General features: G+C 39.5%; 2 protein-coding genes across 2 annotated transcripts; both read left to right on the forward strand.

Annotated features, from left to right (window-relative positions):
- The first annotated feature begins 360 nt into the window (after positions 1-360).
- rrs1 (ribosome biogenesis regulator 1 homolog) lies at positions 361-2,061 on the forward strand. Its single transcript, XM_039754594.1, is given in 2 exon segments — positions 361-608; positions 610-2,061. Coding segments are annotated over 2 exon segments (999 nt in total). The 5' UTR covers positions 361-374; the 3' UTR covers positions 1,375-2,061.
- A 4,128-nt stretch (positions 2,062-6,189) lies between these two features.
- adhfe1 (alcohol dehydrogenase iron containing 1) lies at positions 6,190-56,713 on the forward strand. Its single transcript, XM_039754596.1, has 15 exons — positions 6,190-6,313; positions 13,726-13,763; positions 15,628-15,674; positions 22,535-22,588; positions 22,687-22,841; positions 23,068-23,264; positions 23,978-24,055; positions 26,508-26,613; positions 27,559-27,711; positions 29,734-29,832; positions 33,272-33,350; positions 33,685-33,781; positions 37,864-38,021; positions 40,217-40,346; positions 47,880-56,713. Exons 1-14 carry the CDS (start codon positions 6,261-6,263, stop codon positions 40,298-40,300), a joined length of 1,398 nt encoding a protein of 465 aa, XP_039610530.1. The 5' UTR covers positions 6,190-6,260; the 3' UTR covers positions 40,301-40,346; positions 47,880-56,713.
- The last annotated feature ends 15,376 nt before the right edge of the window (positions 56,714-72,089 follow it).

Genomic DNA, 72,089 nt, shown 5'->3' on the forward strand with positions numbered 1-72,089 from the left:
GTTTCTCTTTAAATGAGTCTTCTTTCACTACAATACTTAGGCATTCCATGAAATAACGGAATTAAAACGATAAACGATTTGGAGTGACTGGATCGTGTTCTTATTTTAAAGAATACTTCGATTGTTTTAACTTCTAAACGTTACTGGACCCTTCATATTCTATAATATACTTAAGTACAGGATGCAATAAATTAGTTCACTCGGCGATAACACAATTTATAAAAGTAACTTTTGAGTAAAAGTATTAGAATGACGCGGCAGCCATCTAGAGGACGTCTTGAAGACAGCAACAGATTGCAGTGCGGGAGCCACCCGGAAGTACTTATTGCGCTTGACCTTTTGCCACGTGCTCCTCTGTTTCAGGCAACGTCAAGATGGCCGCGTGCAGTATTGAAGACGTGCTCGCCAAAGTTGAGAAAGATGAGGCTGAAATACTCAAAAATATCACCGTTTACAAGGAGCTGGAGTTGGAATTCGATATCGGAAACTTAGCCGCGTTTGACAAAAACCCTGCGGACGTGGGCTTATTTCGAAAGCATAAGAAAGATGAGTTTCTGAGATCACTCGCCCGGGACAACACACAGTTGCTCATCAATGAAATGTGGGAAACTGCCCACGGAGAGGGTGCAGGAAGCGGTGGTAGCCAAGCTACCTGAGCCCCAAACCCGTCTCCCCAGGGAGAAGCCATTACCCAAACCCCGTCCACCAACCAAGTGGGAGGAATTCGCGAAGCTGAAGGGCATCCGCAAGAAAAAGAAAACCAACCTGGTGTGGGACGACGTCCACAAAGAGTGGAGGAGGCGCTGGGGGTACAAGCGGGCCAAAGACGACACCAAGGACTGGCTCATCGAGGTCCCGGAGAGCGCCGATCCCAACGAGGACCAGTTTGCCCGTCGCATGAAAGCAAAGAAAGAGCGCGTGGCCAAAAACGAGCTGAACCGACTGAAAAACATCGCAAGGGGGCAAAAGGTTAGTGTGCAAGTGCCCACCAAGGACCAGTCAAAAGCTGAACTGGGGAAAGCAATGCAACTGGCCAGAATCTCCACCGCTTCAGTGGGTAAATTTCAGGACAAACTGCCAAAAGAAAAGCCGATACGAACTGTGGGCAAAAAGAGGAGCTTCCAGCCGCTGATCGGTGACTTTAACACGGAGAAGCAGAGACAGCTAGATCTCCTGAAAGTGATGGAAAGTAAGAAGCCGCGAATGAACGTAACGAGGGCGGTGAACAGGCAGATGCGGGAGGAGGACGCGGAGGCAGCCAGACACAAGAAGGATGCCCGACGAGGAGGGAAAGGGGGCAAGAAAAAAGGGAGAGGAGGAGGAGGAGGGAAGGGGAGAGGTGGTCCGAAGGGCAAAAAACATCATGGAAAATAGCCCCCAACAGAGAATCGTTGAGACTCATTACATGCTGTGTATACTTTTTAGAGAGGAGTTGTGCACAACCCAGAGAGGTCGCTGTCTCATCCACTGGCTGCCTTTGACCTTTTTATATCGCCAGTCGAGCACCAGTTGTAAGACTAAAAACACTGACAACACAAAGCGGAGTGTACTCAACCTAAAATCTGAAATTGAATTGACAAGCATTTCCGGCGAGCAGACCAATGACACATGGGACTGGACGGGTCTGAATTGCAAGGGTATCCCGAGGTGACTAATGCAAATGAACGCAATGGTACCTTTCTGTATTTGATATGGTTGAATTTCTCAGGCTTTATCCATCTTTTGTTTTCATAACTTTGTCACTATTAATATGTCAACCATGCAATTTCTATTCCCCATATTTTCTTGTCTTTTGGTCAGTGACGTTTGACTGTTTTGTTTTAGTAATTGCCAAAGTATTGTTTGTAAAATTAACATCCTTGTTTTCAAGTGCCTTGTACACATTTAGTTTTGGGTTCCATTGATTAATGATAATTGAAATTTAAAAAGGCAGTGAAACGGGTATGGTACCTTCTGCGATGTGCTGCAAATAGAATATTTTTGAGTAAACAAATGCAATGTTTTCCCAGTCTTCTAAATTAAATATAAGCTGAAGCAACTGATGATTTCAATATTGTGAAAGTTTGTGTTTTGAATGGTAAATTGCAGAGTCCTGGCATACACTCAATTCTGCTTGTGTGTGGGCAGGATTGTTATGAAAACTAAGGTTTCTTTGCACAGTTCAGACTTGAAAAATGTGACTTTCGGTTGTGTGATTCTTTCAGTAAATGCTTTATTGATTATTCAATGCAATTATTGGCCATGGTCAACAGGACTTACTTTAATAACTTTGGGCAGTGGTTCTCAAACTCAGTCCTGGAGAGGACCCCCATGACTGCAGGGTTTTTTTTTTTTGTTTTTTTTTTCCTTCAACCAAGTAATTTTTAATTGGAGTTCTAGACTAATTAATTAAGTGAGCTGTTATTTCTCAATTTCTGTACTTTGGGGTCAATGTAGAAATTACAAAACGAAGGCTGGTAAATTTTTATGAATGTACTAAGCAGTTATATGAGGCTCATGTAGTTACTTTTTCTTTGAATACTTTTTAACAATATCTTCATCCTGGTTTTCCAGGTGTTCCAGATTTTTAATCCATCATTTACTGATGAACATGTTGGTTTGATGCTGGAGAAGTTGTAGCCTTTTAACATTCAGTGTTGTTTTTAATTTGTCATTATTAGGATACAGTTCAGGGAGCAAACTGCACTGAAAAAAAGGCAAAATAAACATTTAAAGTTATAACAAAAATAAGAATATATATTTTCAAACGTCTTGTAAGTGTAAAAGTCATACTGCTGTGTGTTCCTGTATGTAGAATAAAGGAAGAGAGAAAAAGACCAGCTAATTAATTGAAATCTATTTTTATTGTGAATCTGGTCGGAACAAAATCCAGCACCCAGTGGTGTCCCCAGGAGCAAGGGCCTAGGGTTCTATATCAAAATAGATAACTAAGTAAACTCTGTTTTTTCCTGTGTAGATATTTCAGATAAGACAGTAGATTTGAGGTAAAGTACATTCTAAACAGAACACCAGAGAATGACATTGTGTTGTATGTTTATTAAAATATGCATACAAGTGAGAATTTCAGTGTACTCTGTACGTACAACAGTAATTACCCAATAAGTAAATCGGTCAAATTAGTCTATGTTGTGAAGTCACTGTGTGACAAATTATACTGTACAATATATGCATACCTTTTTATTTTGTTTTCACTCTGGATTATTGTTGTAAAGAGATTTGCAGCTCAGTTTCAAGGGTTACACAAGAAAACATGGGATTTGTCTTCTCCGTTATATCCAATAACTGACAAGTAAAATAAACAAATAGAGACTAGAGAGGTTAAAATCGGGACAGAGTCTAAAATATTTATACAATTTAAAAATTGACTATTAACTAGTTCTAGAATTTTAAAAGTGCATTTTTACCTAAAATAGTTATAGGATACTTATGGAAAAACCTTGAACTGGATTATTTTAATACCTCATAAAAAATTAGTGGATGGTGTTTTAGTAAAACTAGAAAGTTGTGTACTGTTACAGATAAGCTTTTGCATTTTGAGACACTTCACAATCAACACTTATATTCAAGTTTGTATTTCAGATTTAACTGAATACTAGATGGATGTGTGCGTTTCTGAAAGAGAGAGAAAAAAATGTCACAGTGCTACAAAATTTTCAAATGTGTATGGTGGTGTTCATATTTTTCACGAACGGGTGTATAAAATTATGCATAATGTACTTACATAAATCGATTACTCCCTTTATTATTTAAAAATTTTAATGCCTAGATATGACTTTATTCTCATGCATGCTGATCAGGTAGTATTTTGTATTTTATTTTTTTTTTTTTGAAGAATGCATAGAAGTAATTTGAACAGTTCCAAAGTGATGTTTAACAAATGCCATGCATTCCCAATTGACTTTGATACTTTATGCTGCAAAGTTTGTATTTTCAAATCCATCATCATTTTCTGGTCCCACTTAATGTGCATGTAAGTATTTGGAGACCTGAAGCATAAAGGATCAACAACAGGATGAAGATGGAGGGCTGGCCTTGGACACTGGTACAGGGCTAGTTTAGGCTCTACTAGTTAAACCAACACACTTATTTTTGGGAATGGCAGGAAAAGAAGAATACCTGGAGAAAAAAAAATACTGGAGAACATCAAAGCCTCACAAAGATGGAAACTGCTCACAGTCAGGATTTGACTCCAGGCTGCAGCTGTGGGGTCCCACACTATCTTCAGGTGTTGTTAATTTATAATCCTTTAGAAGTACATATATATATAGATCCACCAACAATGGAAATGACAATTTGTTTAATGGATTCTTTGATTAAACAATATAAAACTAGTTTTATCACTTTGTGTTCTTAGCAAAATGTTACATTTTTAAATAGTTTGACTTTATTGTTACTAGTGTGCATTAAATAAACCTTGTTCAGCATCAGAAGGTAAAACAAAAAATAAACATTTTGGTTCATTTCTTCTAAAACTCAATTTAACAATAATACAGTTTCTGAAAGCAAAATAAGACAGGAAATTAAAAGCACAGTTAATTAAGCTGTGATTTAAAAAGATAATGTAAATGTGATGCACTGACAGAAACCTGTTGGAACAAAAACCAACAGCCACAGTGGGTCTACAGGACTGAATTTGAGAACCACTGATGCACAGGTTTTAATTCATGATTTTCCTACCTCATGTCTGGATTACAGCACGGGTCTCCCTCTCAAATTTCTTAAGTAAATTGCATTATTTCCTAAACACAACAGTTTGCCAACTCACTCCTAACAGGAAATCCACACTCCTCTTCTATTGCAGTTACACTGGCTTCTTGTACTCAGTTGTGTTCAAGTTAAACACTTCACACTTGAATTCACTCTCCAGGGTTTGTTCCTGCCTTGTGCCTTATGTTAGCTTCTTGATTTGGCACTTGCATTCAATGCACTCAATCACCTTGTCCCTTCTTATCTCTTTGCTCTTACTCGGCTTTATAAACCTGCTTGTTCCCAGTTTTCTGGCACCAGGCTTGTCTCTGTGTGCCAAGGTAATTTAATGTTGAACACTCTTTTTCCCAGTCTCTCAGCAACTGTACAAGCCTTTCCTCTTACAAGTCCAACCTTAAAACCTCCCTTACCATTGATTTAACCAGACCTGACGGTTTTATTATTTTTATTTTACTATAAATTTCTTGATTTTATTTTTATTCTGTATTGTTACCTGAAATATGTTGGCTTTCTTTGTACCCATTTGTTAATACATGTTTGTAAACTGACCCTGAATTTCAGATAAGGCGCTACGTAAATAAAACGAGCTCCTCAAAGGTGCAGGTTCTTTCCAAGTTGTAATAGGTTTCATAAATATATATATATATATATATATATATATATATATATATATATATATATATTTATTATTATTATTATGGTTTGATGCTGGTTGGAACAAAATCCAGCACCCAAGTGGGGTCCCAAGGGGCAAGGGGCCTATATCGTGTGTGTGGAATGCGATTACCCCGCACCCACCCCCGGTCACTTCACGTCTGGAGTTCGCACGTTATCCCGTTGTCTTTGGAACAGGGCGTGCAGTATTACGTTACTGTACAGTATCTGGCTGGCTTTTACATCTTATAAGAATATACTAACTCAAGCGCAAGGAACATATGCACATACAACTTGTTGTCTAAGTGTACGCCCGTACTAGTTCTGCTTCAGTGTAAAGCACTTTGACGCAAATAAAGGTTCTTTCCTGTATTTATTGGAATGCCTCCACCGTCCCTAAATAGTTCGGACGCAACTGAAATTTTTATTCCACATTAACGATGTGTCGAACTGCTTGCGTAACGCGATTTTATTTCCAAAATAGAACCGCTTTCGTTAAGTTGATGTACAGCATTTACAGAACAGTGCACTGTTGGTCATGGAGTAACTGCGTAAAAGAAGCTAGAATCTTTGAAGAAGCCACAAGCCCCCTGAAGCATTCCGATTAATGCGCCCTTCCAATGTGAAACGAGTGGAAGAAATATTTTCCTTCAACGACACAATCCCAAACCCTTAAACATGTGCAAAAATGATTGGTGTGCAGAGGAATGATTGATAAGCAACACCTACCGGTGATTTGATAATATACTGATTGACTGGTAAACTCCTAAATGTGATTGGTGGATACAGACTAGACGTGTACACTTTGCTCACATTCGACAACATTGAACTTGGACATTACAACACGGTTCGGGAACGTCACGGGAGGGCTGGCGTTATTGGACTTTGTAACAGTAACTATGGCAGGTCGGGACAGAGTGGTTGAGCTCCTTCGGCAGCTGCAGAGAGCTTCGTAAGTGTACATAAAAATAAAATAAGCGTCACTTTTGGATATTTTCTCAGTATTATTATTTAGAATGCACAATTTGTAGAGAGAATAATGGCTAACGGTGGCGTAATGTACTAATTTAATGCATCGTGCACGGTTTGACCAGCCATAGTGATCGAAACAGTGAGGGGCTTTAAAGTTAGTTATGACAAAATATAAACAGTATTTTGGACTTGTGAAACGTTTTTTCCTCAAGATGGCGCCGTTCCTCCTCCATTCAAACGTCTGTTGGTGAACTATACGGAGTACCGGCGCCCAGTCCAGGTTAGTTTTAATTCCCGCTTTGCCCCCTGGAATAAGTCGGTTCAGGAAATGGATTGGGGGATTTCAGTCAACATCTCTAGAATCAGCATAACATTTTCACCCAAGACTCTTAGTTAGGTTGAGGGATAATTCAAATTATTTTGTTCATAAAAGAGTAAAGAAAATAAGTTTAGTGCACTGGCACACCGAGGTTAAACTTTTAAGTCCCAATGGTAAGGAATTCATGAGGTAAAGATGGTTTTAAAAGAATAATATATAATAATATTACATATTCTAAAATAGTTCAATAAGGGAGTTATGTAATAAATAAAATACAATAAACCCTGTGTTAAAAGTTAAATTTTAAAACTAAGATTGACTTACCTAACCTTAAAATGTGTAAAAATAAAACTTAAACTTAATTTTTAAAATCTTAAAAATATTAATATTTATTCTTTTGGTTGAATGGGATTAGGATGTATACCTTTAAGTTAACATTAAAATACCTTTTAAAATGTTTTTCGGATAAGATAAATATAGATAGATAGATACTTTATTAATCCCAAGGGGAAATTCACATACTCCAGCAGCAGTATACTGATACAAAGAAACAATATTAAATTAAATAATGATAACAATGAAGATATAACAGACAGACAATTTTGTATAATATTAACGTTTACCACCCACAGGGGGGTGAGATTGAAGAGTTGCATAGTTTGGGGGAGGAACGATCTCCTCAGTCTGTCAGTGGAGCAGGACAGTGACAGCAATCTGTCACTAAAGCTGCTCTTCTGTCTGGAGATGATCCTGTTTAATGGATGCAGTGGATGTTCCATGATTGACAGGAGCCTGCTCAGCGCCCGTCGCTCTGCCACGGATGTCAAACTGTCCAGCTCCATATCTACAATAGAGCCTGCCATCCTCACAAGTTTGTCCAGGCGTGAAGCATCCCTCTTCTCTCTTCTTTATGCTGCCTTCCCAGCACACCACCGCATAGAAGAGGGCACTCGCCACAACTGCCTGATAGAACATCTGCAGCATCTTACTAAAGATGTTGAAGGACGCCAGCCTTCTAAGGAAGTATAGTCGGCTCTGTCCTCTTTTGCACAAAGCATCAGTATTGGTAGTCCGGCCCAATTTATCATCCAGCTGCACTCCCAGGTATTTATAGGTCTGCACCCTCTGCAAACAGTCTCCTCTGATGATCATGGGGTCCATGAGGGGCCTAGGCCTCCTAAAATCCACCTCCAGGTCTTTGGTTTTGCTGGTGTTTAGTTGTAGGTGGTTTGAGTCGCATCATTTAACAAAGTCTTTGATTAGCTTCCTATACTCCTCCTCCTACCCACTCCTGATGCAGCTCACAATAGCAGTGTCATCAGAAAACTTTTGCACGTGGCAGGACTCCGAGTTGTATGGAAGTCCGATGTATATTCGCTGAACAGGACCAGAGAAAGTACAGTCCCCTGCGGCGCTCCTCTGTTGCTGACCACAATGTCAGACCTGCAGTTCCCGAGACGCACATATTAAGGTCTGTCAGTAAGATAGTCCACGATCCATGCTACCAGGTATGAATCTACTCCCATCTCTATCAGCTTGTCCCTAAAGAGCAGAGGTCGGATGGTGTTGAAGGCGCTAGAAAAGTCCAGAAACATAATTCTTACAGCACCACTGCCTCTGTCGAGGTGGGAGAGGGATCGGTGTAGTATATAGATGATGGCATCCTCCACTCCTACCTTCTCCTGGTATGTGAACAGCAGAGGTTCGAGTGCGTGGCGGACCTGTGGCCTCAGTTGTTGAAGCAGCAGTCGCTCCATGGTCTTCATCACATTTGACATCAGAGCAACAGGCCAGAAGTCGTTCAGCTCACTAGGACGTGATACCTTTGGGACTGGGGTGATGCAAGATGTTTTCCAAACCCTCGGGATTCTCTGCTGTTCCAGGTTCAGATTGATGATGCGCTGTAGAGGACTCCTCAGCTCTAATGCACAGGCCTTCAGCAGTCGTGGCGATACTCCATCTGGACCCGCTGCTTTGCTGGCACAAAGTCTCCTCAGTTCTCTGCTTACCTGGGCTGCTGTAATTGTAGGTTGGGGGAATCTCTGTCCTCTGCTGGTATCAGCAGAAGTATGGGTGAAGGGTGCAGTACTCCAAGGTGAGAGTGGGTTAGGGTGGTCAAACCTGTTGAAGAAGTTGTTCATTTGGTTTGCTCTCTCCACGTCTCTCTCGATGGTGGCACCCTGCTTCAAGCTGCAGCCAGTGATGATCTTCATCCCATCCCACACTTCCTTCATGCTGTTATTCTACAACTTCTGCTCCAGCTTTCTCCTGTACTGCTCCTTCGCCGGACTGAGCTGGACTTATAGTTCCTTCTGCACGTGCTGATCACTTCCTTTAAAAGCCCTTTTCTTCTGGTTCAAAAGGCCCTTGATGTCATTTGTAATCCATGGCTTGTTGTTAGCATAGCAGCGAACGGTTCTTACTGAAACTACAATGTCCATACAGAAGTTGATGTAGTCAGTAGTGCAGTCAACAACCTCCTCAATGTTCTCACTATGTGACTCCTGCAGGATATCCCAGTCTGTAGTTCCAAAGCAGTCTCTCATAGCCTGCTCTGCCTCAGGGGACCACTTCCTAAATGAGCGTGTGGTTGTAGGTAGCTCCTTCACTTTTGGTTTGTAGTGAGGCTGAAACAGAACCAGGTTATGATCTGCTTTCCCAAGCGCAGGCATGCTGGTGCTGTATGCATCTTTAACGTTTGCATAAAATAGGTCGATAGTCCTATTTCCCCGGGTGTTATATAATAGGATTTTGTATTTCATTGTTAGGGTTAGTGTTACTCTTAAGGTCTATGAGAAAAACTAAAGGTGCTTTTCCACTGCATAGTACGGCACGACACGGTACAGTTCAGCTCACTTTTGGGGGTTTTCCACTGGGAACAGAACCTGGTACCTGGTCCTTTTTTTAGTACCACCTCAGCCGAGGTTCCAAGCGCCGAACCGTTACCAAAACGTGACGTGTAAACTCTGCTGGTCACTGATTGGCCGGAGAAAATCGTCATTACTGCGTCACTGAACTTGCGACACGAGACACAACAGACCCGCTAGATTTTTAGCACAGCCAGTGAAGGTTCAGACGCACCATTTTGTTTTAACCAAAAATGGCTGTTTCGTGGTCTATTGAGGAAGTACAGACGTTCCTCTCGTTGGTAGCGAGGAGCGGATCCAGCGAGAGCTGGATGGGCGACGCGAATGAAAAAGTTTTCAGGAGGTCGCTAAGCTCTTGGGCGCACATGGCTACCATCGGACTTACAAACAGTGTAGGGACAAGTTAAAAAAATGAAGAGCGAGCAGTAGAGGCGGCGCAACTATAACGACACGTGAATAATCCCGCCCACTCTAAAGCGGTAATAAACTGCAGTCGAAACGCAAACCGAGCCGAACTGAGCCGAACCAAGGTGAGCTGTACTGAACCGTGCTGTGCCGTACTATGCAGTGGAAAAGCACCATAACATTACAGTTAAGAGATTTAATATTAGGGTTTCATAAACAAAAAATTAAGATTAGGGCCAATTTTAACAGACTTTAAGGGTAGGATAGATGTAGGGGACACTATACACGAAAAGGTTAAAAGATTAAAAATATTAAAAATCAAGAATCTGAATATATTGTTAGACTTCTGATTGTAACCCCATCTGTACAAGTTACTGGCAGAAGTGGAAATCTGCCACCTCCGTGGTCCATTCTAATGGTGCTCTCACAATCACCATCAAAGCTTTCCAAATAAAGAATATGGATCGATGGTGTAAGATTGCAAAACAGGATTGATACTCCCATGAATTGGTTATTTTGAGGTTCAAAGTTGTTTCGTGTATGTAGGAGTTTATATTCTCCATCTTCCTATCCTGTTTTCCCAGTTCATTGGCCCGGGGCAGCTGGCGTCTGTCCCAGCAGTCACAGGGTCCAAAGCAGGAACAACACTTGGGTCCATCACAGGACAAAGGCACAAACAAACAAACCACACACACACACTATGGCCAGTTTAGCAATGCCAATCCACCTAACCTGCATGTCTTTGGACTGGGGCAGAAAGCTGGATCACCTGGAGGAAACCCTCACAAACACAGGGAGAACATGCAGGCTCTATACAGGGAACACCTGAACCCCCCAGTCTTCTTACTGCAAGGCGGCAGTTCTACCACGGCACCAACGTGCTACCCAAGTGTGTAGCAGCAATGTTTTAAAAAAATGTTGTGATTTCCATTTGTGAACATTCTGATAAAACATAAGGCGCACGTCAGACTACCAGGGTGCTATGCCATCTTTTTATGTGGATGTTCCACATTCCACCAGAATATTTGGGTGTTCTGTTTGCATTTCACCTCCCATATCAATGTGCAGTACTGATAGTCCATTAATAGCTGAGCTAATCAATCACACAAGTCTTCTAATGATAGGTTTTGTGATTACATTGTGAGAAAATTAATTTTGTTCATTCACATCTACAGTTTTGGAGCAAATTCATATTGGTGATACAGGGTAGAGTCTCCTTTTCCTCTCAAAATAGCCTCAATTCTACATGACATGGATTTCACAACATGTTGAAACATACCTTCAACATGATTCTGGTCTATCTTGATATGATTGCATCATGCAGTTTCTGCAGATTTGTCAGCTTCACATCCATGCCATGACTCTCTCATTCTACCACATCCCAAAGGTGTCCTATTGGATTCAGATGTGGTGACTGGGAAGGTATGTGAAGATTACTGAACTTCTTGTCATGTTCATGAAAGTAGTTTGAGGTGATGTGTGCTTTGTGACATGGGGCATTGTCATGCTGGAAGTAGCCTTTAGCAGATGGGTAAATTGTAGCTGTGAAGGGTTGAACGTGAAAAGCAACAATACTCAAATGGTTAAATTGGTGTTAGTGGGTCCAAAGTGTGCCAAGAAAACATTCCCCACGCCATCATACTACCAAAACCAGCTTGAACTGTTGACACAAGGCCGACTGAATGCATGTATTCATGCTATTGGCTCCAAATTCTGACTTTTCCATCTGTGTGCATCAGCAGAAACAGAGATTCCTCAGACCAGGCTACATTTTATTAGTCTTCAGCTGTCCAATTTTGATGAGCCGGTGCCCACTGCAGCCTCAGGTTTCTGTTCTTGACTGACAGGAGTGGAACCTGACATGGTCTTCTGCTTTTGTAGCCCATCTTCCTCAAGGTTTGACATGTTGTACATTCTGAGATGCTGTTCTGCTCACCACAGTTGTACCAGGTGATTATCTGAGTTACCGTCGCCTTTGTGTCAGCTCACACCAGTCTGGGCATTCATCTCTGATCTCTCTCACTGGATATTTTTTGTTTTTTTTGCAGCATTCTGAGCAAACTCTAGATAGTATTTTGCATGAAAATCCCAGGAGATCGGCAGTTACAGAAATACTCAGACCAGCCCGTCTAATGCCAACAATCACATCACAATCAAAATCACTGAGATCACCTTACTTCCTTATTCTGGTGTTTGCTGTGAACATTAACTGAAGCTCCAGACCCGTATCTGCATGAGTCTATGTGTTGTGCTGCTGCTGCTGCTACATAATTGGCTGATTGGCTGATTAGATTATTGCATGGATAAGCAGCTGTACAGGTCTTCCTAATGATTTACTCAGTGAGTGGAAGTTGTGTAGTTTGTACTTGTCATCACCACTAACTGTACATTTTGTAGTTTAGCCTTATACTGTAACAAACATCAAGAGTTTGGGGCCATCCTGTGTAATTTGTGAATAGATATTTCTGTATAAATTACATTAGTTATACATAATACAAATCATATGCACGGTGTATCTTGTTCATATCTCTTTATGGTCTGGTTCTTAGATGTGCACAGTATCAGGGAGCGACAAGTATATATGAAAGGACAATCTTTTTAATATTCATAACATGTAGCATTATATGTACTGTATATACAGTATCAGTCCTCTCCATAATGAGGAGGGAAGCCCAATACCCCACAGATTTCCCAAGGATATCCTGAAAATTGCACTGTACGAATATAATTACCATATGGTTATCAAGATCTGTGATGCACAAATTGAAGTCAGAGTTTGATCGAAGAATTTAAGCAAAGGATTGCCTCTACAGAATTTGACGTCAACTTTTTACTTTGACAGAAGCATACTTTTGAAGAGAAAAATTGCATACATTTTAAATCATTTGGATGGAAATTACTCATCCAGTAGAACCAGGGTTGGTCCATCCTTTATGCACAATTCCTACTGAGACAGGCCAAGACACCCCCCTGGCTACTTGAATTAAACTGTTTTAGGAAATTGGTGGTTTACAGTTGTGCCTCACAGCTCCAGAATCCTGAGTTCAATCCAAGGGCCTGGGCACTGCCTATGTAAAAGTTGCATGTTCTTCTAATGCCTGTGTTATTGTTCTTCCAGGTACCTGTGTCTTCATCTCAGAGATGTGCATGTTAGGTTAAATGGACTCTAAAGTGGTCCTCTATGGGTTTGCACTTGACTGTGCCCGGCAATGGGCTAATGCCACATCTGGGGCTGTGTGCCACCAGAACAAGGTTCATCATAATGTGCTGCCAAGATAAATACTAGCTTCCCATAACCCTAAAGTGAATATGTAAGTTAGAACATGCAAAGTGGGTATGTTTTTTTAAACATTACATTTCTAAGTAAATGCCAAAGGCTTGCATAGCAATCGCCAAAACACCCTTTCAGTAATAATCTAGAACTTTATGTGCCATAGCAGCACATGCTTATGTTACAGCAGGGCTGTTAGTCTCAGTCCAGTTTTCATATCAGAACCAGAGACCTACTTGTGCCTGGTATTCCCTAGAATGAGCAAACCAGGTGATCTTGCCAATTGACATGAGAAACAGTAAATTAAAAAAAAAAAAAACATTATTCTGTTTTTTTAACTTTTTGTTACTCTGTGTAAATAATGAACAGTAATGACCCATGCAGAAAAAGCCTCTCATTTCCTGCAATTTATTAACAGAACAATGGCTAAATTATGTGTTTTTGTGCATTCAGTATAACTAAATACATTAGTAGGTTAGGGAAAGTTATATCATTCAATTAGTAACAATACGTTTTCTTTCTTGTTTTAGATGCAGATGCCCTGCACATTCACAGAGTTACTCTCAAGGTATTTTTTATTAACTTTTATTTATTGTACACTCCCTTGGGGGTCTGGTAGTTTATTTTTTAAGAGAAATTGTGATTTTTTTACTCTGACATTAAATATTACCTTTTCCCACATGGTTGTAAGCCATAAATCAGGACTGACATATAGCTTGAATCCCAGCTTAGCGATTCTCCATGTGAAGTTTGCTTGTTCTGCCTGGGTTTATGTGGATTAAGGCCATGTCATGTTAGGCAACATTTCCAGATTTGCAGTAGTAGCCTCCTTGTACATAATCATAGCGAGTTGGAGTCAGATGTTGGTGTGCTGCCGTGAAAGCCACTTGCATAGTCTGACATACCCAGCAACTCACTCAAACTAGTTGGCATCTGACCCCAACAAAATTAATCAGGTCTGATTGTGTCTTTAGTTGTATGGGATGGCTCTGTGTGTGTGAGAGCTGACAACCAATGAATGTTCACCTGGAAGTACAATGCATACAATGCAGCAATAGGATGTAAGAAACATGAATGTTTTGAGCCTCAGAAACAGTAAAGATACTTGACTGTCTGAGCTTTCATGATTTATGTACAACAACAGAATGGAAAAAGGGCTAATATTGTGGATGAACACCAGTACCTGTTAAACCTTCATACAACACCAGCTCCATCAGTCATCACATTATTAGCTATCACAGAAAAGGAGGAGCACAACTGTGCTGGATGGTCAATACACAGTCACTATATTTGAAGTGCCCACCAATTTTACAGTCATGTAAATTGACAATGCTTCAGCAAGAAGATCTGCAAATTCAGACGGAAAGTCTGACATACCCAATAACTACAAGTCGCATAATGTGTTTAGGTAAATTGGCAACTCCAAAATGGCTCTGGTGTTGGTGAGCACATGAGTGTGCCCAACTGCAGGCTTGCAGAGGGTTTGTTAATATACATTGAACCAAAGGATTTGGGCCCACATGACTCTGGAATGCAATAGGCAGGTTTCAAAAAGGCTAGATGGATGATGACATTTAGTATAATGTAATAGTATGTAGTTTTCTTTATTAATATTTATACAATGATGTAATCATATTTTGCCTTCTGTATTACATATTCCAGATTCCTTATGATATTATTTTTCTTAAAGTATACAATATTTGAAAACATTCTTCTAAAAAACATCCAATTTGATACTTGATGAATTTTTGGGCCTTAGGTGGTGCTGCACAGTCTAATTACATTTTAGATCAAAGAGTGTATCAATACTTTTTCTACAATTAAAATTCCTTTTAAAACGTATCAACATTTATGTGTTAATAACCCCAGAAACTGAATATTTAAAATGATTAACTCAACAGATCACTTGTTAATAGGAACACTTAGAATAGAATGAGAATTTTGCCATTTATTATGCACTGAATGGATTTAGGCATCTGTTTTCAAGATTCATTGGAGCCTGTGTTACCGTATTTCATGTCATGATGTGTTGACCCACTGCAGGCTGTGATGCTGGAAAGTCCCTTTATGGATATCATAACCCCCATGTCTGTGTGGTATCCCAAAGTGTTTTTGTGGAAGGATGACCAGTGGCCGTAAATTTACCCAGTCTGCATCATTGTGGTCTATCACAATGAGCTGGCACCCAATCTAGTGTAAGGTCCTTATCTCAATGGCCTCTAGCCCCCTGTGAAACTGAAAATGAAACTGAAAGTAGGTCTGATAATGAATGAATATGTTGACTTTTGGATATTTAACATTTTCCAAATCCTAATTTAACGAGGTAACCCTGAAGTCTCAGTGACTTTAATGTCTGTTTTGTACCAATAATGGAGAAAGGACTGTAAGCAACAGTTGCTTTATAGAATAAATGCATTTTTCCATTTTTCCAGCTCCTCATCCTAGTGCCTGTGGTAAAACAACTGATTATGCATTTGAGGTATGTTTTTTAATTTTTTCATATTACTAAACTGATCCTCAGTCACCTTTTGCTTTTATCATTGCAAGTTTCACTACCTGTATATGACATCTATCACATATTATTATCATCATTGTCATTTTTACTCCACTTATCCTGACAAGAGTCACATTAACAATATGGCTGGCCAAGCCATCTTAACCACAAAACCTCCTTTCAACACCTCCTGGTAAATTCCCAGGCCGACTTAGAGATATAACCTCTCCACTGTGTCCTGAGCCTCCACTGGGTCCTAGTGCCTTGTATACCATCTATGGCTGATGCAAAGGGGACATTCTAACTACAACAACATTTCTTTATATAGCACATTTTCAAACAAATGAGGTAGTTCAAAGTGCTATACAAGATAAAGAAAGAAAAAAAAATAAAAATAAAAATAAAATTAGGCAATACTAATTAACAAGGAATAAAGTAAGGTCTGATGGCCAGGGAGGACAGAAAAAAAATCCCAGAAGTCTGGAGAAAAAAACAAAATCTGCAGGAGTTCCAAGGCCACGAGGTCACCCAGCCCTCACTAGGCATTCTACCTAACATAAATGATCTCAGTCAGTCCTCATGGGTTTCAGGCTTCATGTAGAAGAATTACACGATGATGGTCATGTGGACCTCTGGCCTTTAATCCATCAATGTAGGGACTACACGGTTCTTTGATCAGGTGGTGATGGCGTAGATCAAGAGAAACAGTGATTCTATGCCATGGTACTGCAGTGCTGGCCACTCTGTCAGTGAGAAGCTTATTTGGGCTTCATGCACTGCCAGCCTCATTCTTTCCATAACTACCTAGTGCTCGTCTCCATATTTGAAAGTGAGGATGCAAACTGACTACATCACTGAATACATCATTGCTTGGCAAGGGAAGAGTAGAGATGCAGTTCTTAGGTTCCCAAACTGGATACTTTTCAATCCTTGGTTGTGCCTTGATATCCTGTCTTTAAATGGGAAAGAAGAGGAAGTGCACTTTTGGACAAGACCAATTCCTACATTCAACAGACCTAACAAAGCAAACATAACTCTCAGCCCACAAATGTAAAGACTAAATTGCATGCAGCAGGAACCCCAGAACCGCATAGTCTTAAAGCACCTCCTACAACATGCTGCAGTGTGCACTGTGATCACTTATTTTACAAATTCACAAAGCACATCTAGAAAGGTCTGGCAAACTCCTATGACCCCTCAAATATCTGAGCAAGGACAAAGAGTTGGTCCAACATTTCATGCTCAAGAAAGAATCAGCATTGTTCCTGGTTGGATTTAAGGTTCAGCTATAAGACAGAACCTCTGTTCCAGTACTCTGGCATAGGCATTCCCAGAAGATAAAGTGAGATACCTTGGTAATTGGAAAACACAGTCTTGTCTGCATTTTCAAAAATGATAATCCCCACAATATACAAAACACTGTAGTCTCCTGAGGCAGAGTCTCCACCTTCTACTCAGTGTTGAAAAGGAATGCTAGCTAAGACACCCTACAATATCCAGTGCCTTCAGCAAACCAATCACTCGCCATTACAAACTTTTATGTCACTGATGCATCTTCAGTCACACAAAGGGATCCAACCACATCCAATCATTCTGACATTGCTTCCAGTGAGAAAGGTTAGGTCTGAAACTAGATGTTACAGGCATCAGAGGTAACCTGAAAAACTGGATCAGATGTTGGTTAACCAGCAGAAGACAAAGTGTACCGATAAGAGGAGAATGCTCCACAAGGCATGAGGTCATCAATGGAGTCCCTCAGGGGTCTGTCCTAGGACTGTTACTTTTTCTGACTTATATCAATGTAACAGATTTCAATATAGTTAGAAAACTTGTGAAAATCGCAAATGATTTGGACAATCTTCAGAACTTGCAGTTTAACATAGAAAAGTGCAAAATACTACATGTAGGCAAAAGGAAAGTCAATTTTAAATACAAGATACACTATCCTACTATTCAATACAAATCAAGGGACTATGCTCAGATTATATAAGGCACTAGTGAGACTGCATCTGGAGTACTCTAAACAGTTCTGGTCCCCATGCTACAAGAAAGACAAGGAGAGCAACCAAAAGCATCCCAGGACTTAGAGACATGTCCTACTTCAATATGAGAATTAAACCTGTTCAGTCTCAAGTTTGCCTGGAGACCTAATCCAGGTCTTCAGAATTCTCAAAGGCATTGATAAAGTAGATCAGCAGAATTTTTTTAACTTAACGATGAGTAACGTGGATAGGAATGTAGATGGAACTTTATTTGTCCCCAGGGGGAGATATGGCAAATGTATTTGACAGCGATCGAACATTGCCCATTGCAATTGTTTTGCATTTGCAATTGCACCAGCTTGTTGCCCTCTCTGTCTTCGGATAAACAACTGTTGCAGTTCAGTGAATCTGAGCTGCTTAGGTGCTTGTGATTGCAGAGTACAGGAGTATTTAATACACCTCACCTTTATCTTCTTAGTGTCTCCTTCATATCCAGGCAAAAATAATGCAGTCTTTGGGTCCTCTTCACTACTCCATCCAAGTTTCGCATTCCATTTGAAGTGCAGTCAAGCCAAGCTGGCGCCTGGGTTTACATGCGTTGGTAAATTTAAACACATACTTGAGGACACGAGTGGAAATTAAGGGAAGTGCGTTTAGGAATGAAACAAGGAAGCACTTCTTTACACACAGAGTTGTAGAAATCTGGAACAAACTATCAAGACATGAAGTTGAAGCAAAAACTTTGACAACTTTTAAGAAATATCTGGAGGAGATATTGTGAAATCTTATTAGCCAAAAAAATAAAAACAAGCTTGATAGACTGAATCGTCTCCTCTTTTTTGTCAAACTTCTTATGTTCTTCCAGTGTCCTTTGTTTTTTTCATTGTTAGCAGTGGCAGCCATGGCTGTGTAGAATTTGAATTATGGCAACTGCAGTGATAATAGTTCAGTTAATCAGATAATTTTACAAACCATGCTAGACGTGACTGATTTTTATCCACAGCTTCTTGTTTTACTTCAGTTAACTAAAACCACTTCCTCATAAAAATGCATTATCAGGCATTGTCAGAAATCAATTTTCCAATGTTTGTTTTAAAGTGTATTTTTCAGTTTTTACCATCTTCTATATTTTATTTAATTTGTAATTCAGATTTCATTTATAAATATACAGTATTTTGAATCATTTCCTTACTTGTGTCATTATTATTGTTGTGTATTTTGCTGACGTCTTTACCCAAGAAATGAAAATATATATAAATGTATGTTTTTCTTTTCAGTTGAAGAGGCAGGTTACTTGATTGCTCAGGGCCACATATTTTGTCATTTTATGGTTTAAAATACAATGCCTTATCCACTACGCGATCCAACATCACAAGAGTGGCGTTTGGGGGTGGCAAGTGGGGTGACTGCCCCAGGTCTAAGGGGGCCCCATTTTTGAGCTCTGCGTGTCTTGTTCAAGTGGATTTGTCAAGTTTTATTCTTCAGTTATATTTTGATAAAGTCCACGTGTTATCTTGCAAAAATTCAGCTGAATACTGTAATGACAAAATCCGATGTATATTAACATTATTTTTATTAAATTTGCGTGCAAGTTTTTACAGACCACACATACTGGTAACAGCATTTGACGTAACCGGCCCCGCTTGGGGTTGGTCAGCCCTAGGCCCCGCACACCCCTAAGGCCGCCTTTGCAACATCATGTACTCATTGCAGGAAATTCTGTTGTTCTACAGCCACATTTTTTTTTTACAATTAAAATTTTAACAACTATGTTTTGCTGCATGCTGTTTTAGTATCACAATTACAATATCTCACAAAAGTGAGTAGACCCCTCACATTTTTGTAAATATTTTATTAAATCTTCCCATGGGACTCAGTTAGAGGATCTATGCAGACTTTTTTCAAAGCATGGCAGGATCTAATCAGTAATATTTTAAAATAAGTTCATAAAGCACAGAGAATTTATTAATTTAGGTATGTTTACAAGCCTTAAATTTTACGCCGTTGGGCTTGCTCTCTCTCTCAGGGGTGGGGATCTATCTGCTCTTAACTCAATTTTTCTTTTTGTAAAAACTTGATTGCTTTGTATGGATTGCAATAAAATTAATAATAAAAAAAAAATCTTTTCATGGGACAACACTGAAGATATGACACTTTGATACAATGTAATCTAGTCAGTGTACAGCTTGTATAACAGTGTAAATTTGCTGTCCCCTCAAAATAACTCAACACACAGCCATTAATGTCTAAACCACTGGCAACAAAAGTGAGTAACCCCCTAAGTGAATAATGTCCAAATTGTGCCCAATTAGCCATTTTCCCTCCCCGGTGTCATGTGACTCATTAGTGTTACAAAGTCTCAGGTGTGAATGGAGAGCAGGTGTGTTAAATTTGATGTTATTGCTCTCACACTCTCTCATACAGGTCACTGGAAGTTCAACATGGCACCTCATGACAAAGAACTCTCTGAGGATCTGAAAAAAATAATTGTTGCTCTACATAAAGCTGGCCTAGACTATAAAAAGATTGCCAACACCCTGAAATTGAGCTGCAGCATGGTGGCCAAGACCATACAGCGGTTTAACAGGATAGGTTCCACTCAGAACAGGCCTCACCATGGTTGATCAAAGAAGTTGAGTGCACGTGCTCAGCATCATATCCAGAGGTTGTCTTTTGAAAACAGAAGTATGAGTGCTGCCAGCATTGCTGCAGAGGTTGAAGGGGTGGGGGGGTCAGCCTGTCAGTGCTCAGACTACACGCCACACACTGCATCAAATTGGTCTGCATGGCTGTCATCCCAGAAGGAAGCCTCTTCTAAAGATGATGCACAAGAAAGCCCACAAACAGTTTGCTGAAGACAAGAAGACTAAGGACATGGATTACTGGAACCATGTCCTGTGGTCTGATGAGACCAAGATAAACTTATTTGGTTCAGATGGCGTCAAGCGTGTGTGGCGGCAACCAGGTGAGCAGTACAAAGACAAGTGTGCCTACAGTCAAGCATGGTGGTGGGAGTGTCATGGTTTGGGGCTGCATGAGTGCTGCCGGCACTGGAGAGCTACAGTTCATTGAGGGAACCATGAATGCCAACATGTACTGTGACATACTGAAGCAGAACACGATCCCCTCACTTCAGAAACTGGGCCGCAGGGCAGTATTCCAACATGATAACGACCCCAAACACACCTCCAAGACGACCACTGCCTTGCTAAAGAAACTGAGGGTAAAGGTGCTGGACTGGCCAAGCATGTCTCTAGACCTAAACCCTATTGAGCATTTGTGGGGCATCCTCAAATGGAAGGTGTAGGAGCGCAAGGTCTCTAACATCCACCAGCTCTGTGATGTCGTCATGGAGGAGTGGAAGAGGATTCCAATGGCAAGCTGTGACACTCTAGTGAACTCCATGCCCGAGTGAGTTAAGGCAGAGCTGGAAAATAATGGTGATCACACAAAATACTGACGCTTTGGGCGCAATTTGGACATTTTTCACTTAGGGGTGTACTCACCTTTGTTGCCAGTGGTTTAGACATTAATGGATGTGTGGTGAGTTATTTTGAGGGGACAGCAAATTTACACTGTTATACAAGATGTACACTGAGTACTTTACATTGTATCAAAATGTCATATCTTCAGTGTTGTCCCATGAAAAGATGTAATAAAATATTTGCAAAAATGTGAGGGGTGTACTCACTTTTGTGAGATACTGAATATGGCAAGTTTTAATGCATATACAGTATGTAGCAGAAAGGGCAATACAGAAAGAGAAGAGTCCTAAAAGGCAGGATCATAAAAGACTCTGAAAATAAAAGGAAGTATGAGTGAAACACCATATACTGTTGCTTTAGTAAAATTGAATAATTATTGCCAGGGGATGGTAAGTCATGCACTTGTAGAAAATGCAAGCTAATTATTCCATGGACACAAAAATAGTAGAATGGCAATATGGAGTGGAATGTAATTCAATAGACATCCTCAGGCTGACACATGGTATTATGAACTCTTGCTACATTATATACTGTATAAACTCACTGCTACCTATTATGATGGAGACAGTACTCGACGCCTCCCTTTTCAAGTGTGAGTTGGGCTCAGCACTGCAGAGAAACCTGAAGCCAAGACAGAGCATGCTAGGAAGGTGACCACAAATGTTCCTGATTATAGATCTGGTCCCTGGTTGAGACTTAACTGCTGCTTCTAGGAAGAGATTGAGTGAAGATTTGGGAGAACTGTGAGCAAGCACACTACTGGTTTAAGGAAAAGTTGTTATAGAATGTCTAAAAAAGGCATTAGAGGTAATAGGAACATGTGTGGCAGTGATGCCAACCCATTTGATAGACCAAGTGACTGTTACAGTATATGTATGAAAGTCCAGAGTGGCACAGGATTTGCTGTTTTCCTTTGTTAATTTAGTGTATACGTGTTGCTCATTTTGTTAATCTCCCCTCTGTTTGCTTTTTAATAAAAACTCAATTTTGTGTAGTTTGCCATTTTTTGCATTCATTTAGGATTGGGGATGGACAGATGGGTTGCTCCTATTATCCACACATCAATGAACTATTTATACCTACATAAAATGTTTAATTTTACATTTTTATTTTTAGTGATCCAAGTTTCAAGTTAATCTTACACTTACAATAACTGTAGGAAGTTTGTACAGTGTACAAAATTGTTACATTCTCATATTGTTAAAAATGTTCACAAGATACAAAAGGGCACTTCCAGAGTTCTGTCCTGTCTGCCGATGTAGAGTTTATATTTTCCATTTGTATATCCATGTGTATTTTTCCTTCATGTGACCCTTAATTATGTACTTCATTAAACATGAAATTTCTTTTTTGTAACGGGATATTTTTCTAATTGTAGATGGCCTGTTCTAATATCAGATATGGAGAAGGGGTTACCAAAGAGCTGACCATGGTATATATACTCTTTATTTGTTTTTATTTGAACATTTTTTAATTAAATCTTAAGATTGATGGATTTTAAATCATAGTGTGATTCGTTTTATTGTATAGGATCTTCAGAATCTGGGTGCCAGGAATGTCTGCCTGATGACGGATAAGAACTTGGTGCAGCTACCACCAGTTAAAGCAGTGCTAAACTCTTTTTCAAAACACAACATTAACTTTAAATTATATGACAAAGTTCGAGTGGAGCCCACTGATGCAAGGTCTGGAAATGAAAGATTCTTTGTCTAACAATATTAAAAACTGTGACTTTTAGTTTATGTTAAACCATTTAACTATAATATATTTTAATTCAAAGGTCACTTTAGAATATCGTTTTCCTCTGTTTGCATTTTAGGTGAAAAGTCATTTTATTTGTTCAGTTATAAAATGTTCATGTTATTATTTGCTAGAAATTAAATAACAGTCCTATCATTTTTTGTTTTGAAGTTTTAAGGAGGCTATCGACTTTGCAAAGAAGGGGCACTTCGACGCTTATGTGGCGGTTGGTGGAGGTTCTGTGATTGACACGTGCAAAGCTGCAAACTTGTACTCTTCCAATCCAGAGGCGGACTTCCTCGATTTTGTTAATGCACCCATAGGCAAAGGGAAACCTGTAACAACTGCTCTCAAGCCACTCATTGCAGGTCACAGCACTTTTTTTCCATTTTGTGTCAGTTAACATCATAAAACCTTTTAACAGTTTGGAAAAATAGTTTATAAGAATGACAGTTTATTATTTTCAAGCTATATTTGGCTGTTTTCACTTAATTTTAGGGTAACCTCAATAGCTGTTTTCCACATCCCTGGTTTTGAATAATCAGTTAATTAATGGATGAATGGATAGTAGCTGTACTGTGAATAAAAATACACCTGTGCAGGCCATCTTTTTTTTTGCAGCTCATTTGTGATTCCTCATTTTCTTAGCAGCTCTACCATGGAAAACAGACTTCAGTATTTATTTGTGTTTTCTCAATGATCACTGTCTTGTTTCCTAAATATATACTTTTTTATGCATAAAGTAATTTAAAAGGAGTGTATGGCTAAAACTATGAGTATTCAGTAAATCAAACACTTGAGGAACCTTTTTTAAAAGCTGATTCCATAAGTGTCATCAACAGTAAGTGTTAGCTCTGTACTGCAAATAACTTTGATTGCGACATTTTGTTTTATGTACACTGCACTTTTTACAAAGATACAGAAGTGAACTCTACTCTGTGAAATGTAATTAAAAGATAAAAGTACAGTATATCAGTAACGTTACAATCTTATTGTCATATTTTGTGAAATGCTGAAAATGCTGAAATATAAATATATAAATGTATATGTAAAAATTTGTTTAATTTGTTCTTTTTCCCAGTGCCAACGACATCAGGTACAGGAAGTGAAACAACAGGAGTTGCTGTATTTGACTTTAAGCATTTAAAAGCTAAAACTGGTAAGACAAACACATCTGTCATATATATTTGTATTTATTTACTAGCTGTTCTTTCCAGCTTAATTAGGAAGAGAAATAAAAAGTATGTTACAGGTGTAAAATAAATGAAAAACAGATCTGACAACTATGACCCCCTCATCTAGTGATTCTGAGCCTAAAGATAAGTAAAGTATGGTCAGATGGCTGGGGAGAACGGAAAAAACAACTCCACATAAGATGGGGATAAGAGCAAAATCTGCAGGGGTTCCAGTGCCAAAAGACTGCCCAGCACCACAGTCGTAATGTACAGCTGTGAGACACGTGAGGGTCAAGAGGCACGCACACCCTCCTCCTCCTCCTACCTAAGCAGGGCTTCTGGCAAATCCCCACAAAGTGTCCACCCCCTCCCACTCCTGCCATCTCAAAAAGACTTGTTGCTCCAGCTCAAACACAGTTCTCGTTACAAATGGGTCATTTGCACTCTGATTTTTTTGTCCTAGACAAAAACTGGTTATGGCCATTTTTGCTTGACATAAATTAAGCATTCAGAAAAATGTGATTAGATTAGATCAACCATTAAAGAATTCTTGAGAGGCAAAGGTAAAAATCTCATTCTTTTTTGACATGCTTATATATTTAAAAATTCTCAGTCATTATTATGGTAATCATAAACACCTGAAATTACCATTGTTTTGTTATGCAATTGTTTTTCTACTTCTTTTGAAGTAACAATCATGTTGATAGCATGTTATGTTCTGGAGTTATTTAGGTTAAAATGCTCAAAGGTCCAGTGAAAATGACAGCTTTTGTAAGGTTGTCATAGGATTTATTTTTTTAGATATATGTAGAGGCTGTAAAAAGCCTGTACTCAAAGTTACACTATGCTATAAATAACTGTAAAGTTTTGTGGAAATAAGTGCAGTGGTTTTCACATGCTGAAACAAACACACAGGAATTCAATTTTGTGTAAGAATAAGAAAAGTAGATTCTAAATAATTGCGGTGGGCTGGCACCCTGCCCAGGGTTTGTTTCCTGCCTTGCGTCCTGTGCTGGCTGGGATTGGCTCCAGCAGACCCCCGTGACCCTGTAGTTAAGATATAGTGGGTTGGATGATGGATGGATGGATGGATAGATTCTAAATAAACAAAGTGCTATTCCTTCTGTTCAATTTCATTAAAGCTCACCATTGACCTGTTGCTGCCATCTAGTGGATATGAAGCACTATTAATTTAGTAGAATTTCGGTGGATAATGGAAACTTTTAGTTAGCTTGTCTCAGTTTTTATTCATTTCTAGATTTTTATACACCTGAATCAATGCACATTTTTGCAAATGTCCAAAAATGTAACTCCTTTTTTACTTTTTAAATGGCATAAGCAGTATATGCAATGTTGTATAAAATTTTGAGACAATGAATACCAATACCATGTACAGATGTGCTGCTTTGATAGGTGAAGCATCGAAATTTCTGTTATGTGAAATTTGAAATTTTTTTTATCAAAATATATTTCTTTCAGTTTTTAAATGTAGTACATAAATGAGTCACTTGACATGTATGTAATTCACGTGTTTCATAATGATTACAAAAATATACAGTTAAATGAAAATGAGCACTCCACGTGGTGGCCCTGATTACAGATTACTCTTGATTACTACTGATGTGGAGTATGTCTTAGATTTGCTGAGAATTGGACATTGTCTCACTAGTGCCCTCATGAATGTACAGTATACAGAGCTTGAAACTGCGCCTTCCTGTTAAAGTAGGTCATCCTGACATCATTTGTACAAGTACATAAAGTTACAGATGAGGTAATATAAGTTTTTATTTTGTTCGCTGACAATAGTTTATACATAAGATGTCTTAATCTATGAACCAAATATTTATCTAAGACTTTTAATTTCTTAATTATTTTGGCAACTTTAGATAATATTGGCCATAACAGTGTCCAAAGACATATACCATGTATCTCTATACTAATTGGTGTAATTAAAATGCTTTCTACCTATTATATGTTAATGAACCTAACTGATAAAAGTAACTGTTCTGTTAAGACTAATCAGTCTTGCCATTGAGAATTTAGCTGTTCACATGGTGGCGCTCCACCAGCCTGGTATAATAACGGATTTCCATCTTTGGATCTACTTTTAATGGTGACTCACACTTTTTTTGTATTTTCTCTAACAAAACCCCTTTCTTTTCAGAACTTAGATGAGACTGGTTGTCAATATGTAAACAGATATATTTATGTTTCTGACTTATCTGATTGAACTAACAGGGTTTACTATTCAGTAGCATATTATTCCCATATATTCCATTGCTACATGTTGCCCTGTTTATGTTTTAATAATGAGGTCTCAGAAACTGGATCAAAATACATCACAAATTCAAAGGGAAACAAATATTAATGCAGTTCAGTCAGTAGCTGTAAAAATGTTTGTTTTTGATGTCATTGTAACTTTTTTATAATGATTAGGAATTGCAAGCAGGGCACTCAAACCAACCCTGGGAATGGTGGACCCTTTACATACACTGCATATGCCCCAGAGAGTTGCTGCTAACAGCGGATTTGATGTGCTATGGTATGAACTACGCTTTATTCTGAACAATAATAATAAACTTAATGATATATTTGTATTCTATACCATTTATCTCAGGGTTTTAATGCATGAAAACTATCTGTTTTATAGGACATTTCAGTATTAGCTGATCATCAGGTGTCTCACTAGCAACTTTGTCACTAAGATACCACCTGTGCTCCTTTCTACTTCACTCTTTGTTTTCACGACAAACATTTCAACTTTATCTGCCATATTTGCATCACTATGCTTCTACTTCCTTTTTCTTTTACGGTAACTGTTGCAGTATTTCTTGAATTAAAATAGAAAAGTGTGTATCTGTCTCTTCTCGTACTCACCATTTTTATCTTCCAAGTTCATGTTCTCTCTCTCTCTCTCTAATTTAGTTATGTTGCCTTTCTCAGTTACTTGTAACTTGTTAGTGTGGGGTAGACATGCATTCCACTTTGATTAATACATTTGCTCTACTACTAATCTAAGATTTAATTAGAAGTAAAAATATTTTTTTTCTGTATAGGTTTATAAAAATAGTTAAACTACTGTATGTATTTATATTTTTGTGCATCTGAGGAGAGGATTTGCAGATGGGGGGCCACAGGCTTATTCTCCAACCCGAGATGGTTCTGTCATAAAATATGGTAACAGTGCATGTGTGGTTTACTTGAAATGAATAGTCATTACACATAAAAGATGAATATTAACGTCAATAGTGTAACTCTTCAAATGATGTTTTGTATTGTGTTATAATAACTTCAAATGATTTGTTTCAATCAGATTTTCAGATTTTCCAAATTCTTGTTTGATATCTTATGAAATCAAATTAAAGGTTAATTTGGAAAGAGTACTGTACGATATCTATATTATGTGAGGCTTTATTGCCATGTACAATGCACTATATATGTTAACACAATTTCCTGTGCTCACCAGTCCCTCGTTCTTTTCCAACAGCCATGCTCTGGAATCCTATACAGCTCTGCCATACAATATGCGAAGCCCTTGTCCTACTAATCCTATAAATAGGCCTGCTTACCAAGGGAGCAACCCCATTAGTGATGTCTGGTCCAAGCATGCTCTCCACATTTTAGCTAAATATTTAAAAAGGTAAGTATGGGACTGCTTTTCATTTCTCTAAAGTAAGGTGCTGGTATATGACAGCAGCCATACCATCTGCTCTTTAGAACAGGTAATCTACCTGAAGCTAAATACATCAGGGCTTTGCCAGTGGCTAGTGGCCGTCAGAGGGCACTTAACCCTGTGGTCTATATGTGTGGATCTCAATGTCCCAGTGCAGTGGCAGGGACACTGTGACGTAAAAAATTATGCTGCACTTCAGATGAGATGTTAAACCAAGGTCATAAAAGATCCCTGATTCTTTGAAAACAGTAGTATGTTCCCTGATGTTCTGGCTAAATTGCTCACCACAGACTTGACATTTTGGCCCCTGATCATTCTCTGCCCCTTACTGACTAATTACTTCTGTCACCCCTTCAGCTAATGTGTGGTGAGTGTACGGGTGCAAGAATGGCTACCTTTGCATTATTGAGGTCCATGCTACACATTGATGTTGGTTGTAGTGTCTAAATGTAATTATCTATCTATCTATCTATCTATCTATCTATCTATCTATCTATCTATCTATCTATCTATCTATCTATCTATCTATCTACCTGCCTGTCTGTCTGTCTGTCTGTCTGTCTGCCTGCTTCTGATATTTTGTATATGAAGATATTTGCAGTTGTGTTGCTTTTGAAACTAAAATTAATTAACAGCATCACAGTCTATAGCAAAAACAGCAAAATTTAATTTTTGTCTGTCACGATACATCTCCTATGTTGTATATGTCTCCTAAACACAACCACCATCAAAGAAATAAGTAAATAAGGTAACTAACCTTGTTATGCGATGGATTGCTTTTCTATCAACGTAATTCTGCTATGCACTTGTTGCTATTGCAGTAGAATCTGGTGATCACAGTCCCAAGTGGGAATGAGTCAGGGAATGAAAATGGATTCCTAAAACTATACAAGTAGCTCATAGAACATCTCCAACTTTAAAAGAAAACAGAAAGAAACATAATATGTAAGAAATCAGAATTACAGACAGCAGCACTTATTAGTAAACTGTGATTTAAGGCACAGCAATTCTCAAAGTGATTTTATGAGTCAGGCCTTTACAGAGTGATTTAGTTGGACTTTGGCTTATAAATGTCTATGTTAGTGTATGAAAACATGCTCTGATTGGTGAGCAAAAATATAGCCAAATTCAAACATATATAATTGTTTGAAAGTAAACCAAGACTAAAGCATTTTTTGCCCACATCTGGGTTATTCAACCTGATCTGTGCCTCCCCCTTTTGGTTTTTCTTTCTCTCCATTATGAAACATTCTGTCTTCATGGAGAATAATTTCATCCCACTGATGAACTTTAGAATGCCTACGTACTGGCCGGTCTTTTGGCCTTGGGGCCCTTTGGAGGTATATCTTCTTCAGCATTCCTATTAGCTAGAGTTTTGTTTTCTTCTCCTATCTTCTTCCTCTCTGACCACATCATATATTATTAAATTGGACACTCACTTTAGCCATTTTGACTATTAGAGACCACAGTTAATAGTTTTTTTAGTTTTGCCTAATTCCATTAATGTCATGTTTATTTACTTATTGATTGATTGTTTCTTTGCATGGTCCATTTTATTTTAGGCATGATTATTTTATGCATGCATTATGTTTGCTGTGAAAATAAATATTATTTTTGTTGTTCCTCCCTATTGGGGCATCTCTGGGAGAGTTTATTTTTATGGCTTTTCACAGCTGTTTTCAGTTGCAGAACTAAAACTGAGCTGGACAGTAATATAATAATATAATGTATGGTTTTTCACATGCAAACTTGTGTAAGAGTAGCAGGTGATCACCCCTATTGAGAATTATGAATTCTGACTGAAAAAATGTTTCCTTAAGAGTTTAACCCTAACCGTAACCCTAAGTAAGTTAACTTTTACTTACTTAATTTGTCAAATCTCAAACTTAATAGGAAAGCTAATTTGGTTTTTCATTCTGAAGGTTTTGGCTATTTGTTTATTTAACATTTATTAATCGAATACATTTTATAATTAATGTCTTTTTTCAGAGCTGTAAAGGATCCTGGTGACCTGGAAGCAAGATCAAGCATGCACTTAGCCAGTGTGTTTGCAGGAATAGGATTTGGAAACGCTGGAGTTCACCTCTGGTAATGTTTTTTGCATTTTTCCTGACAAGAAGAAAACATTTCTTTTGTCCAGTGCTTCTCAGTTATAAAGAGAAAGTATTGACAGATAGATGAATACTGTAGCTATAAAATAGTTATAACAGCATCCAAATTACTTGAATTTCATAACCTACTGAAAATGTGCATACTATAGTTTACAACTGCAATCTGTTATACACAAGTTTCTTGAATTTGCCAAAATATGGATCTTATTTTTTTAATGTTTGGGTCAGTCCTTAGAACATAAAATGTAGGGTCGGTCATCATCATTTATCCAGAGCTGCCAGTATACCACACAGTGAGCAGGCACTGGTGTTGCGCTGTATAAGTAGGAGGACCAGATTCTCCTTAAGCCAGTACAAGATGGCAAAATGGATTGAGTATGGTGTGTGTTGCCTTATATAAATGCTTTGCATTTTATAATTCTCTTCTTTAATGCTGCAATTAAAACAGGAACACACACATAACTTCCACACACATTAACGTTGCTCACACACAGATGACGAATCAGCAGAAATAGAAAAAGGCCCTACACAGGCACTAAGATCAATATATGCTGTGTAACTGGTTCACTTGACTCTGCCTGTCAAATCAACAATGACAACAAAAAGTACTCTACAAAAATGTGCAGTATGTTCTAGACTCTCAGTTAAAGACAGTTATTAAATTGTCAGCTTTTTACTACATGGTGGGGACATGGATGAGATGGACAGTATCAGTTGAACAAACAGGGTGATGAGGGTGTACTAGGAACAACTGTAGGATGTCTCTGTTTGGGATCAAATTAACACTTGTTCAAGTGGAACTTCTGGAAGCTATTGGAAGGTTAGGGACATGATGTCTGAACCAGCCAAGTTGAGGAATTGACTAGTTGAGGCATCTCCAAGCAGCTGTAGCTAGAATGTGGTTGGTGCATGTCGTGACAGAAATCCTAAGGTCTATTAGTCTATTTGTGATGAACTACAAGTAAAGAAGCTTTCAATTTAAAGAAAAATGTGTGCAATTATAACAGAAGGGTCTCTAGTCAGAAAGGAACCAGAAAACCAAAGATGCTACATCTGGTGCAGGTATGGTAAAGACAAAAATTCCTACACATTCTGGCAAATCATCTGACTTTTCAAGAAGGGTAGGTAGGATGTTGTCACGGTCATTGTCAGCATTTCTCCACATTTGTTGACAACACCTGGGGAGACTATAGAGAAGTTGAATAAGCACTTTAAAGAACTTATACCTCAAAGTAGTTGGTAGTGGTAACATTGGCTGGCATTGTGACCATTTCTGTGACTGAGGTGACTAAAAGGTTCATAGTGTTAATGCCATTGAGGAGGAAGAGAAAAGCCAACGCATTCAGTCTAGCAAACTGAAATGATGATCCCCATTTTAAAAGAGATAAGACAAAATGTTGTGATTAAGCTATTATGCATCACACTTAACATCCCTAGAAACGGGCACTGGAAAAGAACATCTGTTAGATGAACCTCAAGTCAAATAGAAGTAATGTGTAATTTTGTCCTTTCTGGACGGTGCCCGGCAGTTTATCCCGGCCATGTCCCCCAAACCGCCAGATGGAGCCCTCCCTGCAGTATGGAGTTGCCCCGAAGACCAGCAGGGCCTTATGGACGTTGTAGTTTTTATCCTCAGCGCTGCGGGATAACACAGGGGCCGCAAGAGGGAGCTGCAGGGAGGGCTGAAGACTTCTTTTTTGCCCTATGCCCCGGAAGTACTTCTAAGTCACATGAATGGAAGGGATGATGTACTTCCGGGGTGAAAAAAAGGACTATTTACCCTGACCCGGAAGGAATAAGGACTTGTGGACTGTTGGGCAGGAACACCACCGGTTCAAGGAATATAAAAGGACCATGGGAACTCCCAGACAATGAGCTGAGCTGGGTGGTAGGAGGGCAATGCGTCTGGGAGTGGAGGATTGTTTATTGTTATTATTATTATTGGTATTGTTCATGAGTAGTGAGGAGTGGAGGGTGCTTGGTGCACATAATTCTTATAATAAAACAAAGAATTGTAGCACTTTTACCTGGTGTCTGGCGTGGTACCTGAGGGTTCAAGGGAGCACTAGCGCCCCCAACTGCGACACCTTGCTTTTGAACAGTGAAAAAACTGTTGGTCCATGCATAGATACAGGAGGGTCATAAGTTTGCTAATCATCACTTTACATGCTTCATGTAGATTACAAAAGCTTCAGAACATGCACATGGCATCTTGTAGAAAGTACTACTTGTGAGTAGGGCCCAGCCAGTTGTTGATAGTGACGCCTCCACTATGACTCCTAAATACTTCTCATAAGGTACCTTCACCTGCTTGTGCTCCAATTGGAAAAGCAAAATAAATGTAATCAGTAGTATCCCAGATGTTGTAAGTCGCTTTGGATAAAGGGGTCAGTCAAATAACATTTGACACAACATGAAACAACATTTTTGAGATTTCAGGGTATTTAGTGTTTCTATTTGGTGGGGGGGAAGTTACTCCTAAGCAGTGATATAAATCGAAATGTCCTTTCTTAGCAGGTGCCTACTACCAAAGATATTTAATCCTGCCAGTGTTCATTTTATGATACTGTGAACCACCAGGAGGCGTACAGCTCCCCAAACCCCGGACACAACAGGCACAGAGCCCAGTTTTGCCACACAGCACCCATTTATTTTAAGCGGGAAAGCGCTTTTCCTTTGCTCCCCACTACACACCACAGTACAGTACAAAGCACCAATACACTGTTCCTTTATTCATTCTCTCTGCCTCCACACCTTATCCAGCAAGCTTCGTCCATCTCCTCCAGACTCTGGCTCCTTGAGTTGTGGCAGCTGGCCCCTTTTATAGAGCGCCATGTGTTCCAAGATCGCCTTCTGGCTGCACTGCTAAGGAGGGCTCAACTGTTCTCCATGCGCCCCTTGGCATGGTTGAGCTTCCATGCTTCAAACTCGTGGCACTGTAGCATGGCAGGGGGGGCTGCTCTCTGTCATTCTGGGGGAGGTATTGGCCCGCACAAGCTCCTTCCCCCAGTCCTTCTATTATGGAGGTGTCCCAGCCGGGTAAGAATCCCAGCTATTCGTTACGATAGATAGATAGATAGATAGATAGATAGATAGATAGATAGATAGATAGATAGATAGATAGATAGATAGATAGATAGATAGATAGATAGATAGATAGATAGATAGATAGATAGATAGATAGATAGATAGATAGATAGATAGATAGATAGATAGATAGATAGATGATACTGAGTTTATATGTTTATAGATATGTATGGCTTGGAGTCCCATAAAGACTAACAGTGGTCTTATCTCTTAGGACTGAATTTCATAGTCTATTCCCTTTTTTGCTTTAACATCAGTTAAGCTTCCATTTTTGTCCATTCAGTGTGATGTTAATGTGATATTGATAATTTCTGCTTCTTTTATTTCAGCCATGGAATGTCTTACCCCATTGCAGGCCTTGTTAAAACCTATCATGCCAAGGACTATGTTGTGGATCATCCTTTAGTGGTGTGTACTTTAAATACTCATGTTTCATTTATGTTTGTCCTAAAGGAATAATAAAATCAACAGATTGCATCCTTGCACAACAGCACTTTCCCAAATGCCTTTATTTTTCAGCGGCACAACTGTGTTCTTTGCAGATCAGTATCTGATAACAATCTTAAACTACCTGGTGCTTTGTCTACTTCATTAACTGTAATGAACTTTTCATTATTTTTTTTACATGTCCCCATCTTTTCTTTGGTGAAAAATAATTTTGCCAGAGCAGACTGAATGTCACAATTATTTAAATAATATTTATTGTTTAAACCTGGCTTCAATGATTGTGTTTGTCTTACAGCCTCATGGTTTATCAGTGGTCTTGACATCCCCAGCAGTGTTCACCTTCACTGGGCCCATGTGCCCTGAAAGGCACCTTGAAGCAGCTGCTATTCTTGGTAAAAATATGAAGGCTGATTACTTTATAAATTATTGTGTAGAAGCTTTCTTTTTTAATCTAATTTTGCTTAACCTTTCACTTTACTCTGGCTTGAACTTTACTGTGATAAAATTCTTCAATTCAGTCATGACTTTTGTCTTATATTGCTATTGATGAAATAGTAGTCTAATACTGTAACTCAAGTAGCCATTTTTAGATTTTATATGCAAATCTTTGCACATGTTACCAATGCACATTTTGCTATATTTGTCATTTTCACTGTCTGAGTGAAAAACTGCCCCACAAACCTGCAGAAATGTCAGAAAAATAGAGTAATATGACATGTGGAAGGAAAAGTATGCTGTTGAATTCCAGAGGACACTTGGAATGTGGCTGGTTAGCTCTGGCCAAGTAACACTGGAAACAGAAAAGGTTAAACTGCAGCCCAATTGAAATTGTCCTCAAACATACTTAAGTGGTTCTGAATCGTTAGTTTGCTTTCCATCAATAGTTACATTTTCTTTCAATAGCCTTTGGTATTCATCTGTTTTTCCTTTGCATTTTAAACCACACTGCCTCACAGACATGCTTTAATGATGCACTAATCGGTTTAATGCACTGCGTGATGTGGTAGTTCTTGCTTAAAGAGCAATAGGATTTTGTCAAAAGCTTATTTCTTCAGAACACTATCATTGGCATTAAACAAAACTAAATCTGATTGACTGGTGGGCAGGCGTCCTGCCCGGAGTTTGTTTCCTGCCTTGCGCCCTGTGTTGGCTGGGATTGGCTCCAGCAGACCCCTGTGACCCTGTAGTTAGGATATAGCGGGTTGGATAATGGATGGATGGAAATCTGATTGATGCTTATTCTGACCAGTTGGGGTCACTCTTGAGGCAGTCTCAAGCAGAATGAAACCAACATGTCTGAAACATGAAGAGTGGTGCACTGAATGAGGCCTACACAGCATAATTGAGACAGAGAAAATTACAAGCCTTAAAGCTTCTCCAGGGCTATCTTACAAGGCGTTGGACACGTGACTATAGGTGAGGAGGCTTCTACTCATATGATGTGGCTTCTGTTACACCTTGTTTGGACGTGGGTATAAAGCATTTCAAAGGAGCATTTCAGGTTCACCCAACAGCAGCAGCAGCAACAGTGTTTCCTCAGATAGACCCCAATCTCCCTGCATTTCTAAGCAATTTAAGGTCCTTCAATACATAAACACTTTCTATATACAGTAGGAGACAGCACCACCTTGCATATTGCTGACCTAGGCCATGTTCACCCACATGTCAGGAGGTGTTTTCTCCTGTGTTTACTTTTCTTTTTTTAGTAGAAGGTCAGGCATCCATCCTGGTTTCCCTCTAGTATCCAGTTGGTGCTGTCAAAGATATTTGCTTTCAGTTCATCAGTCCATGAAATACAGCGGGATTGAGGAGTCAGATACTGCACCATACTGAGTTTCCTTCCTTCTGGAATGAAGACAAAGTACCATCTACTCCTGACACATCTCTCAGTACTCCTTTTCTTTATAGGTTTTCCCTACATGACTTTACTTTTTTGATAGTCTGTTGAGTGTCTATTACTTACCTTTTCCAAAACCATATCATACACTAAGTCTTTGAGCTCAGAATGACTCTTTATTTCTAAAGTACCTTTTCACAGGATTCTTATTCACAACATAACATTATTCGACTTTTCCATGCTCCACCTCACCCTCCTATCCTCTCCCAATTCTGACTCACCTGGCTGAGGCATGGAGACGCCCTTTCAAATCAGACCTGGCAATACCTCCACAGGCATAGCTCAGAAGTCCCTCCAGGTCAGACTGACCTTCAAGACTTCAGGGGACCCTCCTTTCAGTAGCTTCCTCTAGTGGCCCTGAAGAACCCCAGCAGCAGTGCCTATCAATACTACATATCCCATCCAGCCCTGCAACTGTCTAAAGAGGAGCCCTGCCACTGGAATGCTGTCACTCAGCATACTGGGAGAACATATGTCCCCTGGAGTCGCCCACTATCCTTTCCCAACCATCTATCTATCTATCTATCTATCTATCTATCTATCTATCTATCTATCTATCTATCTATCTATCTATCTATCTATCTATCTATCTATCTATCTATCTATCTATCTATCTATCTATCTATCTATCTATCTATCTATCTATCTATCTATCTATCTATCTATCTAATCTATCTATCGGTACCACCAACCATCCTGACCATAAAGCCAGCCCATTCATATTCTCCATTACAACGGCTTCTAAAAAATATTTTTGTATCACATTAAATGTTTTCATTACAACCAACAATTGCATATTACTGACCAGCATTAAAATTACAGGTACTATTACTACTTTGAATAGAAATTTCTCACATGGTGTCTTGATTTATTAGAATGTTCTCAGTAAACTGTTAAAATTGACTAGTGATTAGCAAATCCCATTGTATTCACTTTACTTGTTTGGGAACTTAGCAGAACTCAGCAAAATGCACTGAAGTCAATCGGGGAGGATAAACAACTTGCTCTGAGTGGATTATAATGGTGCAGTGGTCTTTTAAGAGACCCTGAGGGCTAGGAATGCATCTGCTAACTACCAAATAATGCATTAGTTGTGAGGCAGCACTGCTAACCAATGCACCCAGTGCCTCCCTGGGATAAAATAAAATTAAATGTCACAGCTGTAAATTTTTCCTGTAGACAGTGACAACACAAGTAAGAAACATAATTTCACTGAGGCTTGCCCACCTCAGATTCTATAGCAGCTACTCGCCTCCCTCAAATTGAAAAGTAGTTTGCTTGGTTTTTTTCCATTTTTTTTTTTGTTCCCTGACATAGTTTCTCACTTTTTGCTGCTGTTACCAAATAAGCACAACACCAAAGCACTTTGATTTTTCACTCCTTGCATCAACTGCACAGGACTCTGTGTAATACTATTATAGGGGTAAGCTCATGCATTTCACATTTCATACCTGCAAGTGCATACAAAAAGGTTACCTTTAAGACACAAATATACTAACACATTTGCAGTTTCGTTTGATGTGTGTGTTTTGTGTTTAAATGTATTCACAAATTTTCTGCTAGTTTTTAACATACCAGTAAAACAGTTCTTCTTAAACGCATACCAGAAGAAGAATATCATCCATTATAGCGTTTGAGCCAGCATACCACCACTACCACTACTAGGGTGCATTTTATAAAGTCGTGGGGCTTTTCCATCCAACATTGGCTGCTACAGCTATGTAATGTTAAGCTGGCCACACAAAGCATCATGGAGAGCTGGAACAAAAACTTCATTTACATGGGCGTCACAGTAAATTTTCAGGGGAATATTGAGGGTCACAGGTGATCACAGCATATTTGCTGCGAAAAAAGCTTTGTCAGATTTCACCAATAAACACTAAAATTGACATATATCATTGCAATACAGCAGTTTACCAAGTACAATGTGTTTTTCAGGATTCTTAAAGCAACAACAAGGGATACACATCCTGAGAGGCCTGTCCGGATTTTGTGTTTTGTTTTAGGTTAAGAAAAAAAAAAAAAGTTTTGTTTTCTAGTTGAAAAATCCTTCTTGAGCTGTAAACATTGCTAAAACATCCTCCCAGCAACATTTTATAGAAGAGTTTCCAGTTTTCTTAGTTCTGTTTTGCTTTTTGTTCCGGCCTATGAAGCATGAAAGGAAATTAGGTCAACCTTTTTTTTATGCTTTTTACAAATAGCAAGAAAGAAAGAAATACGCTGTATAAACAGAAAGTCAGTACTGGCAACAGAGTGCAGTCTGTCCTTAAAAATAAACATTGGTTTCATAAAATATTTCTAATATAAACTTAAAATTGTATTTTAGGTTCAGTTGTGCATTACAAAGAAATTAAATCCGATTGAGCAAATGTACAAAAAGAGAGAACAGAAAATTTCAATTTTCAGAATTCCACTTTCAAAGCAAAATGCCTATTGCCGTAAGGTTCATGCCAGACACGTTTAAATCGAAATTGTTTTACGTGTGTGCGAGTGTTGTCATTTGATTGGGTGTGATACAGCTATGAATAAGCTTCCTTCAGCCCACATCTTACAGAGGGGTCTCTGTGTCAATTGCAGGAGCCAACATCCGTAACAGGAAGCGAGAGGACGCTGGGCTGATTTTGGCAGACACACTGAGGAAGTTTTTGTTTGAATTGGATGTTGATGATGGCTTGGGAGCTGTTGGTTACACCAAAGATGATATTCCAGCATTAGTCAAGGGAACCATACCCCAGGTATACTAAATGTCTGAAATTTCTTTTTTTGTATAAATATTTAATGAGCTCTTCCTTTTGCATTTATAACAGCAGCAGTAGAAATAACTACAAAAATTCGTTTTTTCAACCCAGTTACTCATATTCAAGATCATGGGGCCAGAATCTATCACAGACACAAGGCAGATTCCAGCCCTAGATGGAGCACTACTCCATTATAAGGCGCATTCACCTATATGCACTCATATGAGACCAAATTAACAACATCTTTTAACTTAGCAGATCTTAGGGGCGTGGAAGAAAAGCCAGAGCAACTAGGGAAAGACCCCTGGAGACACACAGGAAAGACCTCAGAATTGCAATGGCTTGGCCAGGATCTGAACCTGTGGTGAACACATTGTGCCCAATAATTCAAATGTCATGCAAACGTTTTATAAGTATACTCATAATGTAATGACAAAAAGGGATTTTGCAAGATATAGCATCTTTGCATGTTTCTAATATTAAACATTTAAAGCTTCACTTTCAGACTTATTCTTCGTCTCTTCCTCCTGTTATTTTTCATTATTCTGACTATTCAGTATTTCATGTCGAAACCTACCATCATGCAGATATTTCATGCGAGTCTAAGCACTTTCTGTAACTCTTGCTCGTTTATTGTGTTTTCATTTCAGGAGACAGGTTCAAAGAGCAGAGATTTACTATGTTACTGTTTTACGTCAGTACAAAATTAGCCAAAGAAAATCAGTTGCGTCATGCCAGAAATGTATATTGTTTTCCACTTTAACTCTTTATTTGTGATGTATGTTTTGAAGGATCAGAAAATTTGTACTCAACTGTTCACTGAAGTGGTAGCAGCTAACAAAAAATAATTATTAACATTTACAATATTAAAATGCATCATTGTACACACTTAACAGTTGGGCTAAGTAAGTTAATGATAATATTGACAAACATGGAAAACATGTAAGCTGTCAAATGGCACTCTTTATGCTGCCCTCTTGCAGCACTGGCAACCAGCATTTGATTCCAAGGTCAGCTACTGTCAGGCTGGGGTTTGTACATTTTTATATTTTATTAATTTGAAACGTTGGTTAATCTGCAGCTTTGCACTGACCAGCATGACTAGGTTTGTGAGTGCGTCCTGCTATGGACTGGCATTTTGTCTACGACTGAGTGCTATGATAGGCTCTTTATAATCCTGTAAAAAATATGTCACTTTAACACTGAACAAGTGAATGAAAGGTTTTGGGTGTTGTAACAGAGGACTATGGTTATTAATAATGAACTTGATTCTTAACTGTGTCGATGTTCAAAACAGGAATTTTGGCAATGTTATAATAATAAGAACTGAGTTACCTGTACCCTTCTGTTACTCATAAGGTGAGTATGGCAGGACTAATGTTCTAGACCAGTGTTTCCTAAACTCGGTCCTGGGGACCTCCTGTGGCTGCAGGTTTTTGTTCTAACCAGATTCCAAATAAGTGACAACACCTGATAGCATTGAGCTCATTTAATTAGCTGGGATTATTTTTCTTTTATTCGACAGTCAGAAAAACAGAGCAGTGTGATTTTTACATTGATAAGACATTTAGAAATATGTCTGCTATTGCTGTTTAATTTAAATGCTCTCTTTTGTTGATTTCATTCTATTTTGCCCTTTCTCTGTGCAGTTTTTCCCCCTTCGTTGTGTCTTAATAATGATAACTTAAAACGAGCAGAGCAGACACCCAGGCAAACAACACTGAATAATCAAAGCCTGCAACTACTTTAGCATCAGACCCACTAATTAGTAAATAATGGATTAATTGAACAATTAGAACATCTTGAAAAGTAGAATGAAAATCAAGATGAAAATACTGTTAAAAAGAAAAAAGTACATTATTTCCATATAACCACTTGGTACATTTTAATATTTTTTTTTTTTACCAAACTTAGTTTTATCATTTCTGCATTGTTCCCTAAACACCAAACTTGGGAAATAACACTTAATTAGCTCAGGAGTTCAATTAATAACAGAAGCTGGTTGGAACAAAAACCTGCAGCCACAGGAGGTTCCCAGGACCGAGTTTGGGAAACACTGTTCTAGATTATAATATTGCTTTTCATGCAGCACCATTACAAGTGAACATGTACCAGTATCTAATTCACATATACAGTATGTGCTTTTATATCTGATTATGAGTAAAGCAACATTCATTTTATTTGTCTTGCAGGAAAGAGTGACTAAACTGGCACCAAGACCTCACACAGAAGAAGACCTCACAAATTTATTTGAAGCATCCATGAAAATTTATTAATTGAAATATAGGAATCATGGCGTACTAATTACATCATTAAGCACAGGTGACACGTATTATGTGATTGTGTGATTATTCAAGATCACATTTGTTTAGTTGCACTTTTGATTTTTAAGTCATTTAGATTAAAATTATACACTTACTTGGCAAATTGTTGGGAACACTCTACACTCTGCTAATACTGGTCAGGGTCTCCTTTTGCTCTCAAAACAGCTTCAGTTCTTCATGGCATGGATTCCACAACATGCGGGAAACATTCCTGTGAGATTTCCTGTCCATGTTGACATGATTACCTCACACCAGTTCTGCAGATTTTGTCAGCTGCACATTCATGCGATTCTCCTTTTCTGCCACATCCCAAAGTTCTTCTATTAGATTGAGGTCTGGTGACTGGGAGAGCCACTGTATTGTCATATTCATGAAGCCAGTTTGAGATGACTTTTTTATTTTATTGATTTTATTATAATCAAATAGCATTCTATAAAAATAAGTAAGTTTTACAAAAAAAGGTTCAAAACAAATCAACCCCCACCCTGAGAAAGAGAGCTAGGCCAGCAGAGTAAAACTTAAAGCTAGCAAAAATAAGTCAATAGATAAATTAGTAAATGAGTAAAAGAGAGGAGATAACCTGCTTCCTCAATTTAAATGCTTATTCTAAAATGTTATTGATTCGATCCTAGCAGGTTTTGAAAAAGTTTTATACAGATCCTCTAAGTGAGAATTTAATTTTTTTTCCATTTTCAAATAATATATAACATCAGTGACCCACTGACTTACAATAGGGGAGTTAGGATTCTTCCAATTGAGCTGTTCAGTTTTGGTGAGCCTGTGCTCACTGTAGCCTCAGCTTTCTGTTCTTGCCTTGCAGGAGTAGAACCCGACATTGTCTTCTGCTTTTATAGCACATCTGCCTCAAGGTTCGATGTGTTTTGCATTATGAGATACTTTTCTGCTCGTCCCAATTGAGCAGAGTGGTTATCTGAGTTTTTCTGTCAGGTCAAACCAGCCAGGCCATTCTCCTCTTTCATCAATAAGGCCTTTCAGTCCACAGAACTGCTGCCTAATAGATGTTTTTGTTTTTCCCACTATTTTGTGTAAAGGCTAGTGACTGTTGTGCATGAGAATCTCAAGAGATCTGCATTTACTGAAATACTCAAACCAGCCCGCAGCAATAATGACACAGTTGAAATCGCTGAGATCACATTTTTTCCTGTTCTAGTGTTGAATGTGAGCATCAACTGAAGCCCTTGACCTATATCTGCATGATTTTCTGCATTGCACTGCTGCCAAGTGATTGGCAGATTAGATAATTGCATGGATAAGCAGGTGTATGGGTGTTCCTAATAACTTATTCAGCGAGTGTATGTAATAAATGGAAAAATGATCTTTGCACAGGCCTAAATTCTTCCATTTTCTAAACCCATTTCATGCATTTCAAGTTTGCAGTGACCAAGAGTCAATCACTGGGCATAAAGTGTGACTCAAACCTGGACGAGGTGCCTGAACATCATTTGGTTCACTCATGAGCACTCATGCACCATCATCTGGAGATGTTTTAGTATGAATGGTACCTCTGACATTCACATCCACATGCTGCAAGAGGAATGCTCAAAAAAAGCCAAGCGCCTATTGTAGCATCCTGACATGGACTACAACCAGGCAGCAGACTGAATGAACCTGTAGCTGTAGCACAAATACTTTAAATGAGCAATCCTTATTTAGCTTCATACAGTGAAGGGTCTCTCGTGTTACAGATTTATAAGCAATTATATTACATAGTTAATTTATGAAGGGACATGAAATTGTCTTTCATGTCATCACTTTAAAGGCAAATTGTGTATTTTAATTATTAAGCTTACTTTTTGTAAGCAAAATAATTCAAGGAACCAAAAATGTCAAGATTTCTTGAATAAGATAAAGGGATGATAGTATCATCACTATCACTTCTTGTTTATCGTGGTGCCAAAGAGAAGCAATATATTACATGTCAGGTAGAAATATAAGTAAGAATTGCACTGTAACCTGTAAATATGACAGTACTACTGCCACTACTATTACAATATGGTAACATACAGTATATATACCTACATGAAGGGGCTGAAGGGGAACCTCATGTTTATGTCACCCACAAAATAAAACCAAGATGTACAAAAAGTCCTGTTGACACAAATAAAATCACCAGCAAGGGGATATCACATTTGGGACTAAAAAATCCATTTTCTAAACTTGCTCTAGTCTGAACAGGGGAGCCGGAGCCTATCCCAGCAATCACCAGGCAAAAGGCAGGGACAACCCCTGGATAGGGTGAAGCCACCACACTAGTGCCAATTTAGCATCGCCCACCCACCTAATGTACATGTATTTGGAATCCGAGAGGAAGAAAACTCATGGGGACATGGGGAGAACATGCAAACTCCATGTAGGGAAATCCCTGATTTCCTTACTATGAGGGAACAGCACTACCACTGCACCACCCCAGATTGAAAAATACCATGAAAACCAAAGCTGGGCTGCTCACTGGGCCTGACTCAATCCAACTTTATTATAATGGTTTTCTACTGCTTTGTACACCATAACCCTACATAAATTTCCTGATGTACTGAACCCCAGTCGAGTGCTTGTCAACCCTGCCTCCTGACCCCAAATTTATCTTGGTGAAGTCCTCTCCAGTGCCCTAGGAAATTCCTTGAGGCCATCTGGCTCAACTCCCACAAGTGGAACCCTTGCAATCCTGGATCTCCACCTTCTCAGGTGGCCCCTCACTCCACCCCAGCCACGTTTTCTGTGTAGTGTAATGGAGGGCAGGGAGCCATGCATTAGTTAACTGGCTTTTCTTCCTGTGACCTAACAGCTTAGTGGACTCCCTACCTACACTTTATTGTTCTTATAAGTATTCCAGCCATACTTAAATCCTAGGAATACAACCCCAGTTCCAAAAGAGTTGGGATGCTGTGTAAAATGTAAATAACAAAAAGAATGAGTGATTCACAAATCTCATAAAGCCAAATTTTATTCACAATAGAACATAGAAAACATCACATGTTGAAGGTCAGACATGAAAAGTAATTAGCTCATTTTGAAATTGACGTCTCAGAAAAGTTGGGAAAGGACAAAAAAGGCTGGAAAGTAAGAGGTGCTAAAAAGAAACAGCTGGAGGAACATTTTGCAAAAGTAAAGATGGGTAGAGGTTGAGCAATCTGCAAAAAACTGTGTCTACCAATTGTGGAACAATTTCAGAATAATGTTCCTCAACATAAAACTGCAAAGACTTTGAATATCAAATCATCCACCGTACATAATATCAAAAGATTCTGAGGATCTGGAAAAATCTCTGTATGCAAGGGACAAAGCTGGAAATCAATACTGGATACCCATGATCATTGAAGCGGCACCGCATTAAAAACTGGCCTGATTCTGTCATAGATACCACTGCATGGGCTCAGGAACACTTCCAGAAATCACTGTCCATGAACACAGCTGGCTGTGCCATCCATAAATTTAGGTTAAAGCTCTATCAAGCAAAGAAGAGGCCATATGTGAACATGATCCAGAAACACTGCCATCTTCTTTGGGCCAACGCTCGCTTAAAATGGACTGAGTGGAAAACTGTTCTGTGGTCAGACAAATCAAAATTTGAAATTGTTTTTGGAAAACATGGATGCCATCTCCTCTGGACTAAAGAGAAGACGGACCATCCGGCTTGTTATCAGCATCAGATCTCTGATGTTATGTGGGTGCATTAGTGCATGAAATTGGCAGCTTGCACATCTGGAAAGTCACCATCAATGCTGAAAGGTATATGCAGGTTTTAGAGCAACATATACTCCCATCCTCACCCAGTCTTTTTCAGGGAAGGCTTTGCATATTTCAGCAGGACAATGTTAAACCGTATACATGCATCTATTACAACAGAATGGCTTCATAGTAGAAGAGTCCAGGTGCTGATCTGGCCTGCCTGCATCCAGACCTTTCAATTACTGGAAACATTTAGCTCATCATGAAACGAAAAATATGACAAAGATGACCCAGGACTGTTGGGCAGCTAGAATCTTACATCAGACAAGAATGGGACAACATTCCTCTCCCAAAAGTCCAGAAATTGGTCTTCTCAGTTCTCAGACGTTTACAGACAGTTGTTAAAAGAAGAGGGGATTCTACACAATGTTCAACATGGCCCTGGCCTAACTTTTTGGAGACGTATTGCTGCCATCAAACTCAAAATGACCTTAATCTTTTCTTAAAATGGTAAGTTTTCTCAGTTTAAACATTTGATTTGTTTTCTGTGTTCTATTGGTGAATAAAATATAGGTTTATGAGATTTGCTAATCACTGCATTGTTTTTATTTAAATTTTACACAGCATGCCAACTTTTTTGGAATTGGGGTTGTAATAAACTCCTGGGCCTCAACAATTACATTGAAGCCCAGCACCCCTTATTAGTGGCAGTCCAAACTGCCCTATGTATGTACTTCAGCTTTCAGATGTATAGAAATTTGAAATGATGGCTGTTTTATTAGGCTGTTTTCTGCATATTTTTGAATATTTAGGTATTATCTACAACATGTATATTATATGCTCAATTGTTTTTCTCAAACATGCCTATATAAAATGAGCTAAATCTTCACTATTTACCAGCAGTGCCTTCATTATAAATCAAGTTCATGAATGACCTATTAACAGAAGATGGCCTGTTTAAAGTTCAGCCAAAGTCCATTAAAGTACAACTCTCTTATTTAAAAGAGTGAGTGCAAGTTCTGGATGCAACGGATAAATAATCTGCTAATTTGAAATGCCTGTGTGAAGTGTTCACTCGAGTCCGTGAAGGAGCTCAGTGTCCATTCTCAGTTTATTCTGGTGCAGCGCTCTTCATCTAGTGTTGTATGCTTCTTGTTGAATCTTAAAGGTGTTTGTCAAGTTTTTACCTCATCTGGTGTTCATCCTCAGGTCGTATCCTTATTTGCTGCCCAGTGTTGTACAACTGGAAACCCTGATCGTCCTCTTCAATTCAGTGAACATGTTACAACCTGTGAACAGGTCTAGATGTGGAGGACTGAGATTATATTGTCAAAGGGGCCATCATTTTTGTGCAGAAAGCAAATTTTTAACTCTGCTACATTTTATATTTCTGTGTACCATATTTCAGTATACAATATTTCATGAAACTACCAGCAGGAACTAAGGGTTTTATTGGAGGCAATTTTGTTTTTCTAGAGGAATGGATATCCTGACAGGACATACAGAGAAATGTATGGCATACTAATGATGGACTTTTGTATGTTCCTGTTCTTCTTCGCCTTATTGTGAGGCTGACTTGTGTGTAGTTATTGGGCACCTTCACTGTTAACTTGCCTATTCTTCTGGTTTGATTTGCTAATCCTAGTCATGATACAAGTGGTAAAACCAACTAAGAGCAAAAAGACATAAAAACGTTGTAATATCATATCAGCGGGATACAGATCTAAAAGCTAGGCAGAGTTCAAAAAACAGTTATTATCAAAGCCTCATGACGTTTCTCAAGCTACTTAGTAAACTCGGTGAGTCCAAGGCCTAGTTTGGCCTCATCGTTGTGGACACATTTTTCTGATTTTATCTTTTTCCCACCAGTTCCCCTTGAGATCACACTCCTTAACCTAAGTTCTCTCTTCGAAACAATTAAGCTCATCTTGCCAAAGGCTGTCCATGTGTGAACTTTACATTCATAAGAATTCAATGGTGTCTTCTGTTCCTATTTTATGGTTCTCTATTAGCATGCACACTTGGGATTAATGTGTTAAATTCTGAAGATCCTACTGGTTAATGAATAGTCGATCAAATCGATCAAAATAAATGTCATTTACAGTCAATATCACATCTGCATTCACCAATTATTTCTTCATTACTACTTCAGAGTTATTTTGCATATAACTATAAATGCGATTATATGGAAAGGGCTACCTAAAACAACCTAAATTATCTTATCATTTTGAAAATGTATGTTATTATATATAAAATTCTCTAAACCATTAAATCTGATTCAGGATTACTGAGTGCCTCCACCTATCACAGCAGCATTCGAAATAATGAACCCCAGACAAGTCACAAGTCCATTACCGGCCACACTCATGCAGCCTCCACTCTTCTGGGAAGATTTTCCACAAGTTTTTGTTTGGTGTCACGTGGGAATTTGTGCCCATTCAGACATTTTTAAGGTCTGGTACTGATATTGGATGAGAAGTCCTGGCTCGATGAAGTCGGTGCTCCAGTTCATCCCAAAGGTGTCCAATAGGTTCGAGGTCAGGGTTTTGGGAGGCCAGTTGAGTTCTTCCAATATCTTTATGGACGGGACCACAGTCATGCTGGAACAGAAAAGGGCCTTTCCTGAATGTCTAACGTATTTTGCGTGCTGTAGCATTAACAGTACCCTTCACTGGAACCAAGGTGCCTGCCACAAAAACTTCTCCCGGCACCCAACAAACCCAGATTCATCCATTAGATTACTAAATATTGAAGTGTGAGTCATCATTCCAGAGGACACATTTCCACTGATCCAGTCCAATAGTGCCATGCTTTACCCCATTCCATCTGACTCTTTGCATCGTGCATGGTGATCTTAGGCTTGTGTGCAGTCATTTGCCTATAGAAACCCATTTCATGATGCTCCAGATGCACAGCCCTGGTGCTGATGTTGCTTTCAGAGGTAGTTTGGAATTCTGTTGTGAGTGATGCAACACACAATAGGCAATTTTTACACGCAATGCGCTTTAGTGCTTGGTTGTGCCGCATTGTGAGGTTGTGTGGTCCTCAACTTTGTGGCTGAGCTGTTGTTGCTCCTCAGTGCATCCACTTTACAATAAAATCACTTAAATTTGACCAGAGGCAGCCTTAGGGTTGTGCGGGGCCTAGGACTGACCAAACCCACGTGGAGCCAGTTACGTCAAACACTGTTACCGGTATGTGTGGACTGTATAAACTTGCGCACGAATTTAATAAAAATAATATTAACATGCACCAGATTTTCCCATTACAGTGTTCAGCTACGTTTTTGCAAGATAATACGTGGACTTTGTCAAAATATAAATAGAGAATATAACTTGACAAATCCTCAAAACTGTGGAAGTCGCCCCACTTGCCACCCCCAAACTCCGCTCTTGCATTTGACTATGGCTGACCTAACCAAGCAGAAATGTTACATACTGACTTGTAATAAAGATGGCATCCTATGACAGTCCCAGAGCTCTTTACTACAACCCATTGTACTGCCAGTGTTTCTTAGTGGAGATTGGATGGCTGTGTGATTGACTTTATGTACCTGTTAACAATACTGTAGGTGCAGCTGAAAAACCAGAACCCAATCATTTGGAGCAGGCTCCACAGACGCTTGGCCATATAGTGTAATGTCCATTATCATGAATTATACACTGAGTGAGTTAAACGCAGTTTTTCTCCTCCCAGCACCCATTTCGTTTGACTTGTCTCTTTACATTTATGCCATGATCTTCTCTTGTGTTTATTCTTGTCATTGGCTTTTCCTTTTCACCTTTTAAGCTGTTTTCCTATTTTGTCGAATAAGCTCTGTAATCTTTATTCTTTTGTTTTTCAGTATACTTATTCAATTTTCTGCAGTACAGAATCACAGGGCAGGAGCCAATTTCGGCAGCACTGGGCACAAGACAGGAAGTAAGCAGTCCATGGCAGGGCACACTCCTGCACACAAGTACACACTCAAGTGAATCTAACCTGCACATCTTCAGAAGGTGAGGTCATGTGGGCACAAGAAGAACATGTAAACACCACACCAAGCACTCTGGAGATGTGAGACAAGACAAATGTGCCACCTTGCTAATTTTCACTAACACTAAAACAGCACAGTGGACTAAGAAAACCATCAATTTATGTGGTGAAGATGAGAATCTGATTGTACATGAGAGCGTAAAACTAGACATCATGCAAATATCAATTTAGAACATTTTGATTTTCTTTTTTCTGCACATTTGGCTTCTGTAACATAACAAATAATGAATATTAAATGCAAAGTCGTCAGTATTAAATTAAGACTTTTAAGTGTGTTAATGGAAAAACTGTACATGGTAATTTAACAGTGGAGATTTTGCTGTGTAGAAAGTGAAAGAAAAGCGAGTTTGTTCAGAACTAGGTGGAGTTTCTTTAAAATACTGATGCAATCACCACTTATGTTCCAGTTGGTTTAATTTACTATGAATTACTTGGGTCTGCCTGGCAAATTGTTTCCCTTACTGCTTCACAATTCAAAGTTAAACATGTGAAAGCTTGTTATGTGTACACCTGACTCTTTTCTGTTACTGTCTGTTGCTCTTTAGAACATCCCAACAAAACTAAGGGACAGCACAGTGGCACAGCAGTTAGCGTGTCTGCCTCCCAGCTCCAAGGACTTCACTTCAATTCCCATTTTACTCTCTGTCAGTAAGGAGTTTGTACCTTCTCCTTGGGTCTGAGGGGATTTTCCTTGGATATGCTGGCATCCCTGCACTCCCAGAATTCTGCAGATTAGCCAAACTGTTCATTGGACATCCTAGCCTTTATGTCCCTCGTTATTTGTGCATTTTATTGTCTTTGTTCATTGGACACTGCAGCCCTATTGTTTTATATAGATAGATAATAAGGTGTGGAGTGTTGTACATTTTTAAAATTCATTGATTTACTAATGGAATGTTGGGGACTGTAAGTATTTACACCAACAGTAAAAGAAAAATGACAGAAAGGGCAAAATAAATTATAAATTAATTTTGGGAATTTTGGGTCTTAGGTGGGAAAACGTATGTGTCTGATTTCATAAATATGTGCCAGGTAATAGTGGCTTCCCATTTAACCACTAGCTAGTGCCTTACATCAATTGATATTCACCTGTTTATTTGGAATGCACATATTTCTATGCATGAATCCACATAAAGTTTTATCAATGAGGCCTCAGGAGACAAAACAGAAACAGGTTGTGATCTCAAGATCAAACATGCTAGTTAGTCCCCTTTAGGTACTGAGTATTAGGCCAGTTAGATAGCTGTTTAATCTATCTATCTATCTATCTATCTATCTATCTATCTATCTATCTATCTATCTATCTATCTATCTATCTATCTATCGAAAGCATATTTATCCTGTTTCATTTCTCTCTAAGTTTGGTCATAGAGTCGCATTGTGTCCAGAACGTTACGCACGGTCAGAGAACTCGATGCCAAGCTCCTATTTGCAAACGTACCTAACAGTCCATGCTAGCAGAGTGACTTATGTCCTATCTGGCTATTATAATTAACACTCAGTTTTACAGATATAGCAAAGAAAGTTCTATTTCATGTTAACTTGCAGGGGCTAAAAGACTATACCATAATCTAAAGAGCTATGTGAAACTGATATTCTAATGAAATGAAGCAAACACTTAAATGAATTTAACATTAACTTTCTAAGATTGGCTCTTACATCTAGCAAACAACAACTCCCACAAACACTCGCAAGAATTGCAAATGTGTTTCATCTATCATTGCAATCTATTTAAAATATATATGATTTAAATTTAAAATGTGAGTAGATATACATTTAATTTTAAATCACAGAATAATAAGTAATGCAAGCATAAATCATTCTGTTTTCCATTTTACTCGCTTCTCAGTCTGCCATATTTTCGGTATGTAAATCAGAACCTTCACATTTCTGTGCTCTTTTGAAAGACGCTGTTTCATTGAGCCCAAAGAGAGAGCGTAAAAAGTCTTTTAAACATAATGAGACCCCCATCTGTTTCAACATCCCACCAGAGGATTCCAAACCCTCTAATGCATCAACTTCTCGAGGCTGATCCTTACCCTGTGACATAATTAATTGGAAATCACTTTGGCATTTTTGGAAGAAAGAACGCGCTAAATGCAAATGGACCAGACACACACACAAAACAAATTGCATGCTGGCAGGAGGAATGACCTCTGAGTTTTGGGGGCCTTCTTCAGAGTGCCTCCTCCATTGTAACGAGCAGAAAGTCAGATTTCTGTTTGTGAAGGCTTTTTATCCTTATGGCTTTGCACTCTGCAAGAGTTTTACTTTTGTTTTATGTGAAGAGTTCCTTATTCTGATTCTGATCTAGCTAATCCAGTTCAGGATTACTTGGGCCTAATTATTTAACAGCTATCACAATTAATAAGGGTTTGTTTTTTCAATTCTCCCAACATCTTGTCACTTTTGTTAGTTTCTTAGGCAGTCCAGTCTACAGCACTGTAGGCAGTCGGTTCCAAGAAGAACATTAATGCTCTGTTGATAATTCTGCAATCTATTTATTCAGGGAGGAGTAGCAGACAGTCTCACTGAAGTCAGGTTTTCATGATCTGATCCTTAAGCCTCTTGGTTTGTAATCCGGCTTCTCAGCCTTTGGGTTGTCTTCATGCGAGACACCAGGCTTGTCTAAGTGTTATCTTAGACAAAATCTACAAAAAAAATGTCACCATAACCTACTTGTTTTGTAACAGGCAGTTGTTGTTCACGATGAGCAGCTTTCATCCCACTAATCTGGTACACGTGTCACAGGTTCATTCTATCTGCTTTCTGCCCTGAATTAACAAATAACCGATAATAAACCACATGGAACTGTTAGTGTGACAAGAGGTGCACTGCAACGTGCAGGACAAAGGCCACATAAATGGTCTGAATGCCTCAGAATTCAAATGCACGATTGACATTTGCGTGTTTGAGGAGTAGGCTGCATTTCTGTCTGGTGATTTCACTGTCCTGGATGTATAACCCATAATGCCAGCCTGTGTGGAGTCTGCATGTTCTCCTCATATCTGTGTAGGGTTGTTTCCTCCCAAATCCCAAAGATGTGCAGTAAGTGTTTTATTCATTTACTAAACTGACTCCACGTGGCTGCGTGGGTCAGTGAGCCCCTGGGATGGACTGAGGCCTTAGCCAGGGCTGGTTATGCATTGGCCTTAATGCTGCCAGGAGAGACTCCTGCGCCCCACAACCCTGAATTGGATCGAGTGGGTTTAATAATGTCATGTCACATCTGGGGAGCTGGATTCTGTCTGTTCACTACTGATCAGTGGAGCTTGTTAAAGATACAAATATCAACATATTACTCTTGGAGTAAAACTTAAGCAATACTTAAACTACTGTAGTAAACCCCAAATATGTATTCTGTTAAAGTTGCATCCCACTTAGAGACAGGCAAGATTCAATTCAAGATGAGATGACTGAAAGGGGGTTACTCAGCTACTATTGTCATGTAATATCATTTAGAGCAAACACTCTCCTCACTGTGCCCAAAGGGCAGACCCCCCCCCACCCCCAAATCAGAAGATTGAAACTCATAAATCAGTTATGGAAATTAACAGATGGATCCATGGACTTAAAAACATATAGAGAGTGACAGCAATTTCTGGGTCAGCCATAGCTTGTCTGTATTCTGTTGGTTGTTGCATAGCCTGGTTACAACCTCCATTTACATTAAAGGAATACTTCACTCAAAAATTACAGTTTTTATATGTTACTTAACCAGTGTGTTTTGTAGTCCTGACAGAGAAAAAAATGTAATCCCAAATTTTCTTGGAGATTGAAGATGAAAAAGTTTCTATACAACCCAGTGGTGACAAACGATATGAAAAACGTCCATGGGGACTCACGTTACTCATGTCAGATAATCTACATGTCATTTAGTAGTCATTTGCTTACAAAATGCAAAATAAGTGCATTACTATCTCAATGTCTCTGAATGTAAATGTCTTTGTAAAAATCAGCACATTTATAAAGGGGAAATGTAAATCACATTTGAATAATTCTGTATTCGAGTAAAACTCAAAACTTGTAACTCCCGACTTGGAAAACTGAAAAAAAATTAACTTGGAATTCCTACTCGCAAACTCGGGCCTGGTCTCTTAAACGTCCGATTATGATGTCAAGCCAAAATTGCAACATATACCGCAAACAGTTAATTACAATAATGCTTTATACATTTATTAATTGGGAGAGTTTACTTCAAGTGAATCACCTCAATCTGTAATACATAATATTGGGAAGGTAAACGTGTTTTCACTAGCAGAACGAACAGTAACAGACTAACCGATGTTAGTTTCATACACATTACTGTTCGTACACTGCATTCAGTTTTTGCTTTGTGCACTTTTATAATTGCAGCTTCCAAGCAGAAATAGTACTTGTTATTGTGGTCAAAAGCATTAAAATATTTTTAAAACATGACAACATACTTTTTGCACCTTTCTTGCTCATCAGTTTCTTCTTTGATCCGGACTAATAACTGTTAGTGTTTGTTGCTAAAACGGCAGCTTTCTGGTGAGCATCCACGTTTACTTTACCACTTGCATAGTGAGAACACGGCAGCTGTAGAAGGGTATTGTAGCAGCCCGGAAACATAAAGGGCCGATTTGGGCCGGCAGGATAAATGTCAATCAAATTCGACTTCAGCGAATCATGTTGCTAGGGCAGGACTTCAGCGAATCATGCTGTTGCCAGTACACATCATTTGAAAGGTTCATTTGTCCAATTTTCAACAATTTGTGTTTGTCTATCAAATTTAACTTCAACTAATGTCTTTGTGGATCTCTGTTTGCGGTCCCACCTGTTTTACAGTTTTGTGTACTACTTGTCTGACTTCTCAGCTCTGGTGTTTGACGAACGCTGCACGAGGTTCTGAACTGACAATCCGCCTCATTCATTGGACAAACAAAAATAAAATCTGACTCAACGCCTCACTCATTGGTCCAAATATTAGCCAATCCCCGTCTTTCATTGGACAAAAGCCCTGTCTTCATTTGAAAAGCTCAGTCCAATTGTGAACTGCATTTCCCGTTTATAAAGCACGCTAATTTTTCCAAAAGCCTTTAAATCCTTATGCATTTATTTATCAATATCTGAACAGAAAATGCGTGTGTTTTGCACGTTATGAAGAAATGAGCTGACAATTAGTGCAGGGAGCGTGGCATAGTGGTTTAGACTTTAAATGTTTGGGATGTAGGGGTCTAATCCTGCTACTGACGCTGTGCGACTCTGAACAAGTCACCTCACTTGCCTGTGCAATTAGAAAGAGAAATGTAACTAACTGTACCTCAAATGTTGGAAGTCGTCTTGTATAAATGTGTCAGCCATATTATAACTGACATGCGGATTATGCTCCAGGAAATGTTTTGTTTTTTCCCTCATGGATGTTTTCCACGTAATTTGCTGTTGTACAGCATTGGTCACCATTATCTTCAATTATATCATTAAATGTTATTCTTCATTCTCCATGAAAATCTGAGGTTAAAAATGTTTTACGGCTATCACTACAACACAGATGAGGTAAGTAACATATTTATATCATTTATGGATGGAGTATTCCTTTAATTTCCCATTTATTGTTTTCATTTGATATTTTACTACTAAAAACAAGTATGAATAAGCATTTAAATGTACTGGCTACATACAAAAAAAAATTTCTCATATTAAAATGGTATCTTGGTAACTTTTAGGTAGCATGACCTTCTCCGTATTCTGGGATTTAAGTTCTTCTTATCATGTGTACTCTTTATAACAAGCTGGCCCAGTCAAGATACAAAAGACCGCAGATAACCACTGAGGCCACATTATTAGGCACGACTGTTCTTCCCACATGACTGGTCAGTCAGCGACACCCTCCGTGCTGTTTAACACACACATGCAGGTGCCTGTGGGTCATGGTGGGCGCATTTCATTTTGACAATGGCCAGGAGTGAAGCTTTAATTATCTCTGACTGCACCACTGACAGGGAGATGTCAAATAATATTGAGGGGGCAGCTCCATGAACCTGGGTTCAATCAAACAAAATTTATCTTGGTTGAAAAAAACAAGAATATGTTTGCCTTTAGAGTGTCATTTTTTTATAGAATAAAATTTTAAAAAAATATTTAAATATTAGATGCTTCGACATGCAAATCATTAACTGATTAACAGAAAGACATAATTAGTGAATGAGGTAAATGAAAACTAGTTTTACATTAAGTGGCAGAAACGCTTGCCCTGCTGTCTCAGAGCTCCAGAGTCCATCCTGGTCTCTGTTGTTGTCCATCCGTCGTGCACCATATGGTTCAGAAGACCCTGCATGAGTTGGTGTGAATTTTTGAAGGACTGTCTTACCCTCTATAGTTGCTTCTTGAATTGCTTCCAGTATCACATGGACTGTTTTTACAGACTTGCAAACCCCACAATATCACAATAACTAGGTTTGAATATGAATAGAAGAATTAATGGGGTCTATGAGAAAAATGTAAATTGACGCAGTGGTCTTTGCTGCTAACAAAAAAAAAAACAACTACAGTATAGAGTTCAGGTCCCAATCCATTCGCTCTTATGAAGTATGAACCTTTTCCTCAAGCCTGCACTATGGGTGCTGTGCTATTCCTCCCATATCTTAGAGACATGAGCTCATTTACAACTCTACACCTGAGTGGGGGTCCTGCAGTGCTTCAGGGCCGTGTCAGGATTCATGCCCATCTTGCAGCCACTGGTATAGACTTTGGGATCAGTCACCCCTTAAGACCTAGAATTGATTTAAATAGGATAACAATCTAATCTTATGAATGACTGTGATGGACGTCCTCTTCAGTCCTTGTTCCTTCCTTGTACTCATTTGTGTTAGGGTGGGCATTAACATCAATGTAATGGAATAAAACGTGTGCATGTATATTTAGAGAAAGATCTCCATTTAACTAATAATGTGACTTGTAAAACCAGTTGATTGCACTGATGGTGTGTCATATTATAGGGGCTGGATACTTGTTTTGTATTATACGTTTATAACTAATTTAGACCACTTTGCAGAGCTCTGTTTTCACTTTGGCATTAAAGTCTTTTTTTGTTGATCAGTGTGAAAAAAGTTAACTATGATTCGATGTTGTATAACAAGAAAATAGGAAAACTTTCATAGGAGCGAATACTTTTTACAGACGCTGTTTTCTGAAGTGCATGTCAATCCCTAAAGTGAACGTCACACCACCACATGTTGTGCCAAGTATGGGGCAGACCCTGTAAAGGAGCAGGTGGCCCTTTTCACACTTCATTAATTAACTGCATGCAGAGGTGTAATCTGCTGATTGCACACGAGGGCCTGTCACTTTTCAATTGTACAGGAAAAGCAGGCATTGACTGTATGAAGAAAAGCACTGGCACACAATGAAGGCTCCAGCGTCACACTGATCAGACTCTGCAGAGCCATGTGCTCTGAACGTGATATTTTCCTAAGATGACCTACAAGCCCCTCAGGTTTGGCGTTTGACACTATTTCTCACACGGTGTTACTGGAACAGCTGTCTTCATTGGGTATAACTGGTGCTGTTCGTTCATGATTTTTGTCTTATTTAACTAATACATGCAATGCAGTTATTGAAGTGAATAACTGAATCTCTCACAATTTACCTGTTACCCATGGAGTGCCACAGGGTCCAGTCCCTTGCCCCTTGCCTTAATCACTTACCTCCTCCCCCTTGTCCTATTATGCACCATCACAGTATTCGGTTTCTTTGTTAAGCTGATGACATCCAGTTTTAAAATTCTACCACACCGTCTCAGGTCTGTTCTCTCTCCTCTTTGGTTAGCTGCCATCATTGTATTAAAGTTGGATGGTGTGCCATCTGCTCAAGGTTAATAGCAGCAAGTCTCAATTTCTCCTTGTGGACTCTGAAGCTGCCCTTCCAAAATATGGAACTGTTAACATCTGCATCGATAGTACCTCATTTAGAGCAAACAGGGGTTCTTAACCTGAGGTCTGTGGACCTCTAGGGAGTCCATGGCTGGGTTTCAGGGGGCCCATGAGGGTCAGATAAAAATGAACATTTACTGTATATTCACTATACAGCCCAGTATAGAGCTATACAGCTACTACATGCCTTTGTGAATCAGGGTTTTCAGCACTTGTTTCTCTCAAAACGAAAAGTCGAAATAGACTGGATGTCAAAGATGATATGCATGTCACCTTGTTGAAGACCACTCCACATTTTCATATTCTTATTCATGGCCATCAAGAACAACCTTCTCATTGAAATAAAGTAGATAATGAAAGAGTAGATGTAGTAGTAATGGTGGTAGAAAACGTAATATTAGTAGATCTGTTTTAATTTGCACGAGAGGATTGTATTTCATAATTATAATGAGTGACTATTACCTTTTGCATTAAAAAAGAGTGTTCTTTTAGATTGTTTACTAAGTTTAATAATACGTTGTGTATGTCATATATGTATGAAACAATCAAATCTCGACAAAATACATTATATTGATTGCATGCAAAGTTGTGTTTATGTGAATATTTTTGGGGGAGGGAGTCCATAGGTTTCATCAGATTCTTAAAGGGGTCTGTGACTCACTGCTTTAAGCCCTCAAGTCAAGAGCCTTGGTGTTGCTTTAGACAGCATTCTGTCTTTTCAGTCTCACGTTAATGCTACGGCCTTTTATAACCTTCATAAACATTCAAGACTCCGACCCTCACGTTCCTACTCTGTGGCTGAGACACTAATTCATGCATTTGTCACTTCAGCGCTAGACTATTGAAATGGCTTAATTTCCCGTATCCTGGCTAAACTTGTAAACAAGCTGCAATAAGTTTAAAATTCTGCTGCACACTTATTGAGCCAAACTCAATAGTCATAGTCACATTACACCTTCAGTACTCTAAACGTTGCTGGCTCCTACTTAAGTACTTTATTGACTTTAAGATTCTTGCCCTTGCACCCCGTGATCTGACTCTCACTTACGTAAAACATTATCATTCGCGACAGCGTCCTCCCTCCCGTCCTGGGGTGGCACTGTAAGGTGATCCTCAGACACCCATGTGTGACACTGCGCTCTTCTATTTCTGGGTTCCTTGCTGTCCCTTCAGTCCGCCTGTCTTCCTTAGGAAGTCGGCCAATCAGTTATGCTGCTCCTCCTTCGCTGCTTCCGGACCCTTGATTGTGTTTCTTTATTGAAAAAATAACATCCTAAAATTCAACTTTTTAGAATTGTCTTCTGAGTGTCGTTGGTTTTATTCTTCTAAATTGTTCTCATTACTTTTTGTTTTATTGGAATTTTTAATAGATGTGTGTTTTATTTTGCGTGCTTACTTAGTTATTTAATTAATTGTACTGCTTTATAATTTTGTAATCTTGTAAAAGAAGATTAAGAGGTGACATGATTGAAGTGTTTAAAATTATGAAGGGAATTAGTACAGTGTATTGAGACTGTTAGTTTAAAATGAGCTCATCAAGAACACAGGGACACAGTTGGAAACTTGTTAAGGGTAAATTTCGCACAAACATTAGGAAGTTTTTCTTTACACAAAGAACGATAGACACTTGGAATAAGCTACCAAGTAGTGTGGTAGACAGTAAGATGTTAGGGACTTTCAAATCTCGACTTGATGTTTTCTTGAAGGAAACAAGTGGATAGGACTGGCGAGCTTTGTTGGGCTGAATGGCCTGTTCTTGTCTAGAGTGTTCTAATGTGTCCTAGAGTGTCCAGAAGGGCACAACTGAATAAAAGTATTATTATTATTATTATTATTATTATTATTATTTTATCGTTGTTGTTGTTGTTGTTGTCTATTAGCCCTTTCACCCATTTTTGTGTCCACTTAATTGCATGTTCTTGATTCTCTCCTTGAACTGAATGCTGGCCAATAGCTCTCATGGCTGAATAAAAAAGAACAAATGAGCTGCAGGAAACAAATCCGTCTTTCTTTTTTGCTGTTTTGTTACGTTTTATGTTTGCGATGGGCCAAAGAACTGTCAGGAGCAGTTGATGATTCTGTGGCTTTAGTCTTAAGAAAATACATTTGATCGCCTTGACTTATTCTGTTCTTTGCTTTCAGATGCATGAAATGTTTTTTCTTTCTGACTTGTTATTAGGACTCTGGTTTTCCTGCCATGTCCTGGGGGTGCGAGTTACAGGAGGTTTACTGCTGACTCTTCAGTGACCATGAGTGAATAAGGCTGCCTTTACACTAGAACTCTGAGGCCTAGTTAGGGTTGTTTCACATATCTGACACAGATCAGATATTGGGGTGTAAACACTCAAAACACACTTGGTATACAATTTTTGGAGGTCAGACACTGGTTTGCTTTTGCATGTGGTCCTGAAATCTCATTTCGATTCCAATCACCTAAATCAGATATGGGTTTAAACAGTCAGATTGGACTTTATGTCAAGAAAATGGCTCAATTACATCATGTAGCTCATTAAAACAATTATGGCAGACAACAGAAATAGTCATGTAGTTAAAGAATCAAAATGTTTAAAGCACATGTACAGGGTTCAAAAGTTATTCATCTCGTGTAAAGTTCTCTGGCCATTGGGAGCTAACAATGTCATTCCACCACTCTTGGCTCCTGTTGTGCATCTAAATTCCTCTCTGGGAGAAAATCACAGCAGTAAATGCTAGAACTTAAGACTCCATAGTCCTGCACTGACTATTTAGAAAACAAGTTGTGCTACAAACACGTGGATAACTGAAGAGCATCAGCAGAAATAAAGGCAATATGTATTTACTTAACAGACCTTGTCGAGAGGTTTACTAACCTCGGCTGCGACATTTATGTCTCTGGTGACTCTTCCTATGAAGTCAGTAGACGGATGGGGGGTCATGAGGTCACTGGAAAGGGGTGTGTGGTACTCCCGATATCTATGCAAAAGGACGAAGGTCCAAGTCTTTAGAGTCCTGGTTTTTCCTGTCTTGCTATATGGTTGTGAGACATGGACACTATCCAGTGACCTAAGATGAAGACTGGACTCCTTTGGTACTGCATCTCTCCGGGAAATCCTTGGGTACCGTTGGTTTGACTTTGTGTTGAATTAGCGGTTGCTCATGGAGTCCCGAATGAGGCACATTGCCTGCATTGTGAGGGAGCGTCAGTTATGGCACTACGGCCATATGGTGCGTTTCCCTGAGGGTGATCCGGCTCATAGGAACCTCATTGTTGAGGACCTAATTGGCTGGACCAGGCCAAGGGGACGCCCACGTAACACCTAGTTGTGGCAGATAGAGGGTCATTTCCGGAGGGTGGGACTGGACCGCGTGTCTGCCTGGGAGGTTGCCAACCGGGATCCCAAGCTCTTTCGTAGTGTGGTAGGTGGGTGCATGCTCCCCAACCTGACCTGACCTGCTGAGGCAGCAGTGCCAACCAATGTAACCTGGTGCTGCCCTGCTCCATACCTATACACAGTGCATTGTATCCAGTGCTGTCCTGTATTTTCTAGTTAACTTTCCTAAATCTGTCAAACTTGCTGATCTTGTCATTTGATGGGCATGTCATATTACATGACTATCATCACAGAATGTCCAATTAGATGAACGCATAACATCTTTACAGCACAGCTTCACATTTCTAAATTATCATAGATTCAAGCCTTTTTTTCTGACAGCTGATAATGTTGTCTGACTGAGACGGTCCTGTACAAATACGGCGCTTTCAGCCACCTTCTCGATCTTTTTTCCGTTTTTCTTTTCTGTTGTGGTATGTAAAACACAAGCCATCAGACACAGGAGCCCCTCTTCTGTTTGCAAAGTTTCTTATTCTTTGTTTGCTGCATTACATGCATTGAAGTTTATGGAAATTCTACTGTTCATCGTAAACCTGGTACTCCCATAATAGTTTGCTTTTGAATTGAAGGCAGGACTTTTGAGCAATGAATATGGAGGATAGGGAGATTTTCAATTCAAAAGCAATGCATTATGGGAAGGCATTTTCCTGTTTACTCTGTGCTCTGCTTTTTCTGGAAGAAACCATTAATAATAATTTAATAAACAATTCATGTGTTTGATACATTTTCAGCATAAGACTGGATAAACAGACAAGTGGATTATGCAACATGAGTAACGTGAGATTTGTTTTCCTATTTTCATGGATGTTCTTCAGATTGTTTGCCTTTGTACAGCAGTGCTCACCATTGGGTTCTATTATATCAACAACTTTTCTCTCTGAGTTCTGCATGAAAACATGAGATTAAAAATTTTCTCAGCCATCACTGCAAACTATATTGGGTAAGTAACCTATAAAAACAATATCATCTTGGACTAGAGTATCCCTTTAAGAATTCCAGCTTTGCTAAATCGCAAATTCAAATGACTAAGTCAGCGGCAACTCATTCCTGGGTCTCCTGAGCTGTAAGGCCACACCACTAACCACTGTGCCTCCTGAGAGAGGAAGCCTGAAAAAATAAATAATGTGTAAATAAAGTCTAATGGAAGTCAGAAATTCCCTTTGTCCGGAAAGAAAGGCCATTTCCATGTCTTTACATATCTGAATCAAAAAATCTGATTAGGACCCATAATTGGGTGTGCAGGCACATGGTTTCTTTTCACTGTTGTTTCTGAGGATCAGGATGAAGTCATTGTTATTTCAAGCTGTGACTCATGGACAAAGCAGTCTTGAGAATACGGGAGTCCAGATCTGGCCGTGGAGTCAAAGATGACTGTGTCAGATCAAAATGCCTTGGTGGGCACAGAGGTGATTAAAACAATCCTTCTGAATGGATTGGTTCTGTGCAGGAGATTTTGATATAAAAACAGAACTAAACATGTTCATGTAGAGAAAAAGAGCATCCAAGTGCTGATCACTGCAGTTGTTCAAATTAACGAGACAAGCAAAAAGAGGTTAATAGAAGATCCCCCTGGGAGTTTGAGCACCCTTTGATTATTTACTGCGACTCTCTTTTGTTAGACTGATAGCTTCACACTGACTGGCACGGTGGTCAGTGATGCTGGCTCAACACTCCAATGCCTGGCCTGGTTTCTGCCTACATGGAGTCAGCATGTTCTCCTCAGGTCTCAGTTTGGGTTCCTCCAAGTGCTTCGGTTTTTATCCCACATGTTGTGGATGAGTGTGTAGGGACTGTCCTCCTTCTATGGGTTCTTGCCTCGCCGTGATACAGCTGAAATAGGCTTTGGCCCCTCGCAACCCTGTAAAAGGAAAACAATATTTACAATGAATGAAAGAAATTTTTGGTTTAAAACAAAAGGTAGCATCTTCTGATTTTCATCCTATTAGTTAGGTTATAGGGGCGGCATGGTGGTGTAGTGGTAGCGCTGCTGTCTCGCAGTTAAGAGACCCGGGATCGCTTCCCTGGTCCTCCCTGCATGGAGTTTGCATGTTCTCCCTGTGTCTGCGCGTGTTTCCTCCAGGTACTCCGGTTTCCTCCCACAGTCCAAAGACATGCAGGTTAGGTGCATTGGTGATTCTAAATTGTCCCTAGTGTGTCCTTGGTGTGTGTGTGTGTGTGACCTGTGGTGGGCTGGCACCCTGCAGGGGATTTGTTCCTGCCCTGTGCTGGATGGGACTGGCTCCAGCAGACTCCCGTGACCCTGTATTAGGATATAGCGGGTTGAAAAATGACTAACTGACTGAGTTAGGTTATATAGGATATAATTAATATTTTATTATTTTTTATTTTAAAATAAGCCTGATGCAGTACTTCTAGCAGTCAGATTATCTGAGAGTCATGCTTATAATCTGCTTGTTACCAGAGAGGGCCGCTGTGGCACAATGTCAAGGAGGGCAGTCCAGACATTCCTCACATTGCCAGACATGATCTTACATTTGATAGTTTAGCCAATAATAGTCCGTCAGTCATCTTTGAAATAAGTACTTTTCACAGACGCTTTCAAATTAGGTAAGTAATACAACGTTTACTACAAATTCAAAAGACATTGAAATGCAAACATAGATAAAAATAAGTATCCATCCATCCATTATCCAACCCACTATATCCTAACTACAGGTTCACGGGGGTCTGTTGGAGCCAATCCCAGCCAACACAGGGCACAAGATAGGAAACAAACCCTGGGCAGGGTGCCAGCCCACCACAGTAAAAATAAGTATGCAAAATGAAAAAAAGGTGGTGCAAGACGTAAAGTATGACCCTATAAAAATGACAAGAACAGATTTAGGAAAGAAAACTAAAAAATAAATACAGAGCAGCACTGGATACAATACAGTATACTTTGTGGGTATGGAGCAGGGTGGCACCAGGTGCATTGGTTGGCACTGCTGCTCCAGTAGTTCAGTTCAGGTTGAGGAGCATGCACTGGTACAGCACATTGTTGCACTACCACACTACGAAACAGCATGGGATCCCAGTTGGCTACCCCCCAGGCACACACGCGGCCTACTCCCACCCTCAAGAAATGACTCTCTATCTGCCGCAGAAAGGTGATACGTGGGTATCCCCTTGGCCTGTCCTGCTACTCTGGTCTTCAGCAATGACGATCCTATGAGCCAGATCACCTTCAGGGAATCGTGCCACGTGGCCATAGTGCCATAACTGACGCTCCTGCCCCATACAGGACACCGTGAGCAACTGTTCATTCGACACAAAGTTAAACCAGAGGCACCCAAGGATTCTCCAAAGAGACACAGTACCAAAGGAGTCCAGTCTTCATCTGAGGTCACTGGATTCCATCCATGTTTTACAACCATACATCAAGACATGGTTGTGAGCTCCAGCAGAATTGGTCTAAATGCAAGCTTGGTCGTTGTCTGTATGTTCTGCCAGTGCCTGTGGTTTTCTCTGGGCAGTCCAATTTTACACCTGCCTTCTAAAGACATGCAAACTGGGCTCTTCTGGGCATCTAAATTGTCTGCTATGAACACTGAGGGCATAGCAATGCTAGAAAAGGTCCAGAGAAGAGCGACCAGGCTGATTCCAGAGCTGCAGGAGATGAATTATGAAGAAAGTTTAAAAGAGCTGAGCCTTTACAGTTTAAACAAAAGAAGAGGTGACATGATTAAAGTGTTTAAAATTATAAAGGGAATTAGTACAGTGGGCGGCACAGTGGCGCAGTGGATAGCGCTGCTGCCTCGCAGTTAAGAGACCCTGGTTCGCTTCCCGAGTCCTCCCTGCGTGGACTTTGCATGTTCTCCCCGTGTCTGCATGGGTTTCCTCCAACAGTCCAAAGACATGCAGGTTAGGTGGATTGGTGATTCTAAATTGTCCCTAGTGTGTGCTGGGGGTTTGTGTGTGTGTCCTGTAGTGGGCTGACGCACTGTGTTAGCTGGGATTGGCTCCAGCAGACCCCTGTGACCCTGTAGTTAGGATATAGCGGGTTGGATAATGGATGGATTAGTACAGTGGATCGAGACTGTCATTTTATAATGAAAAATCATCAAGAACACAGGGACACTTCGTAAACTTTTTACGGCTATATTTTGGACAAACATTAGGAAGTTTTTCTTTACACAGAGAACCACAGACACTTGGAATAAGCTACCAAGTAGTGTTGTAGACAGTAGGACTTTAAGGACTTTCAAAACTGATGTTTCTTTAGATGAATTAAGCGGACAGGACTGGCGAGCTCTGTTGGGCTGAATGGCCTGTTCTCGTCTAAAGTGTTCTTATGTTCTAATGAATGAACCTGAGAATGCATGAAAGTTATGGGGTACCACCCAATGTCCAAGGATTCTGTGACCCTCACATTCAATTAAGTGGGTTTAATAAATTAATGAATGAATGCTGATGTGGAAGTTTACTTTAAATGTTATGAAAGTTACAGTGTATATAGGATGTGCTTCAGCTTCTCAGAAGTGAGTTAGGATGATACGAGTAAGTGAGTGCCATTAACTGTGTCCTGTTTTGGATTAGCTTTTTATTTATGATTGTTTTCTGTCCTAAACCTTACTGTCCTGAGATGAGTAGCGTGTCCATAAAATTGAAGAGTATAATCTGTTCGGGGCAAAAGTCTTAAAGTACCAAAATCATTTTTTAAATTCATTGTGCAAATGCAGTTTTATAAGAAAAACATCTGGTAGTTTGTTCCAAGTACTGAGGAGAATTTGCTCCATTTTGTTCTGCAGACTTTGGTTGTCTTGCGTATTTCTGTCTCTCCAGGTAATCCCAGACCACCGTAATGATTTTGAGATCAGGGTCCTGTGAAGGCCAATGTCACCTGTTGCAGGACTCTTCTCTGTTCTTTCCAATGAAGACAATCCTTTATGGCCTTGGCCATGTGTTGGCAGTCATTACTGTTTAATCAAGCAAATAAAAAGAGGCCTGTTACTTAGTATAAAAACATTTCTCTGTAATATTTAATTTTGTAAAATTATTAATGTTTGGTAATCTGAAAGTGTCTCTTTTCTAATGACGCACTAAGACACAAACAATAAAAATCAAAGATGCCTAAGGCTCCATCAACACTACTACATTTAAAAACACAAACATTTGACTCCATTTTTCCCTTTTTATTTCATCCCCTGAAAACAAAAACTTTTGAAAACGTTCTGCAGAGTCATATTCTTGTAAAGATGCAGCCTCAGCATTGTAATATGGAGGAGCAAAAACACTATTTTTTGAAAACACAGATTCCAGTCCCACTCTGTTTTATTGTCCTTATTATATGGAGCTACCCTGATTGTGTCCTGGTCGTTCCGATGTCACAATACCTGGCAACCTGCTCACCTCGCAAAAGAACAACATATTTCAACATAGCAGGTGAAGGAGAGTTGCTTTCCATGTCGCTTGTTTTGTCCTTGACTGTGGTACCATAGATAGATAGATAGATAGATAGATAGATAGATAGATAGATAGATAGATAGATAGATAGATAGATAGATAGATAGATAGATAGATAGATAGATAGATAGATAGATAGATAGATAGATAGATAGATAGATAGATAGATAGATAGATAGATAGATAGATAGATTTATTAATCCCAAGGGAAATTCACATAATCCAGCAGCAGTATACTGATACAAAGAAACAATATTAAATTAAATAGTAATAAAAATGAAAAAAATTAAAATAAAATTAATGTTAGCATTTACTCCCCCGGGTGGAATTGAAGAGTCGCATAGTGTGGGGGAGAAACGATCTCCTCAGTCTGTCAGTGGAGCAGGACAGTGACAAAAGTCTGTCACTGAAGCTACTCCTCTGCCTGGAGATGACACTGTTCGGTGGATGCAGTGAATTATTCATGATTGACAGGAGTTTGCTTAATGCCCGTCGCTCTGCCACAGATGTTAAACTGTCCAACTTTAATCCTACAATAGAGCCTGCCTTCTTAACAAGTTTGTCCAGGCGTGAGGCGTCTTTCATCTTTATGCTGCCACCCCAGCACACCACCGCGTAAAAGAGGGCACTCGCCACAACCGTCTGGTAGAACATCTGCAGCATCTTACTGCAGATGTTGAAGGATGCCAACCTTCTCAGAAAGTATAGTCTGCTCTGACCTTTCTTACATAGAGCATCAGTATTGGCAGTCCAGTCCAATTTGTCATCCAGCTGCACTCCCAGATATTTAAAGGTCTGCACCCTCTGCACACAGTCACCTCTGATGATCACAGGGTCCATGAGGGGCCTAGGCCTCCTAAAATTCACCACCAGCTCCTTGGTCTTGTTGGTGTTAAGGTGTAAGTGGTTTGAGTCACACCATTTAACAAAGTCTTTGATTAACTTTCTGTACTCCTCCTCCTGCCCACACCTGATGCAGCCCACAATAGCGGTGTCATCAGCGAACTTTTGCACGTGGCAGGACTCCGAGTCATATTGGAAGTCTGATGTATATAGATTGAACAGAACCGGAGAAAGTACAGTCCCATGTGGCGCCCCTGTATTGCTGAACACAATGTCAGACCTGCAGTTCCCAAGACGCACATATTGAGGTCTGTCTGTAAGATAGTCCACGATCCATGCCATCAGGTGTGAGTCTACTCCCATCTCAGTCAGCTTGTCTCTAAGGAGCAGAGGTTGGATGGTGTTGAAGGCGCTAGAGAGTCCAAAACATAATTCTTACAGCACCACTGCCTCTGTCCAGGTGGGAGAGGGATCGGTGTAGCGTATAGATGATGGCATCCTCCGCTCCCACCTTCTCCTGGTATGCGAACTGCAGAGGGTCGAGGGCGTGACGGACCTGTGGCCTCAGGTGGTGAAGCAGCAGCCGCTCCATGGTCTTCATCAGATGTGACGTCAGAGCAACAGGATGACCTGATGATCTGGGATGGCGTTTGTATGAAGAATAGAACCATCAAGAGGTGAAAGCATGATTCGACCTAAAAATTACATTTATTTTTTATGTTACTAACTCCCATGTGGTTTGTAGTGATGGATCAGAAAACATTTTAACCACATGTCTTCATACAGAATGGAGATAACAAAGTTTCTGATAGGATAGGTGACCATGGTGACCAATGATGGACCATAAAGAAAATGTTATGAAATGAAGTCATCCACAAAGGCAAAATATGCGTGAGGTCTCCAAAAGCTCCACAAAAGGCAGAATCTTCGGTACCCTGCCCAGAAGAGGCACACTTTAACCCAGTCAAAATCTAAATATTACCTATTGGCTTCAACTGGACCAGACATCAAAAATGGGGAGCTGGCAAAAAAGCAAAAGCCTCACAAGATAAGCAAAGAGAACAAAATACACAAAAAAGTAGTACCCAAAAAAAACAAGACCGAATATGTAATTAAGAAAACCTGTAGCATTAAAACATAGCAAGAAGGTAATAGAAATGATACATTTAAAAAAAGACATTAATACTCACAAAACGTGACTTCTAAGGAATGAACTCCAGCTCCTGAGCCTTCTCAGCAGACTTGGATAGGCAAATGGAGGGTTTGGGACATGAGACATCAGCTTGCCCCTGCCTCCTGGGGAACCACCTATGGAGCACAAAGAACATAAAGATAGTTAAACATAGTACACAGATATAACATGAAAAATAATTTCTAAAAATTAAAGAAAACAACAAAAAACAAAATGTACAAATTCACACTGATGTGTACCACAATGTCAAAAACATCCACAGAACAATTGCATGTTACTTTTGTTCCATAATCCACCTGTCAAGTCATAGAGCCATATGTTCACAGTTTTCAAAGCACTTGTATTTTTACAACATCATGTTAAATGAATACAGTAATCCCTCGCTATATCGCGCTTCGACTTTCGCAGTTTCACTCTATCGCGGATTTTAAATGTAAGCACATCTAAATATATATCACAGATTTTTCGCTGGTTCGCGGATTTCTGCAGACAGTGGTCTTTTAATTTATGCTACACGCTTCCTCAGTTTGTTTGCCCTGTTGATTTCATACAAGGGACGCTATTGGCGGATGGCTTAGAAGCTACCCAATCAGAGAATGTATTACATATTAACTAAAACTCCTCAATGCTATAAGATATGCATCCCGCGCGGAGCTTGATTGTTTGCTTGTCTCTGCCTCTCTCTCACCCTCTCTGACATTCTCTGCGCCTGACGGAGGGGGTGTGAGCAGAGGTGCTGTTTGCTTAAAAGATACTGACGCTCCTCTAAAAAAAATGCCGCTTTATTGCGGTGCTCGGCATATTTAAAAGCACAAAAGCACACGTATTGATTTTTTGATTGTTGCTTTAATCTCGCTCTCTCTCTGACGTTCTCTGCGCCTGACGGAGGAGATGTGAGCAGAGGGGCTGTTTGCACAAAGGCTGTTTGCTTAGAAGATACTGACGCTCCTCTAAAAAATGCCGGCAAACTTAAAAGCACACGTATTGATTTTTTGATTGTTTGCTTTTCTTTGCGAGCGCGCGCTCTCTCTCTCTCTCTGAAATTCTCTGCTCCTGAAGAGAAGAAGATCTGTTTGCTTTCTTTTAATTGTGAGAAAGAACCGTCATCTCAGTCTTGTCATGGAGGACAGTTTAAACTTTTGACTAAAGGGTGTTATTTCATGTCTAGAGGGCTCTAATAATGTTAACAGTGTGGGGGAGTTTATAAGGGCTTAAAATATATAAAAATAACTACACAAACATATGGTTTCTACTTCGCGGATTTTCGTCTATCGCGGGGGGTTCTGGAACGCAACCCCCGCGATTGAGGAGGGATTACTGTACCTCCAAAAAATAAAAGTAATCCAGAAACATGAAATGACACTTTGACAGGACTCTTGACCAATAAATGAAGACACTTGATCTTACGTGAACAGATGCCCCCGGGATGTGCTGCTCTGATTTTCTGGAAGTATTTTAGGAGACACTCATCACCTCCTGCTCACTTGATTATAAATCGTGTCACTGTCAACGGGGTGGAATCATTTCAATTTCTTGGTATCACTGCCATTTACAGTTTGAAATAACGTGAAAATGTAACTTTCATTCATTCTTTTTATTTTATTCATCATATGTACTATTATACATGTACAATGTACTGTACAGTGGAATGTAAACCTGATTAGCTCAACAGACTGCGCATTAGATAAATAATATAAGCAATGGATAATGTAGGTGCAGATACATAAATAGAGAATATAATAGGCATATTAAATCTATAAGTGAAAAATAAATACTTCGATAAATAAGAGTTGAGCAGCAATTGCATGTCCTGATTGAGAAGTCTTATGGCCTGATGGTAGAAGCTCCTTTTAAGTCTCTCAGTTTTGGCCATAAGACTATGGGAAGGTCTGCCTGATTTCAGTAGGCCAAACAGGCAGTCCATGGGTGTGAAGGATCTTTAAAAATTTGGTTTCCATGATTCTGCATCTCCTATTGTAAATGTTTCGTTGGGGGTGGACGAGGCAGAGCACAACTGGTGAGACGATCTGCTTTGTTATTTCTCTCTGCAAGGCTTTATGGTCTTGCACTGAGCAGCTGCTATACCAGGATGTGATGCTCTGGGTTAGTATGCTTTCTTTAGCCCCTGTATAGAAAGTATTAAGCATCACTGGGGATATCCCAAATTTCCGCAACTGCCTCATATAAAACAACAACAGTCTTGCCTTTGTGACCAGTGCTTATGCGTGTAAAGCTCACCTTAAGTCCTCTAAGATATTAACTAAAGTATTTGAAGGTCTCTCCACTGGGATCCCATTGATGGTTAGTGAGGTGCAGGACCGCCGCTGCTTCCTGGTTGGTTTTACTGACATTTATCTGTAGGCTATTTGCTTTACACCATGAAGCCAAGTTCTCTGCTGCCTCATCATTATTTGAGATGAGACCCAGCACCACAGTGTCAGCAGCAAACTTTATTATGGAGTTGGGGCTGAATGTGGCTACACAGTCATGGGTATACATAGAGTACAGTGGAGGCCTAAAACACATCCTGCTGGGGCTCCAGTGTTAAGGATGATGGTGTCAGAGATGTGTTTTCCTACTCTGACCACCTGTCAGAAAGTCTAGCACCCATTCACAGTGGCGTATATTCAGTACGCAGGTTCTTCAGCTTGGTGAAAGGTCTGTGAGGCACAATTGTGCTGAAGACTGAACTTTAGTCAATGAACAGCAGTCTTGCATAATTTCCAGGTTTTCTGTCTATGTGTGTAAGGGAGGTGCACAACACATGGGGGATGGCGTCCTTTGTCGACCTAATAGGGCAGTATGCAAGCTGCAGTGGATCGATGGAGCTGGAGATGGAGGAGCAAATATAGTTTTTAATAAGCCCCTCAAACACTTTCATGACTAAAGATGTTATGGCGACAGGATGATAGTCATTTAGGCAAGAGGGTCTATTATTGTGTGGTACCAGGATTATGACGCATCTTTTTAAGCATGTTGGCACCCAAGACTGAGCTAGCGACTCATTGAAGGTAAAAGTAAAAACTTCAGTAAACTGATCAGTACAGGAACACAAAACACGTCCAGAGATGCCATCAGGACCTGCAACTTTCCTGACATTCATATGCTGAAAAGCTTTACATACATCGCACGCTGAGATGGTGATCACAGGTTCACCTCTGACCTCAATGTTTCCTGATAGAAGACTGATGTCATCACCTGCTGGATGAGTGATATTCTCAAAACCAGAATCGAATGCATTGAATTCTGCTACTGGTGATGAATCAGTATTTGTCCTTTTCATAGACTTATTTCCCTAGCTCTGTAATTGTTCTCATGCCAACCCTTAAGCATCTTTACCTGGAAATGTGACTCCATGTATTCTCGGTATCATCGCTTGGCATATTTCGCAACACAGCGTGTGTTATATACTTTGTCAAATCACCAGTGTTAAATGCAGTGGTGCGAACGTTCATTGCCTCAGGGTCCGAACTATCTACCCATGGCTTCTGATTGGTGAACATCCTTACTATGACTGATGGTATAATTTTCTCAGTAAGCATGCTAACAAACCTGTTTCTACTTCTATAATCTCATTGATGTCAACAGAGCTGGCCTATAACACGTCCCAGTCAACAGCAGCTAGTGCGTCCTGCAATGCTGCTTCTGATTGGACATTCCACATTTTTTACTTTCCTCATCTCCGGGGCATTGTTCATGTTTCTTTGTGTATATTCCAGTATAAGGACATAGTTGTAAAGGAGTGATCTGCCTGTCCGAAATGCGGCTGCAAAACAGATTTGTCGCCTTGCTTAAACTGGGTATAACAATTATCATGTGTGTTTGCCCCTCTGGTAAAACAGGTAACGTGCTGGTGGAAGTTCAGCATGACCTGCCTAAGATCTGCTTTGTTAAAGTCCCCAGGTACAATCCGGGTTCTTCTTTTGAATAGCACCAAGCAAGTCATGGAGTTTATTCAAACCCAATCCCATATCTGCTTGTGGAGGAATATAGACGGCCATAGCAACGACCGAGGTAAACTCACGAGGGAGGTAAAATAAGGACGACACTTGATGCAGAGATGTTCGAGATGATGCAAACAGAAGCACAAGAGGACAGTAAGGTTACTGGGGTCATACCAACTGCTGTTCATCATAAAACAGACATCACCGCCTTTTGTTTTTCCAGCCTCTGATGTTCCATCCATGTGGGTCACGAACAAAGACTCTGTCAGGGTCACTGAGCGGTCAGGCACATTGGGTTTCAGCCATGTTTTTGGTGAAACAAATAATGTTACAGTCCTGCATGTCTCGTTGGAATTAAATCCTGGCTCTAAGATCATTCAGCTTGTTCTTAAGAGACTGGACATTTGCTAGCAGGATACTGGGCAGAGGTGGTCAGAGTATCCTATTTCTGTGTCTGTTACAGGCACCGACGTGTCTCCCTCAGAGTCTGTTTCCATGTTGTCTTGTAGGAGCTTGGCTGCAACTTTTAAAATTTATGATAGCCATTATGGATCGGCGGAAAATGCTTTGAAAGAGAGGTAAGTTAACCAATCACCAATGTCACAAATTGTCCAACTGTCATAAGTAATTTATGCTGGAGTTGTGGACACAAAGGGACTAATTGAAGACAGATAAAAAGAGATAAAAAACTAAAAAAGCATACAGTCTGAGTGGAGCTATCAGAATGGCATGCGGACCATCTTGCATTACGGATCCAAAAAGCTCACCAGTGTATGTTTTTTCTGTGTCAACTTAAAAAGTCTAAGATGTCCCAATCAGTTCTGGTACCGTTCTATGTAGCAGTAATTGAAGGCATCCTCCGTTTCTCCATAACTGTCTAATAGATCAAAACAAAAGCTGCAGTGTGTCATTCAAACAGCAGAAAGCGGACCTGAAACTGGACTCCATTGAAGGTCCTGTAGACATCATGGCTCAGGAAATGTGTGCAAAATATGATGAAGGGTCACACGCACCATCTCTTTCAGTTATTGTTATCACATAAATGTTACCAATTGCTAAAATAAAGATCTGCCCGTCAAGTAAATAGTTTTCTTTCCTGCTGAGGTCACTCTGGTGAAACACACTCTCTGATTCATGCCTGTCTCTTCCTGCTCTCCAAACACTTCAATGCCAAACTAAATTATGTTTACTTTATAAAGACATTCATAATATATTACTGGGCAGAAGTGCAAATCCATACTGTCAAATTGTTTAATATGTTTGCATTATGGGCAGTGCAGTATACAACATTATTAATCATTCCTGTCATATATAATGTTGATGTCATGTTTTGTATATTGTGCAGTTAACTGTTTTCTCCTTGTGTTTGAATGT

Source organism: Polypterus senegalus, chromosome 5, assembly GCF_016835505.1.
Source record: "Polypterus senegalus isolate Bchr_013 chromosome 5, ASM1683550v1, whole genome shotgun sequence".
NCBI classification, from domain to species: Eukaryota; Metazoa; Chordata; class Cladistia; order Polypteriformes; family Polypteridae; genus Polypterus; species Polypterus senegalus.

Bases quoted from the DNA above. Each gene is read 5' to 3' on its own strand.
- adhfe1 (XM_039754596.1), top strand. From the start codon at position 6,261: ATGGCAGGTCGGGACAGAGTGGTTGAGCTCCTTCGGCAGCTGCAGAGA. The intron at 27,712-29,733 runs GTAAGTATGGGA...GTCTTTTTTCAG, and splicing joins TTAGCTAAATATTTAAAAAG to AGCTGTAAAGGATCCTGGTG. The intron at 33,351-33,684 runs GTGTGTACTTTA...TTTGTCTTACAG, and splicing joins TTGTGGATCATCCTTTAGTG to CCTCATGGTTTATCAGTGGT.